Here is a 70,560-nt window from a genome sequence, read left to right as displayed (position 1 = left end):
TTCATAAACTCCTTCCTTAAATATTTCAAGTGTGCCCTGCTGCTCTTCCTGTACCAGTCTCTGTTCTTTACTAAAACTCCTTTCACTATGCCACTTCCAGAATTAAGACTCCATAGACAGCTCCTTACTGCATACTGGATTAAGTCTAAATTCCTAAATCTAGAATTCAAAACCCTCCATTATCTGACTACATATTTAGTCAAACCTAGCATGTCTCTTAATTCCAGCAACCTCCTCATTGTCACACCCTTACAATCAATATTCATTTTCCTAATCATAGGCTCCTGTGTAAGTTTTACAGAGTAGGTAAGCTTTCTCCTCCCCCTACCTCACAACTGCTCAGCTTCATTTTCTGAATTCCTTATTAATTCTATCACATAGCACTAGATTACATACTTACTTTTACCCAGATTTAAGCAGTCATCTTAAAACAAACTTCAAGTTCTCTTTCTTTCAAGAACACCTGGCATTTACCAAAAAGGCAGCAGATGCTCAATAGTTTTACTTCAGACAGAAGGGACTTTGGTTGACTGTTAGGGTTACTTGTAACAAAATTCAGCCAATTACTTTTTCTTCCTAAAGTTCTTTCAGTACAGTTCTTTAAAATGCGAGATAATAATCTATAATGGAAAATCAAGCTCCTGTAGCTGTTTTTAGCAAGTTCTATTAATGGCCCTGACACACTGAAGTGCAGTGTGCTCTTTTTAAAAATGTAATCAAAATATACACAGCATAGTTTATGTATGCAATGAACAATGGACTGGGACCTGTAAATCTCAGATTCCTGGCTACATGGTCTTCTGGGCCTTAGTTTTTAATTTTTTTAATGGTAAGAATAATCCAGCCCTCGCAAGATTATTGTAAGCAGTAAATTAGAAAATATGCCAATTAGGAGATCATAAAATGCTATGAAAGTATTAGTATTCATCCTGTTTCTTTAATGTTCTGCAGTCTTCAGAAAGTTACCCTCTAATTTAAAATCTTATCAATAAGATGGGGTTAATGTGTTCTGTTTATCCTATAGATGAAGAAAATAAATATAAATAAAGCAAATCTGATTTTGCAAATCTGAATATCGACCTATCAATGTTTTCTCTAATCTGTTTTAGTCAAAAAGTTTGAAGTATAACAGCCACTTAAAATACCTCGAGAAAATCATTTGAAATTCCTTTTTCAAGCCTCTAAAAGGCTATTACATTTAGATACAAAGATAACACAACTGTATTCTATAAAACATTTTAAAACTGCTGGTTTGTGGTTAACAGATAAAAGAATCACTGCAGTTTAAAAACCACATTGGTGAATATGAAATTGCTTTAAGAGAACCCCCCCAAAGGGAAAGTACTAAGTATACCCTCAGAAGTTTCCAGCATTCTACTTCTTTAACCAATTATGAATAAAGACAAATTACCTCAACCTACCAAAAGAAAAAAATAACAGGTGAATGTATTCATTATTCAATCTGAGTTCACAATAAAACACACTTGGGTATCACATGTGAAAACATTTTCAATGATCACAACACTTTACAAGTGCGTGGAAGATAAAAACCTTTTTTTTCTATTAAAATAAATTTTTAATGCCTACATGCATTTTAGCTTAAAACTGGGTAGAAACCTTACATATATTTACTTTCTTAGTTGGGTATGGCAAAAATTATCTATAACTTGCTCTATTCCTCGACTTGATGACTAAATAAAAAAAATGACCTTAAAAGAAAACAAGGTCCTACAAGTAGTCCTCTTCATCCCCTCAAACCAAACACTAACCCCCCAAAATTGTACTAAAATTAACTGAAGATTAATGGACAGCAAAATTTCTTCCCATAACTGCCTAACATTTTCAAAACAAGCAGCAGCTTACAACTACCTACCATCAAATAGTACATGATTTTAAGTTTTCTTGGGACAATACCTCATCCTAAAACGTGAGGAGGTTCAACTATTCATTTACATCTATGCTCCAGATTTTATTAGAGAAATCCAATCTTAAAGACATTAGAGGTAGCTTTTTTGTTTCTAACCTATTTAAATTTCTTTCCTCAAAAAGAACAAAAGCCTAAAGCGACCTCCTGATTTAACTGTCTGGTTCAAGACGCTTCTAAAAAAAGACAAAATTCTTTCCATCCAGCACACACCTTAAGTGTTTTTAATGCGTTTCCTCTAGTGACTAGAATACCAACACAAGAGCCGGAACATGTAGCCTGGGGAGTGTTTTCTTTCCAGTTTTACACTACCTCACTTCCACCAATTTCCACTATGAAGGTAACTTCGGAAATATAACTCAGTCATTGCTAAACATTCTAGTATACTTAAGTCGAGGATAACGTTATCTTTGTGATGTTTAAATTCAACGACCCCAAATAATGAAAAACTTCGAGCCCTCTTTGCTGGGGGATGGGTTGAGGAGAGAAACGTGAGAGGGCCTTTAGTTTCCAGGTAACACTTTGAGTTAAGAGAACTATATATATAAATTGACTATTGTAAAAATATTGAGCCATGAACTTTGCTCAGTTATGTAAGATTAAGACAGAAGATTCTCTTTTTTTTTTTTTTACCGTAAAAACCTGTAAAGGAGTGGTCAGCTTTTAGATGAAAGGTCATAGGAAGAAAAGCATTATAAGTTGAGATATAGAGAATAAAAAAAAAAAAAACCCAGTATCAAGGAATTAGAAAAATAAGGCGTTATAGCATTTCCACATTCATTTTGAAGTGAAAGGAAAGCAGAAGGGACATTAAGGGAAAAGGGGTCCTTGCGTAGTTTTCCCCTCACAGCTCTCGTCTTAAGAACGCTTAAGGGTCGGTGCGGTCGTTGACTAACCACTTCATTAGGCTCGTCCCACCTTCAACCTCAAGGCTTTCGCCTTTATAGACGCAACGCCGCCGGTTCCAACAGAGACGCGGCCGCTCACTGCAATAGAGAGCCAAGGAGACACAGGCCCCAGCTAGCCCCACGCCAGCTTCTTCCCGCCCGGACAACAGCCCCACGCACTTTCGACCCCGAGACCCTCTACGATGCTCGGGGTCGCCAGAAACGCCTCCGCAGGAAACACCTACCACTATCCGACCGGAGGGGAACTCCCTGCCGTCCCCTCCCGCCCCACCGCGACGGGGACCCACACCTCTCAACAGAGATAAGGAAGCCTCGGGGTGGGGAGAAGGGAGGGCACACTGCGGGGGGAAATCGGACCCAAGAGTCCAGCTATCGTCAGTCTCCGAAAAGGGGGGAAGAGAGGGTTATCCGTGGTGTTTGGGGCAAGAGTGGAACCCAGAAGCCATCTTGGGATGTGAGGAAGCGACCGCGATGGCTCCAGAGGCTGCTCCCCGCGGGCCCCCTCAGTACTCCCCGCAACCCCGCCCGACCGCGCTCGTCCCCGTGAAACCCCGAGCATCGGGCCGCCGCCGAAGACGGCTCCCGCGGCTTTGTACTCACTCTGCCCTCGAAGTTGTTCTCCTCTACATCACTCATGTCGGCCAGGCGCTCCCCAGAACTAAATAAGAGGCAAGTCTCGGCTTGAGGGCCGATGGCCTAATCAACCCGCTGACTGGACCGTCGTGGGGAGGAAAGAGTCGGCAACAACGGCCGCTCCACTCCACTCCCACTCGGTCGCAGGCTCCGGCAAAATGGCGTCGGCGACGCCAGAAATCTTCTGGCTTCCCTAGCCCGCGACGTAAGGGGGCGGGGGGTCTCTGTGATGTCACGAGGCCCCGCCCCTGCGAGGCATTGTGGAAAACCAGCCTAGCAACGCGGGCGGGGCGAGCTGTGACAGTCTGCGCGTTGGTACCGAATGCCCCCACCCGATGTCCAAGCTTCAGACTCTTTCTCTCTGTAATGAAAAAGAGTGTCTTGTGGAGAGATTTTTTGAGACTCTGTAAGTATCCTGCTTCTCATAATATTTTCTTGTCAGCAACAAATATTACCATGCTATTTGTCAAATAGTGGTTTTATCTTTTCATCTTTACTTCTACGTTTATTAATTGGAATTCTACTCTAAAGAAAAGCTTTCTCTGTCCTCCCATTATTCTTTCATCCTATTTATTTAATTTCTTATTTTTATCAGTATAGGCTTGTGTATATTTGTTTTATTCTATGAGTTGTAATCCATTGTTATCATTATTTTGTTGCTCAAATTGTCCCAGATTTGTCGATAGTCTCTTTAAGTGGTCTATTTACAAGTTAGTTTAAATTTTTTTATGTTTAAACATATATATATATATTTATGTCTTATGTATTGTCTGTTCATGTTTCTTTTCCATTTTTCTATTGGATTTGTCCCTCAATTTTTAAGAGTTCATTATGTATTAGGAAATATTAGCCTTTTTTATCTGTGATGTATGTTGCAAATATTTTCTCCTAGCTTGTGAGTTGTGTTTTGATTTTGTTTATAGCATTTTTTGCATACATTTGTTTTACATCGTCAATTTATTCTTTTATTATTGCCTTTGGGTTTTGAGTCATAGAAAAACCTTTCCTTACATTGAAGTTAGAGGGGAGGTCACCCATGTTTTCTTCCAATAGCTGTGTAGTTTCATATTTTACATTTAGATTCTTGATCCATTTGGAGTTTCTTCTTATGTATGGTGTGACCAATGAATCTCACTTTACCTTTTCCCCATTGTCTCAGCACCACTTATTAAAAGTCTCATCTTTGCCTCAGTAAGATGCCACCTTTATCATATACTGAATTTTCTTATGCATGTAATTCTATTTCTGGGTTTTCAATTCTATTCCTCTGATCTCTTTGTCTGTTCATGCACCAGTACCACACTGTTTTAGTTATAAATGCTTTTAAGTTTTAATGTCTGATTGGGCAAGTCCCTTCCTACACATTTTAATATGTTTTTAAGTAAGCCTCATTACTTAATAGGCACAATCCATTTGGGGGGGAAAATGATACCCTTTTATAATTGACCTCCTGACAAAGGAAGAGAGCAATCCTGTTTCTCTCCTTATCATCATCATCATGATACCATGTGTACCATCATCATGATGTCATCAATATCATCTTTACTATCTATGTACTATTCATTTTATGCACATTTTCTCATTTAATAAAACATCAATACTCAGGCAGACCTTGGGAGGAGCTGAAAATATGTAAAGTACCTTTTCTCTTCCCAGGCTCAACTTCTCACTCATGAGGAGGTTTTGGTTATTTCAGTCTAATGCCCCTGTTCAGATCTGTGTTTGTGGGAATTTAGAGGAGGATCCCTTGTGATTAGAGATATTAGAATTAGATGAATTCTCCAGTCTCCTCATTTTAAATCCAGAAATGAAGGCTCAGGGAGGGGAAGTCACTTACACCAACAGAGAGAGAGAGAGAGAGAGAGAGAGAGAGATGGAAACAAGATTACAAATAATCCAATCCAATTTCTTGATTTTACGGAGGTGGAAGTTGAGTGATCTACCCAAGATCTTGCACTACCTTTGGGTCCTTACCATGTGTCATGCAATATACTAAGTAATCAACATAGTTTATCTCATTTATTACTGACAGCAGCCAAAAGAATAGTTGATATTATTGCCTCCATTTTATAGATAAGAAAACTTAGGCTGAGAGTGGTAGAGTAACTTGTCCAAGGTGAATCAGTCAGCTGGCACAAGGTGGAGTTGGGATTTAAACTTGGAAGGATTAACACCTCTAGCCAATAGGTTCCACTGCTCCCAGCAAGCCCCTGGTATTGTGGATACAAAGCTCAAGTGAACAGACCCAAGATTAACATCCAGTCACTCAAAACTTGCTTGTTTTTAACCAAGAACTGAAGTGTTGAGATCATACAAGCTTTTTCATAAGAGTAAAGTAAAAGCAAATATACAGAATAGTTTATATTAATGATTTGACAGTGCAGCAGAACTGTCCTGAAAGGTCATTATCTTCAGTGATAGTTTTTTTTTTAACATCAAAGTTTTAGTGTTTGTTTTAAACATGCACACAGAAAAGAGAGACTAGTAGAATGCTGAAGTGTTTTAAATTAACTGAAACATCCTAATACTGCATAACATTTTCAACATATATCTCTTAGAAAATGACTTTTCTCACATAACTGCAATATTACTTCCTACAATACCATTATCACACCTGAAATTTAATAATAATTCCCTAATACTACCTAATACTCAGTCCATACTCAAATTTCTACTATTGTCCCCAAACTGTCTTTTAAGTCTTTTTTTGTTAAAATCTGGAGCTGATCAAGCACCAAGATTGCCTTTGCTTGTTTTATCTCTTTAATCTCTTTTATCTAGAATGTCCCATTTTCTCCTATGCTCCTACTCTCTCTCCTTCCTTCTCTTTCTCTTCCCTCCCTCCCTTCCTTCTTCCTTTCCTTCTGTCTTTCTTATTTTTAAGTGACATTCACTTGTTAGAGAAACCTGGCCAGCAGAACTGTAGAGTATCCCTCTTTCTAGATATGTTTGTTTCCTCATAATGTCACTTAACTTGCTCCTATATTCTCTATATTTCCTATATTTTAAAAGCTTAACTAGATTCAACTTAAACATTTTTGACAAGAATACTTCATGGGTGAAGCTATATGTTACATATCAGAAGCCACGTGGTGTCAGGCCACCCCACCAGCAGTGATGGATACCAAGATAAATCACTGAGTCAAGGTTGTGATGTATAGACCCTTCCCCGGCAGAACCACATTCCACCCTTTTGACCAGCCGGCAATCAGGGATTAATATCTCCACACCATCCAAATATACAATTTCCCAGCAACCCTTCATCTAATGGGTTTATTATCTAATGGAAATCCTTGCCTGAAAAACCATTTTATTCAAAATAGTGACTTTCCAACTCTGTCTTATCCCTATGCTCGCCAGGGATTTTAAAAAGAGCTTTCTTCATCAACTAGAGGTTATTTGACTACTCTGGAATATATTTCCTACTAGAAAGGATAAATGCTTAATTGTTTACCTTTAATTGTCAATTTCAGAGTAAAGTGTTAGTATAATAGTCACTTCCAAAGGTGGTATGTGAAGTTTTTCAGTGGTAGAACTGAAAGGAATTCCCACTTGCAGTGCTTTTCCACTGAGATTCATTTCATCACCTAAAGCACTCATAACAGGTCACTGACAAATTAACCTGTAACATACAGCCAGTTCTGAGAAACTAGATTTCAACATCAACAAGTAAAAGAAAGATCAACATCAATCAAAGAAAAAATTGATAAACTAGATTAAAAATAAATAAAATTAAAAAATTTTGTGCATCAAAGGACACTATCAACAGAATGAAAATATAAACCATAGAACAGGAGAAAATATTTGCAAATCTTATATCTGATGAGAGTCTAGTATCTAGAATATACAAAAACCTCTTACACTCAACAAGAAAAAAAAAAAAACCCAAATGATTCAATTTGAAAATGAGCAAAGGACTTGAATAGACATTTCTCCAAAGAAAATATCCAAATGGCCAATAAGACCATGGAAAGACGCTCAACATCATGGGTCATTATGGAAACACAAATGAGGTATCACTTCACACCTACTGGGATGGTTATAATAATAATTAAAAAAAAAAGACGATAACATTTTAAACCACCAACATTATTTTTACAGGATAATCAGATTAAATTTAATTCTAATTTATGACATCTTTCCTAGTTTTCACAACTTTCTGTGATTACATTCTTGGTTGGATTTTTCAACCTCAGTGCACCCATAGAATTTTATCACTGGCAATTGGACCTACTTTGATGTGGAGCTAAAATCTTAAGAGCTGCAGGAATAGCAACATTTGTTCATTTATTGTCCTTCATTAGGCAATGGTGACATCAAAGAGAGCAACTTCAGAAGCAGAGATACACCCTTGGAAAAAACAAAGAAACTTCCCTTCATCTTTGAACACCTTGATAGGACTGACCTTGATCTGTCAGCTGCCAAAGTGGTATGATTTGAGTGGTGCACAGAAGAACTTTCAGCTTAAATCTATCCCCACCCACCTTTTCCACTTTGCCTTCTGGGGCTCATGGTTAATTATCTGCAAAACCCCCCATTAAAAAAAATTTTGTTTTAATTGAAGTATAGTTGATTTACAATGTTGTGTTAGTTTCAGGTGTACAGCAAAGTGATTCAGTTATACATGTATGTATTCTTTTTCATATTCTTTTCCATTATAGATTATTACAAGATATTGAATATAGTTTCCTGTGCTATACAGTAGGTCCTTAGAATTGTTTATCTATTTTAGATATCATAGTGTGTATATGTTAATCCCAAACTCCTAATTTACCCCTTCTCCCACCCCCTTCCCCTTTCCCCTTTGGTAACCATAGTCCCACAGTTTGTTTTCTAAGTCTGTGAGTCTATTTCTGGTTTGTAAATAAGTTCATTTGTATCATAACCCTCTCCACCCACCCCACCCCCCATTTTGAAATATCTTCTTTGAACATTTCCTTCACCTTCTTTTGCTCTAGCCCAGGTTCTCAGTGGAGGTAATTTTGCCCCACTCCCCTAGGACATTTTGCAATGTCTGGGGATATTTTTGATTGTCACACTGGAGGTGGTGCTACTAGCAACTAGTGGATAGAGGCCAAGGATGCTGCTAAAGATCCTACATGCACAGACAGCCTCCATAACAAAGAGTCATCAGGCCCCATCAGTAGTGCTGGGGTTGAGATCCCCTGACTGCCCTGGAGGAACTCCTTCCCCTGCAGCCTTCTCAAAAAGTGTGTTTTCTTGTAACCGGACTTAGAAGTATCTTATCTTATCACTGCTTTCAAACAATTTCCCCCCTCTAAATCCTTGTAAGAAAATTTCCTTTTGAATTTCATATCAGACTTGAGCACGCACTTCCTCCCCTTACTTCAGTACCTCCACTGATTTGCGCTTTTTTTTCACTGTCATTCTCTTCAACACTGCAGTCTTAAATCTTGGTGATTTCACTCTCCACATAGATGATCCAGCGTCCTAGACCCTCTCAGTTCCTTGTATTCCTCTCCTGCAAGAATCTTAATCTCCAGCCCTATCTCAATTACTTGCTCGCTTATCATTGTTTGTCATTGACTTTAATTGCAACTTCTCCATCATTTCAATGCAAGCGGTCCACTTTGTGACCACTACCTCCTATCAGTTTAGCTCATTCTCTCTAGTGGTCTGATTTCCACAAAACTTCAATCTGATTAGGATAGTCAGTCCATTGATCCTCACATTTTCTTGTCCCTGGTAAAATCCAACCATCCATCTACATAGAGCCTACACCGTGCAGCTGAATGTGGCTGAAGAAAATCATTCAATTATTCAAGCAAACAAACAGAAAAACTGTTCTCTTCAAGTTTATGACCTCTAGCCTCAAGTGGGCCCTTAATGCTACCCAGCAATATAGTTCCATATTTACTCTCCTCTACTAGACAACTATTTTATTTCTTTACTCTTTCTTTTTTTTTCAGCTTTATTGAGGTATAATTGCAAAATAAAATTGTAATATATTAAAAGTATACAACATGATGATTTGATATACGTATACATTGTGAAAGGATTCCCACCATCAAATTAATTAACACATCCATCGCCTCATATATTTACTTTTTTTCATCTTGGTGAGAACACTTAAGTTCAACTCTCTTAGCAAATGTCAACTATAAAATACAATACAATACTATTACCAACCATAGTCACCATTTTACACTTTAGAAAGTCAGATTCTTATTCATCTTATAACTGAAAGTTTGTACCCTTTTATCAGCCTTTCCCTATTTCCCCCACCTCCCAGCCCTTGGCAACCACCATTCTACTTTCTGTTTCTATGAGGTTTTTTTTTTTTTTTTTTTTTTTTTTAAGATTCCATATGTAAGTGATACTGTGCAGTATTTGTCTTTTTCTGTCTAGCTTATTCCACTTAGCACGATGCCCTCAAATTTCATCCATGTCATCACAATGGCAGGATTTCCTTCTTTTTTAAGGCTGAATGATATTCCATTATATATATACACCATATTTTCTTTATCCACTCATCTGTCAATGGATACTTAGCTTGTTTTCATACCTTGACTATTGTGACTAATGCTGCAATGAACATGGAATATATACCCAGAAGTGGAATTGCTGGATCCTATGGTAGTTCTAAGTTTAATTTTTTGAGGAAACGCCATACCATTTTCCATAGTCGTCGTACCAGTTTACATTCCCACCAATAGTGCACTAGGGTTCCCTTTCTCCCACATCCTTATCAAAACTTGTTATTGCTTGTCTTTTTGAGAATAGTCATCCTTACACTTGTGAGGAGATATCTCATTGCAGTTTTGATTTGCATTTCTCTCATGATTAGTAATATTGAGCATCCTTTCTTGCACCTGTTGGCCATTTATATGTCTTCTTTGAAAGAATGTCTATTCAGGTCCTTTGCCCGTTTTTAAATTGGGTTATTTGTTTTTTGACTCTTGAGTCGCTTGTATGTTTTGGATATTAACCCCTTATCAGATACATGGTTTGCAAATATTTTCTCCTTTTCTGTTGATGCCTTTCCATTTTGTTGATGATTTCTTTTGCTGTGCAGAAGCTTTATTGTGATTTTGTTAAATCAACTTTTGTTAAGCTGAGCCCCAGGGTGCCATGTGGTTCAATAAAAGACCACAAGGAAAACTGAGATAGAGAAGATTATTACTCACAGGTCCTGGAGAAAGTACATAGCACGAGGCCTTATGGGGCCACACAGGGAGGGTCCAGGCAGGGTATAGGCAGTGAAAGCGACAGGACCTGGGGCACGTGCCTTTATTAGTGTCCAAAGGTAGAGTGCTTCGGGATTCCGGGGTTAAGTCTGGATTGGTCAATTCAAACAACAGAGAGTGGGATTTTGGTAAACTTTAAGGACTGTTTTATCTAAGGTATGCACAAAAGGAAGGCCCTGGGAGGCAGAGGAAACTGTTTATCACAAAGGCTGTTGGAGGAGTCATATCAGGAATTTACTTTTGTATTTAACTCTGGAGGTTGCTATCTAGGGCAGTTGTCTGCATGAGGGGCTTGTGTCAGGTTAAAGACCCCAAAAGGTCATTTGGCCAAACAAAAATGGATGCCAAGGCAGCAATACCATGGGGTAGCTTAATTAAACTCTCAACAATCCATCCTGTAATGCCTCAGCATCAGGAATACACAATCACTTGTGCAGCAGATATGTTAAAGGACACGGGGATTTTTTTCAGAAGCCATTGTAAAGCGCATTTAACCAAGGGAGTAATGATGGAGCCTGTGACAAATAGACTTGCTACCTTTTGAAATGCAGTTTAGCTATTGCCCCCAGGTGAATGGAGCGAGCCATGAGAACAAATCAGGAACCTTGAGGAGTGTGGGAATTTGTTGAAATATTTTAGTTATATGATGCAAGGTGTGCAAACCTTGACATATCTTATGAAGGTTGGCCTGTACCTTGTCCTGAGTTGTTCCTGTACATGCAGCAAGAGATGCCCTGTGAGGAACAGCCAATAGGAAATATAACACCCGTTGATTGTTCATCATCTTTTGTGCTAGTGAGTCATCAGACTCAGAGTATAGTATAGCATCTGCCTGTGTTGGTTAGGGTGGCTGATAATTGCTGGGTGGTTTTTAATATTTGATCTGCTTGCTGGGCTAGGGTGGAAGCACCTATTCACAGGCCTGCCAGTCCAGTGGTGAGAGCCAGTCTGAATAGGATAGGGATGAGAATGGCTCTTTTGGTACACGGACTGGTTGTTTCTTGTATTGCAGGCGCTCAAGGTGCTCCGGGCTCACAGATTTGGGCAGACTGAAGAACCCTCATGGAGCCATGGGTATCTCTGACATGCCTTTATTGAGGATTCAATGGCAGTGGTGGCAGCAGCGGAAAATCCCGTCCTCCTTATATAGCAAGGCAAACAAAACCGGTATCTAGTCAACTACGTGAACTATGTGGACTAACCATTGCACTTGTGCAGTGCAAGTTGTCATTACAAAACAACACAGGGGTATTGCGCATGCAGGATAATATTGCTGCATCACTGGGCACTGGTTGTCCAACGAGGGGGCCTAACTGACTCCATTTTCCCTACATTTCTCTAGCAGAGAAATGCCAAGACGGTAAAGGGTGGCTGGGATAGTAAAGGTAACAACAGTGTTGCAGTAATAGGGGTCATCTTGTGGATTGCTTGCATATGGGGCAAGATCAAATGGACTTGCTCCTGGCCTCTTGAGTTAGGTCCACAAAAAAAAGTTTGAATGAGGCATTGTTTACCATTAAGGGACAGTGAACATAAGGGTGAGGTTCTGCCTTTCGTGTTCTAGTAGAATTGTTAGCCTTTTGAAAGTACTCCCATGGGGAGTTAATTATTTTGATACTTGCCCACAGGGTGCCCCATTTAGGGTCTAGATTAGAGGGTTAGTTTAGCCTAAATGAGGCTCGTGGTATTTTGGAAGGAATTAACACAAGGGGCTGATCACTAGAAAGAACTGCAGGATAGACAGCCCTACATGGGCTGTTGGTGTGACCCTGTGTGTTAAGAGACTCCTACATAGTTTTACTTGCAAGGTCTGGGCTGCTATCTTGAAGGTATGTATAAATATAGTTTTGTCAGATCTGGCCCACTTAGTTGTGGTGTGGGGCAGGGTTGTGGTTTACAATGGGAGGGGCTTATGGATAATATGTGGGGAAGAGTGGAGGTAGCAATTTTGAGTGCAGAGGAAGTGCTGGTGGTCATGGTGTGAATAACAAGGGATACTGGGTCTGTTGTGGGTTCATCATGTGAAAAGTGAAAGCTGTAATCTAGTACACCGGGCAGTGAACGCAGCCTCAAGAGGTCTCTAACTGTGGAATCCAAATAGGGTAAGCCAGGGGTGTTGCACTAAAGTGCCTTATTGTGGCTGGTGTGGTTGAGAATACCTTGTTTGGCTTACCATAAAGGTGAAATGATGTCTAGTGCTGCAGGGGGCTTAGAGTTTTGCAAGTGTTTTGATGGAGGGAAGGTTCATGAGGCAAGCAGTTAGCTATTTTGGGGAAATAGTTTTATATTTCAATGTTTTTCGAGGGGAGGTAATTAGGTTTATTTATTTATTTTTAATGGAGGTGCTGGAGTTTGACCCAGGATCTCATGCATGTTAAGCATGTGCTCTACCACTGAGCTATACCTATCCCCCACACACCGGGAGAAATAGTATTCTATGGGGCCCTCAGGGTTAGTCCAGTGAAGGCATTTTTGTATCTCTGCCTGGAGGTTAACAGTCATCATAGTCATTTCCTTCCTGGTGTGGAGGCCATCTGAGAAGGGAAAGTCCCAGTGTCCAGGGAGGTTGGAGTGTATTGCCTTCCTCGTCTTTCTCTTGGGTTGTGGTGTCACCATCTGCGATGCAGTCTTCTCCACGGTGAGCTCTTGGGCTGGGGCCATGTCATCTGAGGTGTTAAATGTTCTTGGGGTTGGTGGAGGCCAGCTCAGGGAAGCATAGCTTCCCAGGTAGGGATCCATGAAGGACAGGAGTAGCTGGCTAGAGTTAAATTCTCTGCATATGCTCCATACATACGCTCCAGGCCTGGCTCAGGATGGAGCTGCAAGAATGGGTTCCACTGCTAGTTGAGCAGATCTCAGTGATCTCTGTCAGAGGTGGAGCATATGATGTACCTGACCGAGCTTGGTGGGGACTCCAGCCACAATTTATATAGATTCTGGGCACACTGATAGGCTAGTTGGAAGGACATTTTGTGGATAACAGCTTTACAATCCAGAGATCACCCCATTAAAATTATAGTAAGTTCATTAGCGTACAAACCTGTCAACTGGATGAGTTTGATTTGGTTATGCTGGGAGGGCCATTCTGACTGGGATACAGTTTGAAGCATGATATGAGGAGGGAGCGACTCATTTAAGCATTACTTCGATTGGTATTATTTAAAGTAGAGGGATGTGAGCCCAGGGTCAGAATCCACACCTGGGGGCTCCCTCACTGTAACCCTTCTAACAGGGCCTTTCAGCATCTGGCGCTTAGCCATCCTGTGATGCATTTGTGCACCTGGCTGATTTTACTTTAGCACACCTGAGACCTGAGACAGAGTTAGGCCTGACGGGATCTACTAGCAACCCTATTAACCAGGCTGTAGGCAATAAGAGTGACAATCACTGCAAAGGAGAACATTTGCTTTTGACTAGCTTTCAGGGCCTCCTTTGGGGTGAGCAATTTAAATACTGATCAAAGGCTGAAAGTACTTGCTTTGGAACAAGAGGTCATTTACCTCTTCCTTTAAGGTTGAGTTGGGAGGATCTGTGCTGAGTCTACTGACAGCACCGTAGATCCCAGGGTTTCTGCTTGGATTTCATTTCCTAATGTGACTGGCATCCACTAGGTGGAGGGCCTCTTTTCCTCTCTCTGAGATCCACACAGTTCTACTAGTGAATCCTCAAGCTATAATTTCAATCTTCTGGACAAATTTCGATGAGTTCGGTTTACTTAATCAGCCTTTATAACCTGAATAGTGAGGCAAAGCCTATGGCCTTAACTTCGAGCCTGGTAATAGAGCATTGTTTGAGCCAATAAAATCTGTATAATCATGATCTCCATGCATTTTAGTAGGGGTTGTCTCCTTGGGTTCTGTATTATAAGAGGGTCAAATTGCAAAATCTGTCCTCAATAGAGTCACTGGCATGTGGAAGATGGCGAGATGATTAAAAAATCAAAACAGCAAAGGGAGCATTCATTTGGTGAGCTCATGTGAACTCTCTGATGACTTGGAACGGTGCCTGGTACAAAGCAGATTCAATACATATTTATTTGATAGAATGAATGGGATGTGCCTGAAAGTCTACCTCTGCCACTTCTCTGAATTGACATGTTGCTCAGTTATTTGGGAGCTTAATAGATTATAATATACTGACCCACTTAGATTTTCAAATCTTATCAAGGAATTCATTTTGCATATTCTTTACCACCAGAAGAGGGCAGGCTTGGAGGGAAGAGTAGGTAAGAGACTGTAATCAGTCATACATGTAGGACCCTACCTGATTTGGAGACTCAAAGCCACGAGGTGGCAGTGTGAGCATGCCGGAAACCCAAGGTCAGGGATCCAGATTACAGGGGGGTCTCTGAATGCAGGTCAGTGCCCCAAACATACACATTTCCCTATTTTTTTCTCTTAAATTACAGTCAGTTACAATGTGTCAATTTCTGGTGTACAGCACAATGTCCTGGTTGTGCATATATATACATATATTTGTTTTCATATACTTTTTTGTTAAAGGTTATTACAAGATACTGAACATAGTCACCTGTGCCTATTTTTTTTTTTCTTTTGGTCATGGTGATTTTCCTTTCTACCTTCTCTTACGGAAAACTCAGAACCCTTTTGTATTCATTTTGAATGTCTTCCCTTCGTTAAGTTTTGTTTTTTGTTTTGGTGTAATCCTCTTCCTTACCTCCGTCATCTCAACTGGTCACTGATCTCCTACGCCCGAGTTGAGTGTTTTTCTTTCTTGTACTTGGTGGCTGACCTGCATCCTTGTATTTCGCTAAAAATTGTTTCAAATCCTTTGTCACAGAGGTAAGGTGAAAATTTATGCAGTGAATACGGGGAGGTGAGTAGCTTTGTGGATATGAGTATGAATTTGGAGGTCAGACACACATGGCTATGTATCTTGGCTTTACACCTTACTGGCTGTGAGATCTTGGGCATGTTACTTCTCTGAACCTCAATTTTCTCATCTCTTAAATGGGAATATTAGCTACATGATACAGTTATAAAAAGTAAACAGAGACAATGTATGTAAGGTACATCACAGTAAGTGCTTGATAAATCATTACTGTGTAGTAGAGCAAATTCCCTAAATTACCTAATCAGAATCTAAAAAGATAAAACAGCCCGGAACAACAGGCTAAATCTACAAGGTGAAATTTGTAAGCTTAAATTTGACACTAATTTGTGAATCCCAACTCTCCTTTTTATTATCTGTGACCTAGGACAAGTTACTCAAACTTTTAAAGCCTTAGTTTCCTCATATAATGGTATTTTAAAATAAGATTCTTCCTGTCCCCTTAGTGAGTTTAAATGAGTCTCCTCAAAATGACTTTAAATGAGTCCCCCCAAAATGTTACTAGTTATCCCAAATTCCAAAGTGGTGGGTAAGATGACCAAATCAGAAGTTGAGGAGGCGGTTGAGCAGATTCCCCAGCCTTAACTGACCACACCCCATCCCCAGGGGAAGGCTGGGGGTTAGAAGAGGATGTTTGGAGAGAACTGTCACTGTTAGTATCCTGTGAGGTCTTAACCACTGAAGTGAGGTCCCTCTCATGCTTTGCATTTAGTTTCATGTGTCTTTATTCTCCTTTTATCTGGCAAGTTCTTCAGCAATTTTTGTCTCTCATGACCTTGACACTTTTAAGGTTATAGGCCATTTATTTTGCAGACCATAGCTTAATTTGAGTTTATTGGATATTTCCTTGTGATTAGATTGAAAATTTGCATTCTTAGCAGGAATACTTCACAAGTGATGCTGTGCTCTTCTTAGTACATTACATCAAGAGGCACGTGGTGTCAGTTTGTCCCATCATTGTTCACGTTAAGTTTGATTGCTGGATGAGGTGGTGTCTGCCAGATTTCTCCACCAGAAAGTAACAATTTTCCCGTTTGTAATGAATAACTATTTTGAAAGGAGATATTTTGAGACCCCCTAAATCTCCTTGTCCTCATCAAACTTTCACCAACTATGTTTAACATCCACTGATGATTCTTGCCTGAATCAGTTAGTGTTGGATGATTGCAAAGTGAGAAGTTGGAAGTCAGCCTATTACATGGGACTGGACATTTTAATTACTGAACTAAGACTTTAAGAAGCCTAAGAAGCAGACTTTTTATTTTCTAAGAGTGACTGCAAAAGTCACAGGACTTGCCTTAGATTTCATCCCTACAGAACTGGTTTGAATGGAAAGTGGAGAAAAGAAAGACAGTAGTTTTTCCAGTTATAACTTATGAGTCCTGCCTGATTAGTGTATCAGCCATACTCAGATCTAATATGACATAATAATAATGGCTACTTCATAGATTGTTGAGGAAAGTGTGGTAGTGCAAGTAAAATGCTAAGCACCTCTTGGTGTGCACACTCCTTTGCATTGTGACTTGTTGCTTCTCCTAGCAAGAAGTGAAGTCTGTTTATCTACCTCCTTCAGTCTAAGCTGGCTTGTTTGTGGTTTTAGCCAAGAGAATGTGGGAGAGCTGTCATTGTGGGAGATCTGAGCCTGGGTTTTAAGAGGCCTTGCAGCTTCTGCTCTTGCTTTTTTGCTGTCCTGATGCTATTGGTAAAATAGTTTCAACCCCTTGGGGACAAGAGACCCTGTGGGGAGACCTGGAGCTCACAACCAGGACAACCACTAGACACAGGAGTGAGGCTGTCTTAGACGACCCAGTGACAGTCGAGCTGCCAGATGATTACAGTTGCATAAGTGATTCCAAGTAAAACCAGCAGAAGAACCACACAGCTGTGCTGAGCTCAAATTGTTGACCCTCAGAATTGATGGACCTCTGAAAAGAGAATATGTGGCCAAGTGGGGGTAGGTGGGGAGGTGAAGGGAATGGTGTTGAGTGGGGGGCTGAAGGTGGAAAGAGGAATGATTATGTTTGAGGGTCTCGTCCCAAAGGATAGGACTTAGGCCGAGAGGTGGATGTCATAGGAAGTAAGATTTACTGTATATTTACTATTTTCTTCTATATATATATATAGAAGAAATTTAAGGAGAATTTCCCTAAAATGAGATAAACTTCCTTTGAAAGTTGTGAGTTTACTGTCACGGGAGGAATTTTTTAAAAAAGGCTGGATGACCGTTACGTGTGAGGGTGATGTAGATGGGATGGATTTAGGTCACACATGATTCCCTTTCACTCTTAGAGTTCTTGGATTCAGAGAGAACTCCTCTGCACATCAGTTTGGCCTGGCAGTTCTGAAAATACTTTCCTTTTAGTATTCACTATAGTGACAATTTTAACAGTTTTCTACAAGTTTACAGCAACAAAGATGATTCATTGCAAACATCTGTCAAAGCTATTGCTTTTTGTCCTTTTGCTTTATAAAATGGCAGAGTTTAAGCTCTGAACAAACTGTTCTCTTCTTCTGAGTCCCTTAGAATTTTATAAATTCTAATAATTAAAAGAATTCAAAGACTCTCATTTTTTCACACATTAACATCTCTGAAATCAGGATGTGTCTGCATTCACCAGCAGCCAGGTGGCAGTTGGGGCATAGATATAATTATCAGTAATTATGGTCATAGCTGTTCAAATTGTCATGACTTCAAATGAATTAAATACATTATTGGTACCATGCATGTTGGATGTAACTGATGTTCAGAGTGACTTACAGAATGGATGCCAGTAATTTGGTAGAGAATCCCAGAGACAATTGGAAGCACTCTTTTAAGCAATGCTGCATCACCAGTATTCTTGGTGGCATGGAACTTGAGATTGTTTAGAAAAAACCCAAGTATTGTGTCAGAGTTTAATTAGAAGCAATTTTCTCCCATTGTAATTGATAAAATGAGGATGAATTTTATAACTGATGGCATCAATTGATATTGATGAACTACAATGGCTATTAACTCAGCTAACCTATATTGCACTTACTATGTGTTGGCCAGCATATTACGAAGGGTTTTACATGGATTATCTCGGTTTTATCTTCACTGGAACTCTACAAGATAGGTATGTTTATTATCCACATTTTTACAAATGAAGAAACTGAAGCCCAGAGAAACTAACATTCCCTGGGTTTTGCCCTTGGTAAGGGATGGAGGCAGGATTCAAACTCAGGCAGTTCGGTTTTAGAGCAAGAGTTTTTAAGTAGTACATAGAACTGTTTCCCATTAGCAATAACAGTTTTTTTGGCCCATGGCATATACTATCTTATTTTGAAATTTCTTCTTTATATGTTTTGTCTCCCCATCGAGGCCTTAAGGATCATTAGATCAAGAATCTTTTCTTTCCCCCTCACATCTGGGTCTTTTACATCCTGTCACTGTGCCTAGTTAATGGTTATTAAATGTCCTGGGAATGAATAGAAATTTACACTCTGTGTTCTGACTTGGTCTTCGGTTATAGCCTTCCTCTGGGGGCTATGTCAGGGCTAATTTAGTTGCAAGAGACAGAAACTATAGTGGAATTGTGTCCTTTTTTTTGATAATGCCATATCCAAGGCCTTCCACCTGAGGAATCTCTCATTAGATGGCAGCTTTTGGGGAGTCTGTGCTGTGCTCCCTTCCTTGACTGCTCCAAAAGAGAGTTCCTTCCTCTCCTACACTTTGTAGCTGGAGCACTGGCAGGTGGCCTTAGGCGTGACCCTGCAGCTTCTTTAAGTTTGGAGCAAATGATGCAAAGGTAAGAAATCATTAAGATTCATTAAATGTACCTGCAGAGGCTAGCAGTGTTGCATAGCAGTGGTAGAGGTGTTCTGGCCAGCCTATCCTTGTTGAAAGACAATTTTTGGGCCACTCCAATGATACCTCAGTTTCTATCCATTTTCTCAGTTTGGTTCTATAGCCTCTTCTTTATTCATTGAACTCCTTTTTTTTTTTTATTTTAAGATAATTAGTTCCTGTTGCCTGTAATCGAGAAATCCTACTGACCCCTTCAATCAAGATGACTTCAGGCAAGACAAATTTATTACAGGGATACAGAAGTGTCTCATGAAACTCATTTCAGATAGGCCTTCCCTGACCACCCTGTATACAATAGTTCCCGCCCCCCTCATCCTCTTATCTTGCTTTACTTTTCCTCATTGCATTTATCATATCCAGACATAGCACCCATTTGTTTGTTGCCGTCACTGGACTGTCTCTCCACAAGAGCAGGGACTTTGATGGCTCGCTGCTATTTCCCCAGTATGGCACATTACTGAATGGATACTTAAATACACGAATACAAGATGCTCATAAGGGACTGGGATTGAAAATTAGAAAACCATCAGGGCCTGGGCAGTTTCTCTCCCAGGGGTCAGTCTCTAGGGCTATATGTTTGTGCATATCTTCCTTTCTCTTCCCATCTGCTTTTTTGCTTCTCTCTACAGGCTAAAATGGAAGAAGGGAGGGATACAGAGAAACAAGATGCCTAAACCAGAGGTTTCTAAACCCAATGCCTCATTAGAATCGTCATTTTAAAAACATTGATTCCTGGGTCTCATGAAAGACCCCCTGTATCAAAATTTCTGCAGTGGGGGTCTGAGAATCTATTGTTTTAAAATCCATGTTTAGCCAGCCAGTCACTGAATTGTAGATGGGTCTCTGAGAACCTCTGTTTTAAACAAATCAAGCTTTCCCCAAAATGTTGTTTAGAGTTGACATCTTCAACAAATGTTCACTGAGAACACCTAATATTAGCCAGGCATAGGTGTAGGTGCTAAGAGACTAGGAAAGAAAACTAAAGTCTTTGACATTGTTGTGGTTGATCCCATACACAGGAAAAGGGAGGGAAATGCATTCTGTTTTTTTTTTTTAATTGAAGTATAGTCAGTTTATAATATCGTGTTAGTTTTCGGTGTACAGCATAGTGATTCAGATATACACATGTGTACTCCTTTTCATGTTCTTTTTCATTACAGGCTATTACAAGGTATTGAATATAGTTTCCTGTACTATACAGTAGGACCTTGTTGTTTCCTTCTTTTTTTTATTCATTCCGTTTCATTATCCAGAAAACAGGCTGGTAGGTACTATTATTATAAGGGTAGAGTCCTAGATGAGATATCGTAAGATCTAATTTCTGAATTTTCTTTTTTTTGGGGGGGGTGCAATAGGAGGTAATTAGATTTATTTATTAATTTTTAATGGAGATAACTTGGGATTGAACCCAGGACCTCATGCATGCTAAGCATGTGTTCTACCACTTGAGCTATACCTTCCCCCCTTATAAGATCTAACTTCTAATCTTGTCTCTGCCACCTACAGGGTATGTCTTCTTGGGCTTGTCATGGCCTTAGTTTCCTCAGCTAAGAACTGAGATAGTATCTTCCCTGTGTACCTCTCAGAGAGTTACAACAATTAGATGATAATGCAAAAATGCTTTGAGAATTACACAAAAGTCAGCCACTATGTTTTCCCCACAGATCCTATAGTTCCCATACATTATTTAGAACACTTTGGTTATGTGTTCCCAACCATCACAGTGAGAACAATAGCATTCCAAAGTTAACAATGTCCTTTTGTGATTGAACTTCACTTCTCTACCACCTGGTTTGAGTTAAGCGCGTTATAAACATTATACACCTTGAGTTTCTATAACACATATTACTGATATCATATCATTGAGTAATATCTTCATTGCTCTTTAATTACTTACCGTGTTAACTTGTTTTTCCAACCCCTGCTCATAAAATCATCAGTCACAGGCCTGTTTTGTGTTTGCCATGTGTTCTCCAAGGCACTGGGTACAAAGGTGGGCCGTTGGGGCTCCAAAAATACCTGTCTATGGAATGACTGAATAGATAAGGTTATTTGTATGATAACAGTGCATGCCCTATTCTCATCAGCCATAGGAGCAGGGAGGCAGGGAAGGAGGAGAGACTGTGGTTAATGCCTGCATTAAAGTCTTTTTCTTCATTCCCTCCCTCTCAATTCTTGTGGAATCTCAGATGGCTGACAGGATGTGGGTGGGAATAGATGGATCTGACAGGGACTAGAGTTTCAAGGCTGCATCTATCTGTTCTATCTGTTCTGCTAAAGGATTGATCTGAGTAGTGTACAATGGGGAATGTAAGGGAGTGTATTGGAATGTGTGAATTTTATAGCACATGATAAAGTGGAACTTTACAACAGACAAAGCTCTTGGGATTGTAAGAATTAAAATACAATAATGGTGCGTAATACTTAGACCAAAATATGAATACAGTTCTGCACTATGTAACATCTTGTCTCTAAATTTGCAGTGTTGGACATCTTGATTGACAAGATCTCATAATCTATTTGAGAAAGAGTAAGTAGAGAGACACCTAAACATTTTTTAAGGAATAGATAAACTAAGACATAGCAAAAGCCTTGGAATTTATCAAGCACAATTATTAAAAATTGAATCTATTTTTTCTAATTTAGGATATTTGGAGGCTTTAATTTCTAAATCTAACTCCTTACCTGGAAAAAATATATAGTAATGAGTATTAAATGCAATAACATTCATCATTTTATTTATTTTACATGGGATAATTATTCTGAATTTTATAACAATGAACAAAATATAGGTAATTTTTGTGGTGAACAAGTTAGCAAAAAAAGAAAAATACATATTTGCACCTTCTGTTTGGTTAAAATACATCTCCCTGAGTGTGGATAATCCTCTGCTAGGAAATATAATGGTTATTATGATTGATAATTTGAATGTTCATCTTTGCCTTTTTGCAGTTTACATCTGGGAGTTTAAATGGGTAAGATCTGCTTTCTATAAAGGAAGGCCTAAATTTGAACTGGGCAAGTTATGATGCGCTCTTAGCATAAGGGCAGAGAGTTAAAATACTTGTCTTGGCTCAAACTCTATTACATTTTTGATTAGGAGATTTTCCTATGGTTAGCAGGCTCCTCCCACATTCCCAAACCCCAAAGAAGAGAGGCAGGTCAGGGCCTTCCTTCCCTAGCCTGTCAGACCCCCCTGCCCCAGACCACACCCTTTGGACCGCCATGTGAAAAAACAGAACTGTCCATGAAGGGTCAGGTGCATCACAGAAACATATCACAATGTAGGAGGAACAAAGACACTGTTAACCTGAATGTGCCCTTCAAAGCCCAATGGAAGGTGCTGCCTGTTTTAGGCCTTCCCAATAATGGCGTCCTTCAGGGAGGCCTCCTAAATTTCTGACCTGTTTATCTCTCCTCCTGTTCTTCTCCCTATTTCAAACTCTCAAGGAAGAGCCACCATTTCCGCACAGGTTTAGCCTAGAGTTCTTTTCATGGTCTCAGCAAATCTGAGCAATACTTCAGGCCTGAGTTTTGTCAGGCTCTACCTCATCAGAAGAGTAGAACTAGGTACTCCAATTCCAATTCCTTCTCCCAGTACAGTTTCTGTCTCTTCCTGGGAGACAACACAATTCACCTCTGCGAAAGCTATTTTTCTTATTAGCATGAGTAGCCTTGTCTTTTAGGAATAAATTACCTTCTCCCCTATGATACTGCTGACAAGGCACATTCCTACCTGAGGCCCCATGCGAGTTGGCTATGGTTTTTCTTTGATTCCAGGAAGGAATGGCTTCAACTCCGATTAAATTTATTTGAGCAGCTGATTACATTCTTTTGACTCTAGATCTCCCCTTGACAGATGAGAGGGAGGAGTTTGGCAATACATCCCACTACATCTAAGAAAATGGTTTCTAAGTTGTAAAATGCTATAAAATATAATTATTTATAATAATTTTTATAATGTCTTGAACCTTCCGAATTAATTTACCCTTTGTCTACCAGGTTGTGGGATAGAATGGAGGTGATGAGAAATCTTGAAAATAATAGTAGATGAATCTCTTGACCAGGGGAACCTCTATCAGAGTCAAACAGCATTTATTAAATATATATGATGTGCAGAGATTTGTGTATGAGGCCAGCAGGAAGATTTATTTATTCATCATTTATTTTCCAAGTGCCTTCTACCAGTATCTGGAAACAGTGGATAGTAATGTGTTTACACTCTAATATAGGAGATTGGTTTAACATACATAAATATTACATAACAAAATAGAATCTCACAGACAAGTACATGACTGTCTCCCCATCTTAAAACTTTGCATGGTTCCTTGAATTAAGTAAAAGTTTCTTAGTTTGGTATTTAAGGCTTCTAAGTTTTTGTTCCATTCTACCTTTTTGTTTGTTTGTTTTTGTCATATATCTCTACAGCAGCATTGTCCAAATGAATATGATGCAAGACACATATGCAATTTTATTTTTCTTTGTAGTCATCTTTGAAAAGTAAAAAGAAGCAAGTGGATTAATTTTAACAATGTATTTTATTTAACCAAATATATCCAAAATACTATCAGGTTAACATATAATCAATATTTCAAAGCTATCAGAGATACTTTATTTACTTTGTACTGAATTTTCAAAATTTGGTGTATATGTTACAGCACGTCTCAATTCAGACTGACCATGCTGCAAGTTCTCAAAAGGCCACATATGGCTAGCAGCTACTGTACTAGACAGCTCCAGTAATCTGTAGCCAGGTTAGCCCATGTTTTGTATCCATGACCTGTATTGCTTTGTCTCTTTTGTGCTTGGCTACCATGCAGACTTTTTCCACTCAAAACTTTTTTCTACATATAGCAGATATCACATTCTGCTGTGGACTTTTACATATCCCTCTCCCACCTACCTTAAGAGACTATCTCATTATTTTACTTACCTAAGTGTCTTTAATGTTTTGGTGTGGTCACCATAACAATCAACATTTCCTTAGGGCTTGCCATATGCCAAGCACTATGCAATCTGCTTTATATACATTAACTCATATTCTCATTTTAATTCTCACAATGTCCTTATGACATAGTTACTCTTATTACTGTCATTGTACAGATGGGGAAGCTGGATCTTAGAGAGGTTACAGAGATTGCCTAAGGTTATGGAGCTGTAAGGCTCTATATGCAGTTTGACTCCAGACTTATACTCTTTTATTTTTAAATTTGGAAACATAACACATACATGGAAAAACGTGTAAACAATAAATATACTGTCTAACGAATTATTATAAAGCTCACAACAGTGTAACCACTACCCATATCAAGAAATAGAAGATTTGTAGAATTACAGCCCATTGTTCCTTCCCAGTCTCAAATCCCTCCCCATAGGGTTCCTTCTGTCCTAGAGGGAGTCATTAGCCTCCTTTTTATGGTAAACTATTTCTTTACTCTTCACTGTTTTAACACCTAAGTAAGGATTCTTTATGTTTTTGAGCTTTAAAAAAAAGGAATAATACAGTATATATTCTTTTGTGAGTGGTTTCTTTTTCTCAGCATTTTATTTTTAAGATTCAACTTTGCATATAGTTTGTTCATTTTTCTATTATATTCTATGATACAACTACATTCCATTTTGTTGTTGATAAAAGACATTGGTTGTTCACAGTTTTTAGCTATAACCACAGTACTGCCGTTGACATTCTTATACATGTATCCTGGTGCACAAGAGCCTTTCTTAGGGTATATGCCTGGAAGTGACATGCTTGGTCATGTACAGGCCTGTGTTTGACCTTAGCAGATAAGGCCAAACAACTTTTCCAAACTGTTCTATGAATTTACTCTCCCAATAGTAAAGTGAAAATTCCTACTGCTCCACTACTAGTCAACACTTGCAATTGTCAGTCTTTTTCATTTTAGCCATTTGGGTGGGTGGTATAGTATTCTCTTGCTGCTGTGTGAACTTTCCTGTTCTCTCATGAGATTGACACTTTTTCACATGTTTACTGTTATTTGGGTTTCTTCCCTAGTAATGTGCCTGTTCAAATCTTTTTCTTATGATTATAGTTCTTTATATATTCTGGATACAAGACTTCTCTTGATTCTATGTGCTGTAGATTTTTTTTTTTCAGCTTTATTGAGAGGTAATGGACATAAAGCTCTGTATAAATTTAAGATGTAAAACAAAATGCTGTATTTGACTCTGAGGCTTGTTTTTTGAATTTTTTGCAGCTTTCCTGAGAGATAATTGACATATAGCACTGTATAATTTTAAGGTGTACAGCATAATGCTGTAATTCCTTATTTGACTCAGAGGCTTGTTTTTTAGGTCTTTTAATGATGTCATTTGATGAAACTAAGTCTTAAATATTAACATAGTCAAATTTATCAATTTTTCTGTTATAATTAGTGTTTTGGATGAATTTTAAGTCTGTCCCCTCCTCTTGAGCTCATTGTTATTTTATCCAATTTTATCTTCTGAAAGCTTTATTATTTTGCCTTTCAAATTTATGTCTAATATCCACCTGGAACTAATTTTTGTGTGTAATGTGGAAAGCCCAATGTCATTTTTTTTCCTTCCAAATGGAAATCTATTTGTCCCAGCACCAATTATTGAAAACTATTCTTTAGACATTGCTCTGCGTCACCACTATGACATCATAAATCAAATTCCATGTATGGATGAGACTTCCTGGGCTTTTTATTTTATTGGTATATTGGTGTATCCCTGATCCAATACCATACTGCCTTAATGACTATGGCTTTATAATAAAACTTGATATCTGGTTGCACAAGTTTTCCTCATTTCTTTTACTTTCTCCTCTTCCTTATGTATACTTGTCTTTGTGCTTCTGTAAATTTTTAAATTAGCTCGTTAAGTTTCTCTCTTTCTCTCTCTCTCTCTCTCTCTCTCTCTCTCTCTCACACACACACACACACACACACATACAGACCTACTGAAATTTATCTGGAATTGCACTGGATCTGCAGTTGAATTTGGGGAGACTTGACATCTTTGAGTACTGGATCTTCCAATCTGTGAACATGTTACATCTCTTATTTGTTCAGGTCTTCAATGTTTTTAAAATGTTTTCTTCGTATAGATCTTGCACTTTTTGGATTGATTTATTCCTAGATATTTGATGTTTGTTTGAAGATATTGTAAGCTTCAAATTCTCTAACTTAACAAAAATTTCAATTCTTTTTTCCCCCTGAAATATAGAAATAAGTATTATTTTAAAAAACACAATTTTTGGGGGGGAGGTAATTCGATATTTATTTATTTTTGGAGGTATTGGGGATTGAACCCAGGACCTTGTGCATGCTAAGCACACATTCTACCACTGAGTTATACTCTCCCCGACCCAAGTACTATTTTTGTGCCTATTAACTTTGTTAAACTCTTATTAATTGCAACAATTTACCTGCAGGTTCTTTCGGATTTGCCACATACATAATATTATATATGAAAAATAATAATTTTGTTTCTTCCTGTTTAGTCCTTTTATTTTTCTTGCCTTACTCCATTGGCTAAGAACATTCAGGGGCAATAACTGGCATTCTTGTCAGTAGTCACTTTTAATCACTACTGAGCCCTTCTGCCTCACGCCAACAGCGTATAATTGCTGGTTCCCAGTTGGACGGTGTGAAGTGAGACGCCCACACTCCTTTCAGCACCTGCAGAGAATTAAGGCAGAGTGTGTCTCGCGTAAGCTCCTCTTCCAGTTCCCGAAGAAGGAGCGAGCCGCCCCCTCTGGTTGTCATGCAACGGCGTTGTCCTGACCCGGAGTAGATGCCGGCGGACTAGAAACACGTGCCGCCTCTTCCGCGTTCCAGGACTACATCCCCCACAATGCCGCGCGCCGCGGGCGGCAGGACTCCGAAGTGGGGGAAGGGCTCGGCCAGGAGGCGGAGCGGAAGCAGAGTGCGAGGGAAGAGTAGAATCTCCACAATCTGGGAACCAACCTTGTCCCTGATTCTCGGCCCCGGCCTTTCTCCATCCGCACCTGGAGGCTGCTTCGCGAGCGCGGGACGCAGCTGACGCCCGCTAATCGGCTTTCGCTGCGCCGCCCTGGCTCGGGAGCCCGTTGGCGTCGGCGACGGCGACGAGAAGCCCACAGGCAAGGTAATGGGGAGGGGGCGAGAGGGAAGCGGGGGGTGGAGGCAGTTCCGTCCGCCCGACCCGCGCCTCTGGCGGAGCTCCTGGGGCCCACCGGCCGCCCCTCCTCCGCCGGGCCCCGCCCCCCGCCCCACTGGGGCAGCTGGCGCCCGGCGTCCGCGGAGCCCCGGCTCGGGGACTGGCCGGCAACCCCGGCCACCGCCCGGGTGGCTCTTTGTCCCTGCCTCTCCATGCCGACGGCGGAGGCCGTGGACCCCGGGCGGAGGACCGAGCGTGTCTGGGGCTGCGTGATCCGAGCGGGGCGGGCTCCGTCCCGTGGCCACTGGGGCGGGGGGAGCGGCGGACCTGAGCTGCGTGGATGGAGCGCCCGCGCGGCAGCCTCTCTCACTTCATTTTCCGTTTTTGGCAGCTCAGTTGTGTTCTACTTTGAGAGAAAGTCAAATGCCCTTTATAAATGCCTTCTTCAAAAAACTCAGCTCCTGGGTGACTGGTAAGGATGAACTTCAACTGCTGTGTCGACTGTGGCTTGTACTATCGCAAGCCTTGAGAGTGGCTCAGAGAGCCTGGATTTCAATCCTGACCGAGCCACTGCCTGGCGTTAGTGACCTTGGTTAGTTAAAGGCTCTAAGCCTGAATTTCCTCACCAATCAAATGGCGATAACAGTGCACACCTTTAAGTTGTTAGAATAAGAAATGATATTTTTACAACGCCATGAATTCTTCATTTGACGAAACAGTTCTTAGAATATGATACTCTCCTTAGCTATACTAAAGTGGCCTCTCGATCAGCGAGTCTTGTGTTTTTCCTTGTTTAATCATTAGCACTCTAGGTTGTGTATTCTTTTTTTTTTTTTTTAATAATTAGGTCTATTTATATATTTTTAAAGGAGATGCTGGGGATTGAACCCAAGGCCTCATGCATGCTAAGCATGCGCTCTACCACTTGAGCTATACCCTCTCTCCTAGGTTGTGTATTCGTCACTTTATACCTTGTTCGTCTTAAACCTAAGCAAAGAATTTTAAAAAATGTGCTGTCTTCTCAATTTCCGCTGTTTTAAGGTGGCTGAGAATGTTCTTAGGAAATTGATGACTCTGCTTTTCTGTGGATCAGCTTTAGAGATACAAGGACTTATTCACCCCACCCCCACCCCCAGCCGTGTCCTTTGGGAGATCCTTAGAGGAGCTTAAGTGTTTGTTTTGGCAGAGTAAGCGTCTAGGTCCCCTGCAGTCCTGATGTGGGGCTTCACCATCTTTTTACCCTATGTCAACTTTTTTCTCCCTCTCTCTACACTTTCCCACTGGTTAGTAATTTTCCCCCTTTGGGATTTGTGTTTACAAGTTGTAGTTTTTGTTCTCAGGACAAGTTGAATGATGGCAATACGTTTTATAAGGATTGACTTGAAACATTTCCCATTAGTCCCTCTTTAGTTTTGATTGTTCTTGCGCTATTGTCTCCTGAATTTTACTGACATAGGCGATGAGTTTTTCTTCAAGGAAATCTTTACGGTCCTTATTTGATTCATTTAAAAAATGTATTGTGTGCTACTTTGAGTTCAAACACAGTTGTGCTGTATATGAAATAACATGCAATACTGTTTTTGAACATACAGTTATAGTAGGGGAAGGCCAGTGGGGCCTGATGAATTTTGGTAATGTCTTGAATGATAGGTGCATTAAAAAATATTTAAGCAAAGGAGAAATCTAATGAATGTATTTCATAAAGATCCTAGAGAACCAGAGAGTTAATAAATGAAAAACTTATTTAAACTGTGGGAGATGGCATAATGCCCATAAAGATTTTCATTCATTTAAAAATGTGTTGCAGAAATACATGTTTTGGGAAAAAAAAGTTTCTATCTTGTTGCTATTTAGTGCTGTATAGGACAGAGAGTAATGACTATGGACAGAGAGTAATGACTTTGGTTCTTGTCCTAGCTCTGTCACTATCTGTTTAACCTTAGTTTCCTTTGTGGTCCTCAATTTCCTCATCTCTCAAATAGTGAAATTGGTCTGTTTCCAAAGATGGGTTTAGCTCTGACTTTTCAATGATAAGTTCTTTTTTTTTAATGTGGGAAGAAATTGATGTAAACGCTTTTTGTCATTTATTTGTGTTTTAGAGTTTTTTCCCCCCCACCTTCAGGAAGGAATACACATGAAAGGACTAGAAAGCTTCCATAAACAAGAAGCTCCACCAACCACTTCATCCCTCTCTTTCATTAGCTGCACATGTTTCTTCTGCATTTTTGACACTCTTAGTTCTTTTCCTCCCTACTGTGTATCTCTTTTCTTTACTCATAGCCTCTTTATCTGTTACACCTGCTTTTTTATAACTTGAGTTTGTCAATCCCGTAATTCAATTTCATTGTTTCTTTTTGTGAATTTTTTTCCCTTTTGCTCCTACTCCCAACATCCTGATTTTCTTAGGGGCCTCTTTTTGTCTGAGGCCTCAGGCAAATTTGCCCAGGGCTAGTCTGGCTAGCTGTGGGAGGGAGGTGGGGTCATGTGGCACAGAACATGATTGGCTGAGGCAGTGGGCAGGTCACGCTCTGCGACTGAAATATCTAGTCTGCATAATATATTTTGTCTTAAACTTTTACTGTGGCATAATGATTGAGTAGTTTCCCTTTTGCCCTGACATTCTCTATTCTTAACCCTGACTGATTTTACCCATTTTCTTTTATCTGTCTTTGTGCTCTTGAGTGCTATTGTCTTCTCTTCCCTCTCCCCAGTGTGCCATCTAAAAATGATCTGATATCTTGAGATATATTTCTGTATCTCAGCTGGGATTTTAGTGTAGCTTCTCCCATGGCAGTTCACATTTATTAGGACTGGATGGCTGTGTCCTATGTTAAAATTACCCCCCCCCACCCCCCCCCACCCCCCCCCCCCGCCAGATACTAGCCTCAGGCAATGTTACATAGAAAAAATAGAAAATACTTTAGGAATGAGCCTTTCCCCCTGAAATTACACTCAAAGGCAAGTCTGTGGAGTACTTCTGTTTTTTTGGAGAGAACTCTCTGAACCTTTGAGCTGTAGTGAACATACTGTGTCTTTTTGTAATAAACATCTGCCTTTCCAGCTGTGAATTCCTTAAGAGACTAATAGGCAGTGATTTTCGTAGCACCTTTGAGTGAGAGCTTCTGTGCTTGCTAGTTGCTGCTGTTGCTGTTGATGGTTACTTTAGCTATAGTCATAACTGCACAAAAAGTAGAGTGCTGAATGAATGCAAAAATAGGATTTGAAGGAGAGATTCTGAGGTAGGATTAGCCATCCATTAATGTTTCTAGTCTTGCTATTGTAATGTTTGCATAAAAATAAGAGGAAGTATTTCAAGATAGTCAGTGAAATGCAGTGTTTTTAAAATTTTTGACTGCAACCCGTAGCAAGAGATCTTTTTACCTTGACTCTGTGTGCATATATGTGTCTGTGTGAAAAAGAGATATATATACATACACATAAAACTGAAAGAAAGTTTTACAAAACAAAATCAGTAGTGTGTACGGTCTGCTCTGATGGTTTCTGTTTCATCTTGTTTTTTAAAAAGTGCCAGTTGCAAAGTTGATTTTTGTTCTGTGCTTTTGAAGAAACACTGGAGTCCTGGGCTGAGGAGTTTGAATGCCTAATTTCCCCCATTTGTTTGACATTGTGTAGTTATTATTCCTCTTTGTGCTTCACTTTCCTTATCTTTACTCCAGTTTAAATATTCACTGATTCTCTGTCTTTGCTTTTCCCTAGTAATAATGTTGGACTAAATATATTTACCTTTAGGTCCTTGGCTAGGGAAAAACCACTGAAATATTGCTTTGATATCTAGTTGTTTGCATCTTTGCTGTTTGGCTAGTGGCATAACAGAGCTTTGTACAGATCTTTGGAGGTCTGTAAATCTTGTAAATTGGAGTAGAGACTTTAAGGCCTGTAAAACAGTAATATACATATTAAGAAAATAACTTCCCTATGTTCTTTGTTTTTCTATTTTTGTGTTCTTTAACAAGGAATATTTTAGACTTTGAAAAATTATATTTAAAATGCTTAATACAAATTGTCAGTTAACATGCTGGCAGATTCCTACCCCATCTTACCACTGCCCTCTTCATATTAGAAAATGCCAATAAGAATATGTTTTTCCGTGTAAAGACCACCATGTCAGGTCATTACTGTTCTGTATGTTACCTAAACGAGACTGCCGTTCTCATAAGAGAGGGAATGCAAAACTTTTTTCGCTTGTGAGTTTCCTTCTGCTCGCTTTGGGTGATTTTCTTCAAACCAGGCCATTCCATGTGGGGATAGGGATCGCTCTCATTCTCATTTATTTGTGCTGAGGAGACTAGGAATAAAGAATTTCTTGTCTGCTCCCAAGATTCTGGTTGGAAAAGAATTCTAAAGGTTTTAGTTGGAAGGAAATTGGAAGCAGACTTTGTACTTCCTCTTCTTTCTCAGGTCGGATCTTAGAGGGCCTTCCTTGACCTCATATCTCATGTAGACTCCTCATCTCGCATCACCCTGTTTATTTTCTCCATAGCAATTTGTCGCAAGCTGAAATTAGCTTGTTTCTGTGTTTGCTTGTTTACTCTCCCACCCCTATTAAAGCATAATCTCCAGAAGAATAGGAATCCTGTCTTAGCTTGTTTTGTCTTTCATATCTCCAGTTTCTGGCACAAAGTAGGTGCTTTAATAAATACTGTGAATGAATAAGCGAGCAAATGAATGAATAAATCAAATTCTTTCATGCTTTAAATGAAACTACATGTAGTAGATGTTGTGTTCGAGCATGGGCCTTAATGTATCCCCTCCACCTGCAATTCTTTTTTTCTGGAAATGTGTTTTTTCTTATTAGTGTATTTGCTGATCTTGGTGAAGGTATCTACATCCAGAAGACCTTGTATTTGTCTTTATTTTTCTTCGTATTTTTTCCCTTGTAGTTTTTTTGCCTATGTGAGAAAAAAGACTAAGCTCTAGGATTTATTTATTTATTTAACATTTTTTATTGATTTATAATCATTTTACAATGTTGTGTCAAATTCCAGTGTTCAGCACAATTTTTCAGTTATTCATGGACATATACACACTCATTGTCACATTTTTTTCTCTGTGAGTCATCATAACATTTTGTGTATATTTCCCTGTGCTATACAGTGTAGTCTATTCTACAATTTTGAAATCCCAGTCTATCCCTTCCCTCCCTAGGATTTCTTAAATTCTTCCTATAGCAACTTTGTAATACTTTGATTTATGTGAATTTGAAACTTTAATATGGCAACTTGATAATTTAATGAATAGTCCAAATTATATATCTTCAGAATTAGGATCATTGCCCTAACCTACCATTACTGTTTTCTTGTTACATTACTTTAATGCAAAAAAGAACAATCTTCATTTCATATTACAATTCATTCAGTATTTAGTCTTTATTTTTCTTTTTCTTTTTTTTTTTTTTAACATAGTCTTTCTAATGGTGGGAAGGGAGGTAGTGTGTTATAGAGAAAAACCTGAATAGTGAGACAAGACCTGTGTTCTGGACCAATACAGTTTCTGCCACTGATTGCCTCATTTTAGGCAAGACACTTACATCTCTGGGCTTTAGTTCCTTCATCTTAAATATGAGGAGACTGGATATTTCTTCTCAGGTTCTTCCAGGCCAGAAATGGATAATTGAAAATACAGTCTTCCCTCAGTATCTACAGGGCATTTGTTCCAGGACCTCACCCCAAACCCCTCCACAGCTGCAGATGCCAAAGTCTATGGAATGCTCAACTACCTCATGTAAAATGGCATATTATTTGCATTAATCTACACACATCCTCCTACATACTTTAAATCATCTGTAGGTTACTTATAATACCTAATACATGTAGATGCTATGTAAAGAGTTGCCAGTACACAGCAAATTCAAGTTTTGCTTTTTGCAGCTTTCTGGAATTTTTTTCTCAAACGTTTTCTATCTGCAGTAGGTTGAACCTGTGGGTATGGAACCTGCTGACTACTTTAATTTTATCTTGAGATTCCCATTGCCTCCACTACCCTCAAAAATCATTGCAGGGAGGTCACATTGGTGCTTGGGAGAAAGAGGGGTTAGACTCAGAGGTGTGTTTAAAGTAAATATAAGACATCTCTGCTGATGGTTCACCAGGCTCTGTGGGAGTTATGGCATCCATGTAGGGCATGTTGCTCTTGCCCGTAAGGGACCTGGGACTGAAAGAGACAAGGCTCACACACGTGATTGGATGATACGATGTGTAAAATCAGTTCGTATAATGTGCTGTGAGATGTAAAAGAAGATCAGAGTGGGCTAGAATAAGGTAATGAGGTTTTAAAATCCTTCTGGGTAAAGTAGCATTCAAGCAGATACTCTAGTCTCATTTTAGGCTGTACGGAAGAGGAACTGTTCACATCAGTAGCATGCTACTGTGTCATCTTTCAGGACTGGGTAATTCTTCAGTGACTACTACCCATGAAGTATTTCATGTTGTCCACAAATTCTAAGTAGAAACTTTTTCAAAACTGCATCCTTTAAGCCTCTAACTGAATCAGAGGATGTAAGGAAACATGTTTGGTAAATAAAAATATATAAATGTAAGGTATTATTGCCATTGAATGAGAAAGTGAGAAGACTGGCTTGATTGTGGGAGATATTTTTGTTACTGCTGGGAAATAAATTTGGTCTCTGGGTACTGGATTATGGAGGAACATGAGAGCTAATCAGGAGTTTTATTTGAGTCTAGTAAAACATCCCCTGTATGAACTCAAGTTACTCAGATTAAGAATTACTGGCTTTGCTGCATAAGTGCCCAACACTAATAATAAATGTTAGTATTTGTTGAGTAGTATGCGGTGTCATTTATCCTCACCAGTATTAGGTAGGTACTCTTGTCTCCATGATATAAGTGAAGACATCAGGGTTTAGGGAGATAAAATAACTTGGTTAAGGTCTTAAAGATAGAATATAGTCAGCCTGTTTGTATCTGCAGTTTCTGCATCTGTGGATTCAACCAACTGTGGATTGAAAATATTGAAAAAATAATAATTCTGGGAAGCTCCAGAAAGCAAAACTTGAACTTGTCTCACAGGAACAACTATTTACATAGCATTTACATTGTATTGGGTATTATTAGTAATCTAGAGACGATTTAAAGTATATAGAAAGATGTGCAGAGGCGATATGCAAATAGTGTACCACTTTATATGAGGTACTTGAGCATCTGTGTTTTTGGTGTCCACTGGGGGTCCTGGGTTCAATCCCCTGTAGATACCAGGAGGGACTGTATGTAATTTCATATGCAGAATGACAGACTATCTTGAGGCTGGAGGTTGGGTAGGAGTGGGAGTGCTTCTTTTTGAAGAGGTGACATTTGAGTTAAATACTAAAGGATAAACAGGAATAAGCCATGGGGAGAGCATTCCAAGCAGGGGAATAAACAGTTGTATAGACCCTGAAGTCAGAAAGAATTTGGTGAGTTTTTATTACTAAGGCTATTGCCTCATAATCATACCCCTGCCCCTCCCACAAGTGGAAAACAGTTACTCAGAAAAAAATTTCAGGAGGAAGCTGCAAAGAGGAAAACACAAGAACTGGTTAGAACCATCTAGGCCCAAGATTTGACTTCCAGTGGATCTTGAGCCTCATTGTATACTCATTGTAATATATTAGCATGCCAAATGATGAACCCACCAGCACCATGACAATTGATGATTGCCATGACAACAACCAGAAAAACCCATAGAAGGACTGAAAAAGAGTGTTGGATCAGTTGCAGGTCAAAACCACTCATGACTATTCCATCCCCCTTTCCAAATCCCTCCCTTTTACCTCTACCCTTCTATATATTTGATGTCTATGCCTGAATAGGGTTGACAAGTTGATTTGTGAACGAGGTTCCCATTTCTCCATTCTTTGGCCACTGAGTAAAGCTCTTGCTGTTCCAGTCTCAGCATTGGTTTTGTTACTGGCTCCAGGAATCCAGTTGGGAAAAGAACCTCCCTGACAGCGACAGGGGGTCTCTTTGGGGCTAGGACCTCAGTGAGGTCCAGTCCACCAATTCAGTAACATTTGCCTAGCATGGCTGTAGCATAGTGAGCAGGGGGAAGTGATCAGGACAGAAATAAAGGTAGAAGTCAGATGGTGCAGGGCCTTCTGGACTGTGGTAGAGTTTTAATTTTATTTTAAGTGCAATGGGAAATGATTGAAGAGTTTTTAAGCAGGGGAACGATGTGATTTGACTTTGTATGTGTATGATAAAACGAATACATAACATAAAATGTACCATTTTAACCTTTTTTAAGTGTACAGTTCAATGACATTAAGTACATTCACATTCTTGTGCAACGATTACTGCTGTACATCTCCGGAACTTTTTCTTCATCCCAGAGTGAAGCTCTACTCTAAACTTTAAACTGTAATTCTCCATTCTCTCACCTTCCCAGCCCCTGGTAACTATCATTCTACTTTCTGTCTCTGGATCTAATTATTCTAGGTACCTATATAAGTGGAATCATGCATTATTTGTCTTTTTGTGTCTGGCTTCTTTAATTTAGTATAATATCTTTAAGGTTCATCCATGTTGTAGCTTAGATCAGAATTTATTCCCTTTTAAAGCTGAATAATACTCCATTGTATGTATATACCACATTTTGACTGTTCGTTGATAAATACTTGTGTTGTTTCCACCTTGCAGTGCTGCAGTAAACATGGGTGTACAAGTATCTCTTTGAGTCCCCGCTTTCAGTTCTTTTGTTATTATACCCAGAAGTAGAATAGCTGGCCAAATGGTAATTCTGTGTTTAATTTTTTAAGGAACTATCATACTATTTTCCACAGCACCTGCACCATTTTACGTTTTTACAGCACTGCCCAAAAGTTTCAATTTCTCCCCATCTGCACTGACACTTTTTTGCCGGGGGCTGGGGGAGGGGGGCTAGGTGGGTGGATAATTGCTGTAGGGGAAGAAAAAAACTTTTTCATCTACCTCCTTAGGTTCATTGCCTGGGCTTTGCAAACTAAACTGACAGAAGATCAATTAACAGAAGACAGGTTTATTTCATATGTAAATAGTGGGCATCACAGAAATGAAATGAAAACTCCAAAGAAACAATTAGTCCTGAGAGCTTATATACCATTTAAACATAGAGCCATAAATGTGGAATTATGACAAGAGAAAGTAAAAGGAGTTTGAGCTTCTGGAGTCAGTAAATTGTGGGCGGGTAAATAAATGGGGGAAACTAATGGAAGATAAGGTTTGTTTTAGTAAAGTGTGTACAGTACAGATTTGTCTCAGCATCAGCTCCCTGTCTCCTGTGATAAGAATGTTTTCACCTTTCTCAGTGGAAATTCATGTCTTGCTTTTAGGTAGAAAGTGGGAGGGCTGGGAACCATTTCTGCATTGGCTATTTCTCAGTTACCTTCCGCTGAAAATAATCCTTATGCTAAAGTGGCATAATTTGTGGCAATCCCATATTCTGATGCCCTTCTGAGCCATTCTAATGGGTGTGAAGTGGTATTTCATTGTGGTTTTAAGTTGCATTTCCCTAATGATTAGCGATTGGAGTATCTTTTCACGTGCTTATTGAAAATTTGCGTATCTCCTCTGGAGAAATTAAAATTATGATTTTTTAAATCATGACTTTCGTTTTGCTCTGAGGAAAATGGCTTGAAGTAGGGTTGGAGAGGAAATTGGGAAACCACTTGAGAAGCAGCCACAGAAATTCACTTGGAGGTAATAGTTCTTGGACCGCACTCTGCTGCCCTCCGTCAGATCCAGTACTCCACAGCTGCTTCATTTTAAGGGGTCTTCTCTCCTTAATTCTTCTACCTTTGGGCCATGGGGAGTGTAATTCCTTTTGTAATTTCTGCAATTGGGTGAGTTCTTTACCCTGGGAATCCTAAAAATATTCAGGAGTTTATCTAAGGTCAAAATAATACTGATGATGAAGAGTGATAATGATTTTATTTTTGCCTTTAAAAACTCTCCAGTTGTTACTTGGGACAGATTTGAAGTTTTATCTTTGCTGTTCCCAAGACAAACCCTTTTCATAGTAAATATTTTACTCATCTCTACAGAAAAATATCTAAGAAACACAAGCAAGTTACAAAGTAATTAAATTTCTTACTGTAGTAGTCCCTGTAAAAGTTCCTGACTTCCCTCTGAAATGGTCTGTTTTGATTTTGTGAGGGCAGTTCTGAGCACATTCCGTATAGAGTCAAGGCTATGAAGACCTTTGGTGAAGGCCTCTTTTCTGAATTTGATGGTACAATTAGGTAATATATAGTCAATATAGAGCAATAAAGGTCTCAATGTTTGCAGCTTAGATATTTGGGTCCTTCACACTGAGAAACACCAGTTTTAAACTAGGCCTCCTCTTCCCTGGGATTTATTGCTTTGGGGGCACATCCTCCTCAGTATGCTTCTGCCTTGTCCACTACGAGTGTTTTCTCTCTGTGTCCCCATTTAAGCAAAGTTCGTGTTCATGATGGTGAGCAGCCTATCATCCTTAAGCTTGTACCTCCTTGGAAGGATTTTCCTCTTATGGATTAGGCTCCCTAGGTTTGACTGTTGTCCTCCACTAGCCAGCCCCACCTCCTTCCCTGTGAATCTCCTGTTCTCTGCCTAATGTCATTTATAGTTTGGGATTTGTCACTTTTGTGGAGCTTTGTAAAATCTAGGGGTTCTAATAGGGCTGAGTTTAAGGATCTTTTTAAAGGAAAGGACAGATCCTGAATGGAGATACAGATTCTGAATTTGTGGACTTGCAGCTCTTGCCAAAGTTTAGACAAGTGAAGTCAGTGGGCCTAGGTAAAAATCTTAGGCAGGGCAACCTCTCAGAGCCTTAATTTGATCATCTTTAATGTGAGAATAACAACATTTTTCTTTGGGGGTTATGCAAATGTTAAGTGAAATAACCCTTGTGAAGTGTCTGTTTCAGAGTTGGGCACATGGTAAGAGCTCAGTTCACTGCTGCGGTTTCTGCTGCTGCTGTTTTATTGCCATTGCTGTAAAAGAGGGGCGGTGGTTAAGAGCCTGAGCTTTGAATCCTCTACCTCTATCCAGTTGTATGACCTTGGGCAGGTTATTTAATGTCTTTGCCTCAATTTTTTTCACTGAGGAGAATATGGGGTGTTCTGAAGATTAAGTTAATTCATGTAAGGAGTATAGAACAGAATCTTGTACAAAGTAAGTGATCATAGTAATGGTTGTTGCTGTTATTTAACTGAAGTGTACCCTCTTTGCCTCTGGTTTCAAGTTTCTTCCTTTTTGGCCTTGCATGTGTGTAGTAACATAGAACCTTCTAAGCGGTCATTTTAACTTTCCTTTGCCAAAGTACCTTACACATCTGTATTCTCAGTTATCTGGTGATGTCACTTTTCTGGCTTTATTATCACACCAGCTTTAGAACCCTGTTGTGACTGCTGCAGGACAGATTCCCAGCTGTTCTTTCCACGGGGTGCTAAGTCAGATGACGTAGCACACAGGTCAAACTTGAAAAGACATAGGAGCCTGTAAAGATTTATAAAGGAAGAATAAATTTAACATACAGGTGTAAAAGACTTCTAACATTTTGTTTGGGAATCCAGAATTTCTACTTTCTGAACTTAAATGTAAAATCTCCGTAGAAAAAATACTAGGTAATGTTTATCTTAACTTTGCTAAGCAAAGTTTAGTAATCCAGTATTGATATTAATGCTATTGTTTCAATAAGACCCGAAGTAGAAGAAAATGAGTTTATTCCTGATTTTTAATGCAGTTATTACTTTACCGCAGTAATTAACATACCCAGTTAGTGGTATAGTCATGCTTGTAGTAAGGTTTGTCAGGATGGGTACACTTCAACAAGGGTAGATGGCTGTTCTTCAAACCTGGAGCTCCAGGATTTATTAGATGTGTATCAGGGACTGGGTAGCAGGGTGGGGAAAAGGAAGAGTGGGAGTTTTCTGAAGAGCAGTTGTCAAGGCAGAAGAAGATCCCCCACTAACACATACTTCAAAACACACGCATCTACTAGGGAAGCTTTGTATGTGTTTTGTATCTTGATACTTTGCATAAGATTATTAAAAACGATTTTCTTATTTTACTTAGAAGAAGGTTTGAAAACACCTGTGCTAGAAAGCAAATTTCTAGGGCAGAGCCGTAGTTTCCCAGCTACCTAGTGTATATGCTGGCTCAGTTAATATCTGCTGAAAGTGATCAAATGCTCCGCAGAGTTTATTGATACTGTATTCATTTCTAGTCTTATCCTCAGACTAGACTTTATTAGTTCAGTTATGTGATTATATCCTTCTAAAGGGGTTAAAATGTTTTATTTGCCCATACTACCACAGGAAGTTAAACAGTTCTTAAGGATTATTTTCATTAAGCTGTGAAATGCACTTTTTGACTCCAGGTGTATTTCTATCTAAAGAATTTTACTTCATTAGGCATAATTGAAGAGTTTTCTTCACTGGAAACTTTGGTAATTCATGTACATTATTACTGTCCAGGTGTTTGAAGATTCCATGACTGTCATCACCTTTCTGTTTTTTAAAAAAAAATTAAGTATAGCCTTTCATTTTTTCCTTAAATTATAAAAATACATACTTGCATCATTTAAAATTTAGAATTCTAAATTTGGAAATATAAAAAAATTTGAGCACTTGTCTGGCATAAACCTAAAAGTATAAATTAGAAATTGTAACTAATTTTTCATCTTAGGTTGGATGCTTCTTAAGATTATCCCATTGCCATTAGCAGTATTTTGTAGTGACATTTCAAATATTGACACACTTATATATATTGAGGGATTTTTTTAAAGTCAGATAGCCATTTTGATTTTCCAGTCTGTTTCACCTTTCCTCATTTCTCACTTGCATTTTGGCATCAACTTTTTTTTTTTTTAAAGAGAAGGAGGAATAATAATTTTCAGACATTTAGGTTAGTAACCTATATTTGAGTAGACTGAGATCTCCTATAAATCTTATTATATGTCTATATTGCAGATGGCAAGAAGTCATTCAAGAAGTCATGGTGGCCTTTCTTTCAGATAGTTTTAATGAATTGACATTTTATTTCTAGTTTAAATTTTTGAAGAGCTATGTAAATGAAGCTGATAAAAGACCTGGAAGCTTTAGTGGTGGAGAAAGTTATTGAAGTTCCAAATCAAAATTGTTTATAGAATATCTCCTTAAATCTATCACTGTCTATTCTGTTACTGATATAGGTTAAGACTAATCACCTTTTTTCTTCTCAATTTTACAGAGTTGTTTGAGAGTTGGAGGCAACCTTGCTGAAGATGAAGAATATACAGTATTAGAGGAGATTTTTTCTTTTTTCTTTCAACAATCTTGATTATTTGGTGGCTTGCCTCTAGTTACCATTTTTCAGTTGAGTCTGTTTGCTTCATCAGAAATGATTTTTACAATCTCAAGAAAAAATATGTCCCAGAAATTGAGTTTACTGTTGCTTATATTTGGACTCATTTGGGGATTGATGTTACTGCACTATACTTTTCAACAACCAAGACATCAAAGCAGTGTCAAGTTACGTGAACAAATACTAGATTTAAGCAAAAGATATGTTAAAGCTCTAGCAGAGGAAAATAAGAACACAGTGGATGTCGAGAATGGCGCTTCTATGGCAGGATATGGTAAGATAACTGTAGAATTTCCTAGTTTTCTCCTTTTATCCCATTTTAAAGATAGTCATGGAAATCCAACTCACTACTTCATGCATAGGTCTTCAGAGTAATTTTTTCTTGACTTTTTATTATGAAAAATTTCAAATTGACTGAAAAATAGAAATATGATAAATAGCCATATGTCCATCACCTCCATTTTAACAATTATTAACATTTTGCAACATTTGTCTAATTTTAAAGACTACTGAAATTATAGAAATTGTGACATTTCACTGCTAGATATTTCCATATCTGTTTCTAAAATAATTACCTTTTTCTACATAATTATAATACTGTTATCATCCTTAGTTCAAATTTACACTTTCCTCATTATCTATTGTATAACATTTTTTAATTTCCTGAGAAGTAGCATTTGCCTGTATCTCTAGTGTTGTTGCCATTTTTCCTTTCACATCCTCATTCCTTCTGTGTTTTAAGTTCCTTGTGATGCCATGTTCTCTCTTGTCTTTTAAGACTTAGAGAAAGAGAACACTTTGTGTACATATGAGTTGTGGATATTTTTTCTATTTCAGTGATTTCTTTAAAAAATTGAAATTATACATGTATCCATTTAAAGAATCAAAATGTGTTATAATTCTTAAGAAAGGGCAGTTCTTTCCCTCCACAACAGTCCTCAAATTTCCCATTCCTTTGAGCCAGCCATTTAAAATTATTTAATCTGGTTTATTTGTTGATTACCTCCATATCTCTAAATAACATGTTCTATGAGCTACTTCTTGATTTTTCAGTTATAGAAATTATCTGTTAATATCCCACTGTGCAAGGTAGGGGTTCAGTTTTCTTCCTTACCCAGAATTGCATCCCACCCACCCCAAGCTGCATTCACACACACACGTGTTTCTTGGCCTGCCAATTTCCCATTGTAATTTTTGTTAGAACAGTGTTCATTCTTTGCATTATTACAACTGTGTCGATGGTATTTATTACTGAACCTTGTAGTACATTATAATTACTTTTCCTTTTCTGTACAACTGTTTTTTCCCCTCTAGAATAAGTTTTGATTTTTGTTTCTTTGCCTAGTTTTCTAGCCCAGCTCCCCAACAGCTGTTTAAATTTCTTTTCGGTATATTCAGACACATTAGGTATTTCATCACTTTCTTTATCTTGAAGAGCCTTTGGATATTTGCTCTGGTCTGGACGGTTTCCTCTCTAGACCTATAGTGGTGAGTAGTTCTAGAATCTCACTCCACCCTCATCCTCTGGACGCCCTTTACCTCTCTCGTGTTGTATCTCCTGTTTCTTAGATTCCTGTGGCTTTCTCTTTATTGGTCAAATTCTCATTTTAGGGGAACAGATCCTCTGGAAGTTTCCTCAGAAAGATACAAAGGAGATAAAAGTTTTGAGTTCCTGCATACCCCCTTACCTTCATGCTTAACTCACAGTTTGAGTATGGAATCCTAGTTTGGGAGTAGTTTTCCCTTGGAATTCAAAGACTTTGGTCTTTTTTTCCTCCTCCTTAGCTTCCAGGGTTCTTTTGAGAATCTGATGCTGTTAAGATTCTTCATCCTTTCTATGTGGCCTATTTTGGGGAAGCTTGTAAGATCTTTGTCCCATACTGTTCTGAAATTTCTTGATGATGTGCTTGGGAATGGATTTTTTTCATATATGTGCTGGCACCTCCATTGGGCACTTTAATCCTGACATTTATGTCCTTCAATTCTGGGATATTTTTCTGGGAATAATAATTTTAGTTCTTCCTCCTCTTTGTTTTCATTTTTTCTTTCTGGAATTCTGTTACTCAGTATTGGGCCCTCTGAACTGGTCCTCTAATTTCCCTTTATTGACTCTCCTAGTTTCCATCTCTTTGTCTTTTTGCTTTATTTTTTGAGATATTTCCTCAGCTTTATTTTCAGTTCTATATGGAATTTTTCACTTTGTCTCTCACATTTTTAACATCTAAGAGCTCTGTTTTGTTATTTCTTTAAGGGTATCAGTGATAGCTTTTCTGAAGTGTTCTTATGTTTCTTCCAAATATGTTTGGTGATCCTTAAGGCTTTTTTTTTTTTTTTTTTTTTTTAAGAGTGAGACACTGAAAGCTTGATAGATAGGGAGTGCTGAGTTGTTGGGTGTTATTTACTGTAAGATGATCTGGCTGGGATGTTTCCTTGGGGGAGTGTCCCTAATATTTGTGATGACTTCTGATACTAACTTCTTGGAATTAGGCTAAATTTCACAGATTAAGGGCATAATCTTCTATAATACTGTCCTTACTTCAGACAGTAGCCATAAGTTTGGGTGTTTCTAGGCCACTCCCACTGTTGAACAGCTGGCTACAAACTCAGGGGCCTTTGCTGCCCTTCAGGTAAATAATTCATTAGATCAGCTCACGGAACCCACTGAAAGTTTTATTATAGCAAAAAGAAAATCAGAACTAGTCAAAAGGAGAGACACACAAGGCAGGGTCTGAGAGGGTTCCAAGATGCAAAGTTTCTGTTGTCTTCTCCTCATGGAATCAGGGCACATTGCCCTCCTGGCATATCAGTATGTGACAATAGTAAAAGTGTTTCCAACTAGGGAAGCTCACCCAGACTTTGATGTCCAGAGTTTTTATTGGGGTTTCATTTTGTAGGTATGAGTGACTGAATCATTGGCCACATGGTTGAACTCATTTTCCAGGTCTTCTGTCTTTGCTGACTGAAAAGCCCTAACCGTCTAATCATAGGGTTGGTCTTTCTGGCATGGCTAGCCCCCATTCTGAGTCATCTCAGCACAAACTATCTAGGGGCCCACTCTGAATCCCCTTTTAATATAAACGTTCAGGTGTGGCCCCAGGGGCCCACCATGAATAACAATGACACTCCTGTCACTCAGGGAATTCTGAGCATTAATTTTATTTAAAAAATTTTTTTCTTTTTAGTGGAGATACTGGGGATTGAACCCAGGACCTTGTGTATGCTAAGCATGTACTCTACCACTGAGCTATTTCCCTCCCCCAATTCCCAGCATTTAGAGGCTCCCTCCTAGGAACCTGAGACAAAGGGCAGCCAAATTCTTTATTATATAGTATCAGTGTCTGTTTCTTTCATGTATTCCAGTATAAGTGTATTTAGGTCTTTTCTCTTGAGCTGTTCAGATTTCCTAGAGAAGGACTTAGAATCTCTTGCTGAACGTACAGGCCTCCAAGTATTCTGGGATCTGAATGAGAGGAAAAGGGTTCTGGGAGGAAGAGTAGCCTCAGCACTCACTATGTGAACTTTCACTTACTCCCCCAGTTTTCAGTTTGGTACCCAGGCCCTCAACTGCTTTACTGGCTTCTAAAAATATAGCTCAACCCCCCCCACCCCCCAAAAAACACACACAAAAATACAGCTCAGATTTTCTGCAGTGGAGGTGGGGCTGTTACCCAGTTTTGGAGAGGTAAAGAGAATGTAGGAGTCAGATTGCTTCACAGGTAAATCTTCACCCAATCCTTCTGATTTTGGTCCCTTTTTCACCCATATTTTCATTGGTACCTGGTGCAACAATTCCTTGGCCTTTTAAGGGTGGGTTTCTGTGGAGAAAAATGAATTGCTTTTTGGTTTTTCATATTTCTCTTTTAAGATCCAAATTTTTCAACTCTGCTCAGTCAGTTAACACTCATCCATCTGCTTTCCAGCTTCTGGAGTTTTGTTGCTGTTGTCTTCTCTCTTGTTACCTTTGGCCTCACGGATTTATGCTTAAAAAGAAAAAGGAAAAGAGAAAAGCACCTTTACTATTTTGGTGGGGTAACCAGAGTCAGCAGAGGTTAAATACCTTTGTTCAGTTTACCATCTTTATCTGGGAATGCCCTGGACACTTACTATTTTTTCCTCTCCTCCTTATAGTGGTCTTTATGAAGTGATGAGGGTTAGTCTGCATTTGCTCTTGGGGATCCAGTTTAGAGGACTAGAGATGAAGGAGTTGGTATAAACGGAGTTGGAGGTACTTGCACGTAAAGACAGTTATATTGCTTTGCATTCTGGTTAGTCAGAGGACACAGAGGACACAATGAAGAAGCAGTTCTTTTGGAATAAGAGAAATACTTGAAAATTCCTTCTACTTGAGTGAAATAACTGATACTTTAAAAGGTAGCCATCTGCTGTGCTGCCCAGCTGTGTGGAACAACTCACTTTTAAAAGCAAACATGAAAATTAAAGAGTTTGAGATTTGTAGATACTAACTACTATATATAAAATAGATAAACAACAAGGTCCTACTGTATAGCACAAGGAACTATATTCAATATCTTGTAATAACCTACAATGAAAAAGTATATACATATATATATATAATATATAATATATATATAATTGAATCACTGTGCTGTACACCAGAAACTAATGAAACATTGTAAATCAACTTTACTTAAATTTTTAAAAAAGCAAAAATGAGACACCTACACATGGTATTTTATAAACTGTATTTTAAAATTTAATATCTGATAGAGATACTTCTATGTCCATGAATATATGCCTGTATCACTTAATGGCCACATAGTATTTAACCAATTCTCTGAAATGTTTTTTACTTATTTCTGGTTATTAAAAATTTATTATAAGCATTCAAATATTATAGAAATATACAACATAGATAAGTAGAACACAGAAAATGTCAGTTATTTGGCATGTATCAGGGGTAGCATATTTTTTCTTATAGGGCTAAATAGTAAATATTTTCAGCTTTGTGGATCGTATGATCTTCTTTGCAATAGCATGTCTATGTTCCAGTAAAACTTTTTCACAAGCACAAGCAGCCAGATAGTTTGCCACCCATGGTCCAGCACATTGTTTTATTTTGAACAAAAATAGGCTTGTACTGTGGATACTAGTTTGCCAGTTACTTGTTTTCACTTAATTGTAGATATCCTTCCATGTTATTACAGGTAGGTCTGTCTCATCCTTTGTAATGACTTAATATTGTTTCATTTTATAAATTGTTTTCCCACTTTTTGTGTAGTGATGGGTAATTTTTTGGTAACCTTGTGTGTTTGATTTAATGCTGCAGTGTATGTGTGTATGTATATGAAATATGTATGAGTAATAAATGTGTGGTTATTTCATGTTTTTATGAATGTTTCAGAAGGGTAGATTTCCTAGAAGTAGAATTTTTTGGTCAAGGATATGCATGTTAAATGTAATAATAGGCACTTGTCAGGTTGCCCTCCAGGGTGGCTCTGCCAGTATACATTCCTACTGCCACCTTCCCACCAGTGAGAAAGCACCGGTTTCTCTACACTGTGCCAATTCTGTTGAATTTTAAATGGCATCTAATTGTTTGCTTTTGCATTTCTTTGCTTATGGGAGAGGTTGAAACATTTTCTTGTTTGTTGGCTATTTGTATTTCTTGTATGTATGAGAGTGTATCCTTTGTCAGTTTTTCTGGGAAATTTATTAAGTGACTGATTCTTTATAAAGACACTCATACTGTCATTTATATGTTGCAGATGTTTTCCTTTCGTTTTTCAGTTCTCAAATAACTTGGTATATTGTTTTTAAAAATTTATGTAGTAAAATGTGTTCATTTTTTATGGTTTAGTTTTATGCTTAAAATGTTTTTTCCAAAACTTATATATTTAAAATAGACTTTATTCTTTTAGAGCAGTTTCGTGTTCACAACAGAATTGAGCAGAAAATAGAATTCCCACATAGCCCTTCCCACCCACACATATATACTCCCCTACCTTCAACATCCCTCATCAGTGTGGCGTATTTGGTACAATCAGTGAACCAACATGGGCACATTATTATCAACCAAAGTCCATAGTTTACATTATTAGGATTTACTCTTGATGTTGTACATTCTATGGGTTTTGACAAATGCATAATGACATGTAGCCACTATAGTATCATACAGAATAATTTCATTGCCCTAAAAATCCCTTGCGCTCCATCTGTTCATTCCTCCCTCCCTCCCTCTCCCCAAACCCCTGAAAACTACGATCTTTTTATTGTTTCTGTAGCTGTGCCTTTTCCAGAATGTCATTTGATTGGAACTGTACAGTTTGTAGCCTTTTCAAACTGGCTTCTTTCATTTAGTAATATGTCTTTAAAGTTTCTTCTATGTCTTTCATGGCTTGATAGATCTTTTTTTTTTAATAGCACATATATTTTTTAATTTACATATATGTACTGTTCATTGTTTCTAAGAACATTTAGAGCTTTAGCTTTTTGAACTTACATAGTTATCAAAGGAATAAAGCCAACCACAAAGTAAGAATTAACTCAAAAAGATATATACACCCTGCTATTAACAGCAACATTATTTATAAGTGCAAAAATATGGAAGTATCCCAAGCGCACATCAATAGTTGAATAGATAATGGCGATGCAGCATGTGTGTGGGTGTGTGTGTGTAAATAAATAAATATGTGTAATGGAATACAACTCACCCATAAAAAAGAAGGATATTTTGCCATTTGTGGCCCTTCATTCACTTTTTTTTTTTTTAACTTCAAAAACCAGAATTTTATAACTGGCAGAGACATTTCCATTACATCAAAAACAACAGAATACCTAGAAATAAACTTAACCAAGGAGGTTACCTATACTCTGAAAACCAAAATGACACAAAGAAATGGAAAGATTTCTTGTGCCCTTGGATTGGAAGAATCAACACTATCAAAATGGCCACACTACCCAAAGCAATCCACAGATCCAAAGCATCCCCCATCAAAAAACTTTTATTCTAATATTTGTTTGTTTACATTTAATTCTGTAATATATTTGAGATTTCTGGTGCAAGCAGTAAGAGATGCAGGTTCTTTTTTCCAAATTAGATAGTTACTTATTCCAGTTTGATTATTTGAATTCTGTTCTTTGCTCCATTAATTTGAAATAGCAGTATAAGCTACAATAAGATGAGAATTTCACAGGTTCTGGAGAACTTGAACCTTGAGCCATCTGTAGAAACTGTTTAGCCTCTCCTTGCTATACAAAAAAGCTAGTCAGTCAAAAATATTTACTGAATGGCCTTCCTTTGAGCTATTAACCTATTTTTCCAGTTGGTAAAATAAGCATAAACTAATATATATATTTTTAATGCTAGTCTTCAGTGAGTTGTTACTATTGCAAAGGCCATGGACAGATCAGTTCAACTTTATAGAGTACTGTCTGTAAAGTTTGAGCAGTAGCTTGTGCTTTCTATTTAACATGTAATCGTTTCTAACTGCCTTATGTCTTATTCTCAACATTCCTAGTCTTATCTGACTATGAAGACTTTTGTTTCTTCCTGTGTAACATTCTCTCTTTTGGATTCTGGGATTTGCCTAGAACAATAAGGGGTTCTTGCTCTGAGCCTCCCAGTGACTGTTACAGAACAGTGTGCAGTTGATATGTGGTTTCCTACATGTGAATCTACAGCAACCCCAGTCTTATCACCTCAGGCTTTTCCACCCAAAGACTGGCTCTGCTTTCTTTTAAGAGTTTTGGTTTTGCTATCTACCATTGTTGTTGGACACTTTGAGGAAATGGACTCCACGAGTACTTTAGGAGAATTGGAGAACAGTTTAATATTAATATATAAATGCTGTTCTGAAAATTAGGTTACATAGTTGTTCTTCCATGCATATCTACCAGAAATTCCCTTTAGAAACTGAGGTTGAAATTTCTTACTTTAATCAGCTTTTCAAATATTATATAATTAATGAATGGAAACTGTTGTAAACATTTTCAGAACACAAGATGCTGGAGAATATCTTTTATGCTCGAAGAAAGCCAGTTTTTAAAAGTTTTCTAAACTGGTGACTTGGAGAAGATGGAGATCCATCTTTTCCCTGTTCCTAAGCTATTCGTCTTTCCCTGTTCTTCCTATCTAAGTACAACTGAAAACCGTGGACATTTTATATAAAACAACCATAAAAATCTAGATGAGAAAGACTGGCCAGGGACTGCAGGACCTAAGGAACGACACAGTGGTATATTCTCTGGGTTTTCTTTTTACCAAATATATTCCAGACTTGGAGCTGAAGAAGCCAGCAACCTAGAAATGCCACCAGGCACAGACCAAAAAAACCCCAGTGGAAGCCTGTTCTCCCTAGCCAAGGAAGGGATAGCCTAGCAAGACAAAAAAACTTCTTTTTTCTTTTGTTCAGCCAAACGCCACAGAAAAAAACCATGACTGACTGTATCACCACCCACATGACCAAAGGCCAAGGGAGGAGCATAGACTTCCATTCTTGCGACCGAGTGTCCAAACTCCCTCTCGCCCCCATGGTACCAGTGGAGACCACATGAGGAGCCAGGACTTTCAGCCCTACATGGCAGTAATGAGGTGCCCATATCCTTCCCTCTGGAGTGATGTCAGGGAAGTCCTAGTGGAGAATCAAGACTTTCACCATTGTCCAGTGGTGAGGAGCCATACCCGTCACAATGTCAGTGAAGAGTATGTGGGAACCTGGAACTCCTACCTCCATCCAGCAGTGATGAGAAGCTCGTCACCCTCAGGTAACAATGGAGGCTAAGTGGGGAGCCTAGAGTTCTGCCTCCCGCTGGCAGTAACAAGATAGCACCCTTCTGCCCTGCCACAGTGGTATCAGAGAAAACCACCTAAACAGGAGGTTTAAATAAGATGAAGACTTTCATTACAGAATATGTAAATGTCTAGGTTCAAATATAAATCACTTGTCATACCAAGAACCTGGAAAATCTCAAACTGAATGAAAAAAGAAATCAATGACAGATGTTAGAATTGTCTGAAAAAGATTTTAAAACAGGGTTAAAAATGCTTCAATGAGGAATTAATGAACACAAAGAAAATGAAAGAACAGAAAGCCTCAATAAAGAAATAGAAAGTCTTAGCAGATAAATAGAACATATAAAGAAAAACCAAATGGAAAATTTTGAACTGAAAAATTGAAATAAAAAGTGTGAGTCAGCAGATTGACTCAAAAGTAGAAAGAAGAGGACTGAGGAAAGAAATCAGTGAACTGGAATATAGAACAATGTAATTACCCAATCTGAACAACAGAGAGGAAAAAGACTTAAAAACAAAAACACCCAGTGCTTTAGGTACCTGTGGACTATTACAAAAGATGTAACATTTGTGTCATTAGCGTTTTGAAAGGAGAGGAGAATTAGGGCAGAGCTGGGAAAGTACTCAAGAAGATAATGGCCACAAATTTCCCAAATTTGGCAAGAAACATATACTTTAGATTCAAGAAGCTGAGTGAACTCTTAAGTAGGATAAGTCCAAAAAATCCCATGCCAAGATGCATCATAATTAAACTTTTGGAAATTTAAAGAGCAGCTAGGAAGAAAAAATCTTAAAAGCAACTAGATAAAAATGACACTCTACTTATAGTGAGAAAACAATTCAAATGACAGTGGATTTCTCGTCAGAAACCATCAAGGCCAGAAAGCAGTGGCAAGTTTTGTTTTAAATGCTCAAAGGAAAAAAACAATCCAGAATTCTATACCAAGTGAAAATACCTCTCTGGAATGAAGAGAAACCAAAGATATTCTTAGATGAAGGAAGAAGAATTTGTCACCAGCAGACCTACCCTAACATGGCTAAAGGGAATTCCCTCAGAAAAGAAACGATAAAAGGAGGAACCTTGGAACTATCAGGAAGGAAAGAAGAACACAGTAAATAAAAATTAGGGCAGTTCAGTAGATTCCCTTTTCTTGAGTTTTCTAAACTATGATGGTTGAAGCATAAATTATAAAACCGCCTGATGTGATTCTAAATGTATATAGAGGAAGTATTTAAGGCAATGTATTATAAATGAAGGTAGTGTAAAAGAATGGTGTATTAGCGTTTTCCATAGAAACAGAGGAGGGAGGGGGGAGGGTGTAGCTCAATTGGGGGAGGGTGTAGCTCAATTGGTAAAGTGCATGCTTAGCATGCATGAGGTCCTGGGTTCAATCCCCAGTACCTCCTCCAAAAATAAATAAACCTGATTACCTCCCCCATCCCTCAGCCAAAATAAAATAATTAAATAATATGATGATAAATAAATTAAAAATATTAAAAAAAAAAAGAAACAGGAGGAAGAAGGAGAGGTGGACTTTAAATAGGTAAATCCACAATTACAGTTGAGAATTTAAACACCTCCCCTCTCAGGAATAGAACTAGACAAAATCTGCAAAGATACGGAAGATCTGAAGGATACAACCTAGTCAGTTGAATCTTATTTACATATATTGAAGCTCTTACGACGTTTTTTTAAGAGTCCATGGAACATTCACCAAAATAGATCATACTCTGGCCCATAAAACTAATCTCAACAAATTGAAAAGAACTGAAACCACAGAGTATATTCTGTGACTGTATTGAACTCAAACTAGAAATTAGTAACAGCAATAGCAGGATAATCTCCAAATAATTAGAAACTGAGTAACACACTTCCAAATAATCTATAAGTCAAAGAGGAAGTCTCAAGGGAAATTTAAAAAAATTCACTGACCTGAATGAAAATGAAAATACAACATAAAAATTGTGGGACACAGCTAAAGCATGCTGAGAGGGAAGTTTAGAGCACTAAGTGCATACATTAGAAAAGAGGAAGTCTTAAACCCATAATCTAAGCTCCCACCTCAAGAGCCTAAAAAAAGAAGAGCAAAACAAACCCAGAGCAAAGCAGAAGGAAGGACATGCTCAAGTACAGAAATCAATGAAATGGAAAGAAAAACAGTAGAGAAAATCAATGAAACAAACAGCTTGTCCTTTGAAAGGGTGAAAAAAACTGACAAACTTCTAGCAGGACCAACTGAAAAAGAGAAAAGATAACATTTTCAGTATCAGGAATGAAAAAGTGAGTATCACTATAGACCCTGCAGATATCAAAGCATAAGGAGGGAGTACTATGAACAGCTCTCATGTACTTATGTGAAATGGGTCAGTTCCTTGAAAACTACAGACTACCACAGGACTCACCCAGTATGGAGTAGATAATTTGAATAGCCCTATACAGGCAGACCTCAGAAATACTTGGTTCCAGGCCACTGCAATAAAGCAAGTCATGCAACATTTTTGGTTTCCCAGTGCATATAAAAGTTACGCATACATTATATAGTCTATTAAATGTGTAATAGCATATGTCTAAAAAACCAAATATAAACACCTTAATTAAAAAATACTTTATTGTTAAATTTGCTCACCATCATCTGAGCCATCATTGAGTTATAAATGTTTTGCTGATGGAGGGTCTTTTCTCCACGTCAGTCGCTTCTGACTGATCAGGGTGGTGGTTGCTGAAGGTTGGAATGGCTGTGGCAATTTCCTAAAATAAGACAACAGTGAAGTTTGCCGCATCAGTTGACTCTTTCATGAGTGATTCCTCTGTAGCATGCAGTGCTGTTTGATAGCATTTTACCCACAGTAGGACTTTTCAAAATTAGAGAAAATCTTCATACTCTGCTGCTGCTTCATCAGTTAAGTTTATGTAATATTCTAAATTATTATTATTAATAATTCTTCTTATTATTTTTTGGTCATTTCAACAACCTTCACAGCCATTGGGGGACATTGCAGGCTGGTGCGCAGGCAGGAAAAGAATTTACCAGAGACGGAAAAGTTTAATAGCTACGCTGCTATAGGCAACAGTGGGCCACACAGACACACCGAGGGTGAACATGCAGGGTCTTGTGTTGAGGAAGGGGCAATGAACATGGATAGGGGAACAAAGTTTTGATGGGCTGTAAGTGAGGTAGGGGGCTTTGGTGTACAGGAGGATAGTTGGACTTACGACTCCAATAAGATGGAGACATGGGGTGAGACAAGCAGGGTAGTGGGATTTATGACTCCAGTAAGGAGGAAATGTGGGCTGAGACGTCAGCCTGAGCTACAGTGAGGTTAGCCGTGTTTCAGGGCTATTAATTCTGCTAGGGCAAACACATATCAGAAAAGGGTGTATTTTGTTATTTTGAGGGATCAGAGGCAGACATCTGAGAGCCCAGGAATGGGGATCGCAGAGCCTTGGCAGACACCAGTTCGCACCACACCAGCATCTTCACCAGGAGTAGATTCTATGTCAGAAAACCACTTTCTTTGCTCATCCATAAGAAGCAACTCATCCGTTAAAGTTTTATCTTGAGATTGCCTCAATTCAGTCACATCTTCAGGCTCCACTTCTAATTCTAGTTCTCTTGCTCTTCCCACCACATCTACCCATCTGGTCACAGGTCACCATAACCAATACAATAATAATGAAAAAGTTTGAAATACTGAAAGAATTACCAAAATGTGACACAGAGACAGGAAGTGAGCAAATGTTGGAAAAATGGTGCCAATAGACTTGCTTGGGACAGGGTTGCCATAAACCATAAGTTTGTGAAAAACGCAGTATTTGCAAAATGCAGTAAAACGAGAGACGTCTGTAAATGTTAGGGAGATTGACTTTATAGTTTAAGTACTCCCAAATCTTCAGGCCCAGATGGTTTCACTGGAGAATTCTATCAGAAATTTAAATAGGAATTAGTTTTAATTCTACACAGTCTTTTCCAGAAAATAAAAGGAAGGAACGCTTCTGAGTTTAGTTATGAAGCTAGTATTATCTTTATACCAAAACCAGGCAAAGGTAGTATAAGTAATAAAAACTATAGACCAACATCCCTCATGAATATAGACGTGAAAATTCTTAAGAGAAACTTAACAGAATTCAACAACATACAAAAAGAATTAAATACCAAGACCAGTGGCATTTATTCCAAGGATACAAGCCTGGTTTAATTTTCAGAAATCAATCAGTGTAATCCATCATAGTAACAGGCTAATGAGAGGGAAGTGGGTGTTATTATAAAAGGGCAACACAGAGATCCCTGTGGTGAAGGAGATATTCTGCATCTTGACTGAATCAGTGTCAGTATTCTGGTTGTATAGTTTTACAAGATACCACTATTGGAGGGAACTGGGTAAAAGGGTACAGGAATTTCTGTATTTGTTACTTCTTAACTATATGTGAATCTACAGTTATCTCAAAATAAGTTATCTACCAATTAAGAAAAAAAAACCCTAAACCAAACCTGTAAAAGGAGTTCTTGTATTCTAGACATATTAAAGGACAGTCTCAGAATTCCTATTAGAAGTGATTTTGTTGTGGCTATTAAAAAGGTAGATTATTTATGATTTGTATCATTTAGTTATGTCTATTTTCTAGCTTTTTGTTTCTCACTTAAAAAAATTAGGCTTATTTTATGTACCTAGGCATTTAATTTGTATTTAAAGTTTGATGGGAACATGTGTCTTGATCTATGCATGAGGTCTAAACGATGTGCTTGCAATCTTACATTGGAAGGAATAGAAATATTTGGTGAATTGACATGATTTATTCAGCAGTCAGTGGGGAAGGTAGCTGTATTAAAAATGTAAAATATTAAACAATTTACATTTAATTATAGAGTTTATGAGGCTTTTGAAACCATTTTTACCTAACATTTTGCTCTGATATTTAAATTAGTTCATGTTTCTTAGGAAGCATTCTTGTTTTATTGCTAGCTTCATAATAAAACTTTACAGTGGGTAATTTACTTTGATAATTAAGAAGTGACTTCTAATTTTTCTTCCTTGTATAATTAAGCAGATGTTAGTGGTGGTAAAATATTAATTTTAGAAATGTTAATAAAGAAGAGTTTTTGACTTATACTTTAAACACTTATTTTCATCCAGTTGTTTTGCGTTTTACTACAGTTGTATTCCTTTTTTGTGTACACACAGTTATTTTTATATTTGCCTCTCCACATTAAGAATACAAATAACAAAACCTATCAAGATGTAAATAAGAGATAAATCAAGACAGAGACACATAAGTATGGGGTCCACAAAGGCATGTGTACTTGCTGTTTGTCCTGGTCCTTTACCTGGTTGGCTTCAGATTTATTCTTTACCTTTTCTGTGTTCTGTTTTGTATCTCAAGGGAGGGTTATTCCAGTAGATGGCATTTTCTAAGTTCCTAAATCAGCTAACTTCTCCTTGGATTCAGCTTATAGAAAGCATTGGCAGGAGTTTGAAAAGGAGGAGGAAGGGAAAGGCTACGGTATTTTTCTCCCTGTCTGCCTCAGGAGGTGTGTCTCCTTTGTAGCACCAGCTTCGGCCAGACTGCCTCCTTGGCTCTGTTCCACTAGTGTCCTTGGACTTGGGCTCTGGTAACATCACTGCTTTCTCCCTCTGTTCCTTAGGCCTTGGGATGATAATGGCTTCCTGCTGTGCCTCACTGTCCCTGCTTATGTGTAGTGTAGTTTGAATCTTTTTATAGCCAATATCTTTAGTTTATCTAATAGCATTGTAATCTCCTTTTTTTTTGTATTATTATTATTATTACTGTTACTATTTTTTAAAAGTTTCCATTATATCCTCCTTTTGATTTTTGTAAACTGTGAAAGAATTGGGCTAGGTGCTGTTTTCATAGTCTTTATGTTCTTATGTGCTTTTGTATTAGCCTGCCTTTTTTTTCCCCCTTAAACTATTTGATTTCTTCTCCCAGAGTAGGGAAATTTAAAGCTGGAATAGAGCAACCTTAAAGTGATTTATTTCTTAAATCTGACTCTTCACATTAATCTCAACAATGATACCACCTGCTAAACATGAGTCAGACATTCAGCGAATGTTCATTTCAAACTATTTGTTGGCTGTCTACTGTGTGATAAAGCATCAGGCTGGATGAGCTACGTAAAGGTATCATATGGTCTCCACTTTGAAGTTGGTTTTAGGGGTTCTGCACAGGGTCCCCTGGTAGGGAAGGAGTTCATATTGCTTAGCACCTTCAGTGATAGGGCTTTATGGGGAAGTTCTGTGGAATCCCATATAATATAAACATATAATTCCCATAAATATATAGTCCCATGAAATGTAAACATAAAATTATATTCTGAATCTAGAGAAGGGGAAGTTTTGGTATATGCAAATGAATCATTTTGTTTTTTCAGCTAACTGATTTTGTATCATGGAGCAATATAATTAAAACCTCTTAGTCTTCTAAAATACTTTATTAAAATTTATTTTAGAAAATTTTAAAGGATATTTAATGATAATTTAGAACATTGTTAAAGTAAAATCATCATATAGTTGTTTCTGATTAAACCCAACTTTTCCTAAGTGTAACTAATCAATGACTAGGCTGTACCTTTACAATTCATGACACACTTCAGCTTGGTGTCAAACCTCTGAGGGCTTTAGCTTCATATTATGTTAAAATGCTGATAAGCTCTCCTACCCCAGTCTATTTTGTCTAGCCTTCTCTGGCCTAGGTTGCTACTTCTTTGAATATTATATAAGAGGTGGCTGCCAGGAAAAAACAAATACAGTAGTTATCTTTTAGTCTTGTTGCTGAAAGATTTTTGAAAATACTTAGTTTTCTCTTACTTACCAGATACTATTATAACTCTTGATTGAATGGTCTTAGTAAAGAAATGGGTGTATAGCTTAGTGATAGAGCGCTTGCTTAGCAAGCATGAGGTCCTGGGTTTAATCCCCTGTACCTCCATTAAAAAAAAAGGTTAATTTAATGGTAAATGACTATAATTCAATTTTTAAAAAAAAGGATAAAGTTCCTAAAACAAAAAAAAGTCTCCTCTCCTCAGTCTTTTATTTTGAAATTTTTCAATCTACAGAAAATTATATAGTAAACATCATGTATCTTTCATCTAGATTCATCATTTGCAAAACTTTTTTCTATATTGGTTTTTATCTTTCCTTCTCTATACAAATATATGTGCTTTTATGGGGGGTATCATTTGAAAGAAGTTGTATATATCGTGACATGTCATCTCTAAATACTTCTGTCAAAGGATTTTTCTTGCACTTCTTTTACTTCTTGTACATACCCACTAAACTAGAATATTTTAAATGTTCATGATGAATGGTGCCGGAGGATACATGGCCTGACTTCCTCATGTCTAGACTTTCTCCAAATAATGTTTTCCCCTTACTTTACATTACATTCTCTTTTTGTTGTTGTTTTATCTCTAATTACCCTTTACAACCACCTATCATCACTACTCTCACTACTCCTTTCAGATACCCTTTTTCTTTTTCCACTTAAAGAAAATTATGGTAAAATATATATAACAAAATTTACTATTAAGGTGTACAATTTAGTGGCATCAATTATATTCACAGTGTTGTACGGCCATCAGTATTATCTAAAACTTGAAAACTTGAATCACTCCAAACAAGAAACTGTGACCATTAAGCAGTAACTCACCATCCGCCCCTCCCCTAGCCTATGGTAACCTCTAATTTACCTTCTGTCTCTGTATTTGTCTATTCTATGTAGTCTAAATAAGTGGAATCGTACAATATTTTTCCTTTTTTATCTGGCTTATTTCAGTTTGCATGTCTTTAAGGTTCATCCTTTTTGTATCGTGTATCAGAACATCACTCCTTTTTACAGCTAAGTAAAAAATAAAAAGTCCCTGTATGTGTATACTACATTTTATTGATCTTTTCATCTGTTAATAGACACAGGTTGTTTCCATCTTTTGGCTGTTGTGACTAATTCTGAAATGAACCTTGGTGTACAAGTGTCTCTTTGAGTCTCTGCTTTCAGTCTTTTGGGGTATATACCTAGGAGTGGATTTGCTGGGTCATATGGTAATTTTATATTTAGCTTTTTGAGAAACTGTCAAACTGTTCTCCATGGTGGCTGTGCCATATTATGTTCTCACTAGCAATGTACGAGGGATCCAGTTTCTCCACATCCTTGATGATGCTTATTTTCCCTTTCTTTGATTACAGCCGTCTTAGTAGGTGTAAAGCGGTATTTCATTGTGATGTTGAGTGTCTTTTCATGAGTTTATTGTTCATTTGCATATCTTTGGAGAAATGTTTATTCAAGTCCTTTGTTGATTTTAAAAATTGAGTGGTTTATCTTTGTTGTTCAGTTTAGGAGTTCTTTATATGTTTTTGATATTAAGCCCTTGTCAGATACATGGTTTGCAAATGTTTTCTTCCATTCTGTAGATTGTCTTTTCACTTTCTGGGTAATATCCTTTGATGTTGAGAAGTTTTTAATTTTGATGAAGTCCAACTTACCTATTTTTTCTTCTGCTGTGGTTTTTCTGATAGCTTAGTAACAGAACCACCAGTAAATTTATCAGTTGTTGTTAGATGATTTTTCCCCTGATGACAGATTAGGGTTTGAGCTGCCTTGTTTGGTCCAGGATCAACAAAAAATAACAATAAAAAATAAACACTGAATGAGTATTAGGTGTGCTAGGTGCCTTTGGGAAGCATGAGAAAAGAGAATTCTAAGGAAGAAAGGGGTTATAATTTCATTCTGGCCAGGTAAATTCTACTGAAACCCTGTAACCTCCCAAAGAGATTAGGAGATACAGTCTTCTCCATCATTTTCTGGAAGAAATTTAAGTCAGAACTAGTATCTCTACTGCACTAATCAGGTTCCTGGCATCTGCTCTGGGTCCAAGTTCCTCTTACACTTCAGCCTGTGGAGGTTCCAGGTTGCTTGTTTCTACATTTTATTGAATTTCATACTTAGCTCAGCTAGCTTCTTACCTTTCCTGCCTAGTCCAGTTGTCTTTACAGGCTGCTTAAGAAACTCAGAGTAAACGGGTTCCTTTCAGAGAGATTAACATTTTAGACCAGACTTTAAATCTGTTTTATTGCACTAGAAAAATGAATTTCACATTTATACCTCTGAAATTCCTTTAAGAAGCTCTGTATGTGATGCTGTTAATTAAAATAGTCAGGCTTTTCCTATGTGTGGCATGAGTGCTTTCTCTCTAGTATATTTTCTCTTACATGACGACCTGGTAATTGTTCACTTTTCCCTTCAAACTATGAAAACACAGATACTCAGTGCTCTCAATGTTTAAGAATTGTTTATTCTCATTTTCCCCCTAGCGGATCTAAAAAGAACCATTGCTGTCCTTTTGGATGACATTTTACAACGTTTGGTAAAGCTGGAGAACAAAGTTGACTATATTGTTGTGAATGGCTCAGCAACCAACACTACCAATGGTACCAGTGGGAACCTTGTGCCAGTAACCACAAATAAAAGGATAAATGCATCAGGCAGCATTAGATAGCAGTCGAGGATCACCCTGTGCTGCTCCATTCACCATGGATTACATCCTATGGCAGAAAAGCTTTTAAATCGCTGGCTAGGATAGAGTAATACTTCACAACGAAAGCTCTACGCATTTTCAAGGAATATGCTGGATTCATGGAACTCTAATTCTGTATATACATTTTTAAAGTTACTAGTTTGCTTTCAGGCACATTTCTTCAATGCTCTACTGTATCCTTAAAGGGAATTTGATTAACATGGTTGATGAAGTAAGCAGGTAGGTGACCTTTGTGTAAATCTTTGTGTTTGAGATCAAGTTGAAACAAAAACACTGAAAGACATGGATTCACTTCTATAAAATAAAATATTTATTTAAATATATAACATGTTTTTCAGAAAGTGAACAATATCATTGAATCATTGTCACTTGTTCTCAGTAGATGTAACTGTTGGACTAATACTGTTAGAAAATGTGATTTCCCATACTGTATTTTGTTACCAGATTACGAGCAGAGAGAAAAGAAGTATAATGTTGAAAATAATGTTTTGAAGTCATGACCCAAAGAATGTCTTCATTTTGCACTATCCCTTCAGAATAACTGGAGGTTAATTATTGTATATTTAAAAAATTACATTTGTAAGAGTAGAATCTTGAAATGGGTAGTAGCCACTGTCCGTAACCTATTCTAAACATTGGAACAATTAAATAACACTAAAGTAGTAACCTTTAATCTCACCATGTAACATTTTCTTATATACTTATATTCTGAAGAGTAAAAGATATTTTTGTGATAAGATTAAAAATAACTATTCATGATTTTTCACATACATGAATGTTAATTTGAAAGTGTAACCCTTTGAGTGATTTTGCTGTCAAGAAAGCACATTATTTCCATATTTGGGTAATTTTTGCTTTTTTTTTTTTTTTTTTTGGCAAGGGAGGGGGAAACATATCTGTGAGACTGGGACTCTTAGGGACTTTATCCAAATGTATATAATAAAGGTATTTGTGTTGCATTAAATTGCTTGGAAAATGTTAACATTAGAGTATGTAGAGTATCTGCTTTATGAAATTTTGGATTTGTATAACATATATACTAGATATTCATTTTATATAATGACCACTTAAAAATAATTAAGAACGTTTAAAATATAATTTAAATTATAAAGATGGACTATCTTTTCAGGAAGACAGCTATTGTATATAGCACAAGAGATCCTAACTTGGGGTAATTCTAGTATAGAGCGAAGTCCACCCTTATTTAAATTTCCCTTGTAGCAAGTTTAATTGCCATATGGTGCCCTATATTTCATAGTATTTATTCTCTATAATAACTGCTGAAGTGCAGCTAGCTTCTAGATTTAAACTGTATTGAATTTAATTTTGGATATTGTGTTGTTCATTATTACAATATGCTACCACATGTAGTAGCAATAATTATAATGTTTTATTAAAATAAATATGAGAAAATACTGTTTCATGAAAGGTAGCTTTCCAAACTTTTCCCTGTACCCTACCTTTATGTGAAGAAATTATTTACATTTCCAGGTGAAGTTTGGAATAATTGTTTGGTCTCTCTTATTAGATGTGGACATTTTTATTTTTTGTTTTTGTTTTCAGGGATGAAATAAAATGTATTATTTGTACTTTAAAGTGTTACAAGTTTTTTTTCTTTAATGGTGATAGTACATTAGAGAAAAATGAAAGATTGCCTTGTTCAGGTTCTGAGAGTCTTGAGTTCAGGGATCGATGGGAACAAACCTGGGGGTTGTGATGGGAGGTGGTTCCGAGGTTTGTACCCTCAAGTTGAAGTTTACTGTTAAGTTTTAAAAAGTCATGCCTTAGTATTTGTATCGTCAGTTAATCTCAGTTAATCGGGACATTAGCACAGAGGGCATCACCAAGGATACTGAAAACTTTCACATTTATTTCAGGGTATCTTTGAGTTTAAACACTACACTGGTTAAAAAAAAAAGCCATTTAAACATATATAATTAATGATAACTTGGGTCTCATTTATCTTCAAAAAACACTTAGGACCTTGACTGTGAAGTTAGGTGGACCGTAGAGGCTCAGGTTTACCTTTTTAGTGACATTATATTCCTCCTCATTATGAATTTAAAGAATCTGCCTCATCTCATTTAATTATGTCTTAGAATCCTAAAGTGTTAACAGTTTGTATAGGAACCTCTGACTTGCACATTTGGTTTAATTGTAGACACTGTCCTGTTTTTAACACTTTGAGCTGAATAGCTAACAATGTAGTTACACGGTTTTCCCTTTTTTTTAATTTTAGAGAAATGTTTACCTGAAAGGAGGGACATGATATAATGAAAAGGGCAAAAATAAATATAGCAGTTAATTGAAATCATTTTAAAAAATTGATTCTTACCTTTTGGTAAGAATTCTTACCTTTTCATCGTGTGAAAGAGCTCAAGAGCTAGAGAGAGAGGAGAGAAAGAAATGAATATGAGAATGAGAATAAATGGGTGGGGGGATTTGAAATTTTTCTACTCAGGGATAACCACTTACTGACATTTTAGGATATAAATGGGAATCTGATCTTGTCTGCTCACACTCTACTGATGTCTCACTTCCATTTAAAGTAAAGCACTTCAACTGTGGCCACAAAAGTTCTAATTTGCCCCTGACTGCCTCCTGACCTCATCTTTTACCACCTTCTTCCTTCCTAATTCCTTTTCAGCCACGTGATCTTTCTCTTCCTAGGACATACCAAACAGCTTCAAACTTGTTATTCCTTTATTTGCAATTCTCCTTCCCAGGTATCTTCATGGTTCCCTCCCTCACATCAGTCAGGTGTCTGCTCAAATGTTACTTCTTCACTGAAGTTATCTCTGACCACCTACCTAAAATAGCATGCCTCTAGCACTCTTCTCACCCTTTTACATTTCTTCATTGTTCTGTTATACCTGACAAATTGCATATAGTAAGTTACTGTGTTTTTTCTGACACTTCTTAGAATCTAATTCACTGATATAACCTGGGCATATACATTTATGTACACATATACATTGTGTGTCTGGCACATAGTAGGTGCCTGATAGGTATTTGTTAAAGCAAGTTCCTAAGCCATTTTATACTTTTTGCTTTGTGCATCTATATAAGCCTATATATATATAAATATATATATATTCTCTTTGTACAACATATCATGAACTTCTTTCCAAGTCACTAAGTATATAACTTTCATGGTTATTTCATTGTGTGGCTATATTACAGTTGCTATATCTTTCACTCAATTGTTAGGCATTTTGGTTGCAGATAAAAGATTAAGACCTAGGTGTGGGACAAGTTTAAAGCCTGCCGTCTTTGCATTATTTCATGCTGTCATTTTTATTTTAAGTGTTAGAGGGTAACCTAATAAAGTGTGATTAATATCCATTTGGGGAGACAGGGTGGTGAAATATCTACCAAAAGAACAGAAAATCCAAAATTGGTGCTCATCCTCAGACCTTGTTTTATATCATGAGCAGTGGGTTAGAAGCATTTTGCACAGTAGGGAAAAGACTGGGAATAAAATGTACAGTGGCTATTCTGTAATTGGGTTAAGAGTTGGGAGGGGATTGTTTCATGGTCAGACTTGTGCTTGGTAAGATCAAGTTTGCTGTTTTATAGCTTGTGGCTTAAAATGAATCAGTAATATTAGTTTGCATTTAAATAAGGAAGTTAAGCCATAAAGATTTTTTAAAATCACTGTTTTTTAGATTTTTACCAATGTCAGTGTCTTTAAAACACCTTTCCAGAATGAGTTTAGTTTAGGACCTCAAGTGAATCCTTAGTAGGTCAAGTGTAACTTCACATTGCTTCTAAATGTTGATTAGCATCATCATTCACTTAAATAAATCATTATTTTTCTTTTAGCTGTCTTGGGTGCTTAATTCATCCACCTACCCACTCTTTCTTTAATATCTAATACTGATTAGACATTTTTAATATCAATTTTTTGGGGGCAAAGAAATAAACTATGGTTCTAAGGAGTTTTTTTTTGTTTGTTTGTCTGTTTTTTGGGGGGAGGTAATTAGGTTTACTTCTTTATTTATTTTTAGAGCAGGTACTGGGATTGAACCCAGGACCTTGTGTATGCCAAGCATACACTTTACCACTTGAGCTATACCCTCCCCCCTCTAAGGAGTTTTTTAAAGTGGAAGGGTGATATGGTAGATACAATACCAAAACTTGAGAAAAGGAAACATTTTGAACCACTGGTGTGTTCAAACACAGAACAAGTTATGTTCAATTTTGAGATAAATGTGTTCTTTATTTGCTTGTTTTTCATCTTCATGAGTCTGAAAAGGAAGAAAAAAATTCCCTTTTATTCTTTTCTTGAAATCTGAACTGGGTGTTTCAGACCAAAAGCTTTGAGTGGGTGGCTGAAGCAGGAGCACAGAAGGGGACCGCTGCCAGGTAAGAAGGGCTGTGGCCTCTGCCTCCTGGAGGAGGCTCCATACCTTGTATATTAAAAACTATTCCAACCAGAATGTGCTCTGGGAGGAATGATTTAGGGCAAGAATGATTTGGAGAATCTTTTTAATAATATCCTTCATGTAATGAGATTGTTACAGTCATAATTATTGAGCACCTACTAAGGGCTGTGCTGCACACTGTGCTCGTCATGTATGGTGTTTAATCTTCAAAACAATCTTGTGAGGTAGGTTCTGTTACCCCCATTCTGTAGATGGACCCCGGGGCAGAGATGCGGGCTATGGGGGCTCTGGTCACGGACCTTGCAGACTGCCCAGCAGAGATGCAGACCCAGAAGGGCTGGTCTCCAGAGTCTCTGCTCGTGACTACCATGCCTTACCAGCAGTTCTGCTAATCTTGGTTTAAGTAAACTGACGCATTCCCTTTCCTCCCTGTATCTTGTTAGGGACTTCTCTCCTCTGATCCAAGAGAGAACTCATTACTCTGTTCTCAAAGGCTGGGGTCAGCAGAGTGCACACAACATGTGTTAGGGTCCCAGGCACTGGGCGGTAGCCCACACCTAGGCTGATGGCCCAGGATGCCTGGGGTTTGGGGGTGAAGGGAGATGAACACATGCTGTGGTATTCAGGAGCTTATGAACGAGCTTGCTGCAACGTGTATCTTATGTTCCATCCTGGAATGAAGGGAGGGACCGGCTTAGTGCATGTTGCCCAGGGTGAAGAGAATCTCTCAGTCTCCCCTCAAGGCCATTTTTTCTGCACACCATGGGATTCAGGGCACTATTAACTCACCCACTGGCAGTTCTCCATCAGCGTAAAATCTAGTATTTGCAAGGCTTAGGTTAGGGACTTCCTGGGCCCAAAATATTTCCACTTCCTGGAGGCTAGACAGAGTGGGATTCAAGATGACACTCTTGGTCTGTTATTTTGCTCCTTGTAATCTCTTTAGGTTTCATAGATAGATCATTTGGTGACTTAAAGGAGCCTGAGATTGTCTTGATATTTACTTGATAGTGTCTGATTTAAGAGTGTTTCACAGAATAACTCGAGTTTCACAAGATACTACCTGGCAGAGCCTTGAAAAACCTCTAGCCATTTCTCCAAAGCTTGCCTGTTGATTTGAGAGCATTTTAAATTGTGGAAGCTCTGGATCCACCTTTTCTCTTTCTCTGGATGACTTCTGCCTACTGCACATGGTCCATGCACTGATCATCAGGCTGGACTTGACCTCTCCATGGAGAAGTGAGGGAAAAAATTTCATGAAAGTCCTGTTTTTAGCATTGTTCACCATTACTCCCATACAATAAAAGGGCAGGTCTTTGGTATTCTTCCTGAACCTGATGTAGTTACTAATAGAAAAAGTGTAAAGAATGCTTACTTTGAATTGTAAGAATGAGTTTTAGCTACAGATGCCCTTCTCCTTTTAGCTCCCAGGCAAAGACACACTTGGAGGAGGAGGAAGGCAGGCAGAAGTTGAGGGGAGGTTATCATATTAATGTAGTTTGTTCTCTTTTTCTCTTCAGACTGCTGTCATTTTCTGCCTTGGAAAATACCTAAGTGGCACTTGGAATTAAACTCACCCAGGGAAGGTGAAATGAATATTGAGAGTTCAAGTAAAAATCACTTTCTGTCTCTCCACATGATTTAATTCCTCTTTTTATCTTCTTTCCTAAATATCATATGTTAAAAACAATATGGGGTTTAAACGTAGTGCTAAATCACCATGGTTAACAGCAGAAGAAAGGTAGCTGTTTCTCTAAACAGGTGACTTCTGACAGAGCCTCAGCTGAGGGGTGGAAGAGACTGCAGAAGTCTCTGCTCTGCCTTCCGTTTCTAGAAAGAAAGTTTTCCTGAGGTTAAAGAGGAAGCCAAGGTGACTACTCTAAAACAGGCAAGTGTTTCTTGTTGTTGCTCAGTTAACTTTATCAGGGAAATAATGAGCTGGGTTCTTTTACCCTCAGGAAGACTTAAGCTGTACCTTCCACCTCTTTCTTCATGGAGTCTTCACTTTACATACACTGATGCCAAGGTAGGGAGAATTGGTTTCTTTACAACCCAAAAGCTTAGATGGAAAGTATTTTTTGCCTCTGCAAAAGCAAAATAGCTAGTATTTCTTGCTGATGATAAGGCATGAATGCTGGCTGCATAGAAATAGTGTCCCAACTCCCAGCACAGTTGGGACCCTTTGCCATCTTAGGATGTCCTGTTGGAATTCCAAACAGGTGAAGCCGAGCCCAGAGCTGGTCACAACTGTGAAACAATCCTATTGTTTCCTACTGCCAGGCTCTCGCTGCCCAACTTTATATCATATAGTCCAGATTTGTTCTTTTCCATTTCCTTGCCTGGAATGCCTTTCCCTTATTCTCCTTTGTTTCAGTCCGGTCCTTTTTTCTAATGTGCTTCTCAAGTTTTACCTACTTAGTATTCCAAGTTTCCAGTCCCCAGCCTTAAGAGATCGCCCTTTTCTCTGGAATGCCGTTATCACTTGTGGACTCTGCTTCACGCACTCAGTCAGCATTCATGCCGGTCCCTCCGTCTGGAATGCGCTTCTCCCAACTCTTTGCACACATGGTGTCTTCTCATTTTTCAAGTCTGAACTGATTCCCTTATTCCATTTACTTCTTGAAGAAAGTGGGACAGTAGTCCAGTAGAATGTCGCAACTGCATCCTTGTGGTTGTTAATTTGCTCCTCCGTCTTCTGTTTTTCCTGTTGTCTAGAGGTTAGATCTAAAGACTTGATGAAATTCTGTTTCAGGTTTTTGACAACACTAAGAACTGTATAGTCAAAATATTTTGTTCTAAGATCAATTGAAGTAATTCTTTTCTCTCTGATTTTGTCACTAAACTGATGTACCATTAGGTACATTTGTGTCAGTTTGTTTTCAAATTCTAGGCATTGGCTTTTATTTTCTTTTTAAATTAGTTTTGTGTTTTGCTTACTGCCTTCTTCTTGGAATACTTCTTTCACTTGTCTTCTGAGACACTACTTTTTTGTGTGTTCCTTTCTAATGATGCTAGAGTTTCCCAGCTCCTACTTTTTCAGTATTAAGTTACCCGAGATGCTAAATTTTGAATCAGGAAATTGTTGGAAATTGGCATAGAATATTTGTCCTAGGCACTGGTGAGGGCCAGTGAGATATTCCTACACCATTACAAAGAAGAATCCTCTATTCACTGAGTTATGTCTGTCTCTCAGAATATTATCTTACTCCTGTGTTTCGGTCTGCTCAGCCAGATATAGCTAGTGGTTCAGAGAGGAATGGCGATAGAACTTGGGAAGAATCTCAGAAGTACTAGTTGTTAAGCCAGGCTCTTTTTGATAAGACACCCAGGGTGACCTATTTGAGACCCTCCTGTCTGTTCTATAACCTCCCCTGGGTGGAATGTGGCTGGGATTTCCGTAACTTGAGGGATTTTGTCATAATCAAGGAACTACAGCAATTGCTCAGTGCCCCTGATAGACTAGAGAAAAGAAAAGCTTTATTATAGAAGTCTCCATGCATTCTTTAGAAGCCTAAGCTAAGTAGAAGTGGCTCAGGACTTTACTTGGAGTTCTCAAAGACATGTGTCTCCATGTTTGGCTTGTAGGTGATGCTGCCATAGGCCATCAGAGACCCATAACATGTTAGCCTGAAAAAAGTGCAGTGTTAGGTACCCAATAACCTTGTCAGTATGAAGTCTTCCAAGATGCAGGCCATACAATGCTTAAAGAAGTGAAGGTATTTTACAACCTAGATAACATTGCAACGTGTTCATACTGATTGAGTCCTGTCTGAAAGGCTGTTTTTCACTTACCTTCTCATTATAGGAGGTTATAAGTGCCCTGGAGTTCCTATTTAATAAGGACTCCTTGCTCCAGGGAGCTGGTTCAGAAGATGAGCAGTCAATGGGATCCAATAACTCATGGGGTAGACCGGTCTGAGACTTCTGTGGCCATGGACACAAAGCTCACCTTCTTTTGTTCTCCTGATGAATACTGGAGCTACCTGTGGCATTTCGAAGGACTTATCTGTCATCTAGAGAGGAGAGACAGTCGTACAATGTAAAGTGCTAAGTTCAATAATAGAATTCAGAAAAAGAACAGTCTTTGGGAAGTGGGAATCAAGGGAGACTCATAGAAGCCTGGATTCTCATCCTGAATTTTAAAGGTGAGGAGTTTGTATGGTAGACAAGGGAGAGAAATTACAATATATAGCAATAACAAGTCTATAGTTTTAACAAGTAAATGTTTGGAAAATCTCAGGTTTTTGATGTGTGTTGGCTACTTCTTGCCGCTGAAAATAAAAGGATGGAAAAAGATATACAATCAAAATAAAGTTGGTGTAGGTTTATTAATATTAAGTAAAATAGACTTTAAACAAACAAAAAAACCCCACTAGAAATGGATTTACTTCACAATGATATATGGTTTTAATGCACCAAATGTAACAATTACAATTCTAAATTCACAAGGGTGAGTGTTCCAGAAATATTGCCAGCATAAGCAATAAGACCCAGAAACCTGAAATTATCTAAATATTAGTGAAAACTTCTCATACTATTAGCTACTTCAACGTTTTTAAAGGGCTGAATATTGCAGGGCTGGGAAACAGAGTTACCTTCTTTCCAGAGGAGAGGAAATCTGAGCTGAGTCCTGAGGACTGGAGTTTGATAAGTAGAAACTGCAGGGAGGAAGGCTGATGCTGCATTAGGTGGTTTGTGATGGTGAAGGAAAGGCCAAGGACACAGCAGAGATGTCAGCAATATTTAGCTGCTTAGTCAGCTACATTCTCTTTAGGCTACTTAAGTCAAGTTTTCTATTATTTTTAGGAAAGTGCACTCCTAACTTTAGAGAGCTCAGTACCACAATGGGGTCCTAAACGTAAGAGACTCTAAAACATGGAACTGGCTGAGTAGAGGAGTTAGGATAGCAGGCAGTGAGGACCTACAATTTTCCTAGGCTGGTGATGACAGTGGAAAAATTGGTCAAATTATCATTTGTTATGTTTTGGGACCAAGAATGTATAGCAATAACAAGTCTATAGCAATAACAAGTCTATAGTTTTAACAAGTAAATGTTTGGAAAATCTCAGGTTTTTGATGTGTGTTGGCTACTTCTTGCCGCTGAAAATAAAAGGATGGAAAAAGATATACAATCAAAATAAAGTTGGTGTAGGTTTATTAATATTAAGTAAAATAGACTTTAAACAAACAAAAAAACCCCACTAGAAATGGATTTACTTCACAATGATATATGGTTTTAATGCACCAAATGTAACAATTACAATTCTAAATTCATATTGCCTAATATTTGTCTAATACAAGTTTAGTACTCAAAATGTATAAAGCAAAAAGTGCAGGAAGTGATTAGGTGAAAAGTGGAAGGGGAACATCATGGGTCAGCCTGGCAACAACTGAACACAGTGATCAATCTTAATGTTACAGAGAAGGAGAGTACAGCTCAAGTGGTAGAGTGCATGCTTAGCATGCATGAGGTCCTAGGTTCAATTCCCAATACCTCCATTAAAGGAAAAAAAAATTAAATAAATAAACCTAGTAACCACCCCCCCACCAAAAAATCTTAACGTTACAGAGATAACTGAACCTCATATGTATACTCCAGATGGAAGTGTACACCACCACCTATGAGGTGTCCTAGCTAAAATTTTGAACCTCAATCTGATCAGCACTCTAGATCATGGGAAGTACAGAGTAAGTACGGGACTATAATCAGTGAAACTCAGAATATGGAAAAAACAACAGGAAACATGGACCCAGTGTCCTCAATAAATTTAAAGGGGAGAAAAAAGCTAAACTTACAGATTAAAATAGATTTTGGACACTGTCTTAGCCTGGGTCCTTCTGAAAGTGTGAATATTTTATGTGGGAGTGTGAACCCAGAGATTAAGGAAGTAAAACAGAGAAGGGAAAAGAGCAAGGACAGGTTATGGATCAGGAAACTGCTCGATCCTATGGGACCTTCTGAGGAGCCATATGAAATGCATCTCAGAAACATCATAGGAGAGAAAGAGGGACATATTTATTGGATCACATTTCCCACTGGTCCAAGTTTTCTCCCAGGGCATTAACTTGCCCTTCTGCTTTTTGTCCATGCATGAAGAACAAGCTGTTCCCTACACTGTGAACAGAGCCGCAGGTACAGGCGGGGAAAGGCATGAATTGTGGCCTGAGGGCCTGGCCCTGTCAGCTTGCACTTGTGTGAAGCTGGCTGGAGTCCCCACAAAGAACTGGCTAGTGCAGCTGTGTCTGAAATAAGGGATGGATGATCCAAGAGGATCCGAAATGGTACACAAGGGGTACCCCAAACAGGGACATTTATCAAAATGCAAAATGTGGACCTTGTTTGGCTCCTGATCCTAACCAATTATGAACATATTTGAGACAATTGGGGAAATCTGAACACTGGGCATTATTATTTTTTAAGATATTAGAATAATACAGCAGTATTTTTAAAGTGTATCTATTTTTTTAGAGGTACATAGTAAAATATTAAAAATATTAAATATTAATGGAAAAAAACTGATGTAACTACAAGGAGAAATGGCCCAAATCATCAGATGAAAGCTTTTAACACTCCTCTTTCAATAATTGCTGGATCAGACAACCAGTAGCACTTATAGAAGATCTGAACAATTAACAAGCTTATTACAATGCATATATAAAGAATATTCTTTTCAAGCACATATGGAACATATCCAAAAATTGACCATGTACTGGGCTATGATGCACATCTCAAACAATTTCAAACAATAGGAGTCATTCAGACCACATTCTCTGACCACAATGCAATTAATTTAGAAATCAATAACTAAGGTAAATTTAAAAAATACAGTATGTTTGGAAAATTTCAAAACATCTATGTAAGTCACACATCAAAAAAGAAATCCTAATGGAAAATACAAGTCAGAAATGTCTAATAACGAAAGCACTAGATAACAAAACTTGTAAGATACAAACGAAGCAATAATTAGATGGAAATTTGTAGCCTTAAATATATATATATAGGACAAGAATAAATGCTGAAACAATTTACAGTAGCTAAGACATGGAAACAACCTAAATGTCCATCAATAAATGACTGGATA

General features: G+C 38.1%; 2 protein-coding genes across 4 annotated transcripts in view; one reads left to right on the top strand and one right to left on the bottom strand.

Moving 5' to 3' along the window:
* TRA2A (transformer 2 alpha homolog) overlaps positions 1-3,620 on the bottom strand; it is an 18,885-nt gene extending 15,265 nt beyond the window's left edge. For all 3 annotated transcript variants that reach the window (XM_010968621.3, XM_045505632.2, XM_045505631.2), the window contains exon 1: positions 3,433-3,620. In XM_010968621.3, coding sequence (XP_010966923.2) covers positions 3,433-3,468 — 36 coding nt within the window. In that variant the 5' untranslated portion in view covers positions 3,469-3,620. The remainder of the gene's footprint in view (positions 1-3,432) is intronic.
* A 23,238-nt stretch (positions 3,621-26,858) lies between these two features.
* On the top strand, positions 26,859-60,686 carry CCDC126 (coiled-coil domain containing 126). Its single transcript, XM_010968624.3, has 3 exons — positions 26,859-27,462; positions 40,677-41,064; positions 58,867-60,686. Exons 2-3 carry the CDS (start codon positions 40,827-40,829, stop codon positions 59,049-59,051), a joined length of 423 nt encoding a protein of 140 aa, XP_010966926.1. The 5' UTR covers positions 26,859-27,462; positions 40,677-40,826; the 3' UTR covers positions 59,052-60,686.
* The last annotated feature ends 9,874 nt before the right edge of the window (positions 60,687-70,560 follow it).

The sequence above is a fragment of the Camelus bactrianus genome, chromosome 7 (assembly GCF_048773025.1).
Source record: "Camelus bactrianus isolate YW-2024 breed Bactrian camel chromosome 7, ASM4877302v1, whole genome shotgun sequence".
NCBI lineage: Eukaryota > Metazoa > Chordata > Mammalia > Artiodactyla > Camelidae > Camelus > Camelus bactrianus.
The sequence above is the reverse complement of the archived record's forward strand: the minus strand, read 5'-3'. Positions and strand labels throughout refer to the sequence as shown.

Bases quoted from the DNA above. Each gene is read 5' to 3' on its own strand.
- CCDC126 (XM_010968624.3), top strand. From the start codon at position 40,827: ATGATTTTTACAATCTCAAGAAAAAATATGTCCCAGAAATTGAGTTTA. The intron at 41,065-58,866 runs GTAAGATAACTG...TTTTCCCCCTAG, and splicing joins CGCTTCTATGGCAGGATATG to CGGATCTAAAAAGAACCATT.